General features: G+C 48.6%; 1 protein-coding gene across 4 annotated transcripts; it reads right to left on the bottom strand.

Moving 5' to 3' along the window:
- Positions 1-11,600: 11,600 nt before the first annotated feature.
- Positions 11,601-48,758, bottom strand: RFT1 (RFT1 glycolipid translocator homolog). 4 transcript variants are annotated; one of them, XR_014000425.1, is made up of 14 exons: positions 48,667-48,758; positions 45,031-45,116; positions 42,912-43,028; positions 41,193-41,382; positions 40,298-40,399; positions 37,566-37,703; positions 30,489-30,567; positions 27,059-27,109; positions 26,213-26,343; positions 24,972-25,116; positions 18,552-18,657; positions 14,416-14,665; positions 13,822-14,102; positions 11,601-12,055 (listed from the first exon to the last, which is right to left on the bottom strand). XR_014000425.1 is itself a non-coding variant. In XM_081160309.1 (13 exons), the coding sequence occupies exons 1-13, from the start codon at positions 48,727-48,729 to the stop codon at positions 12,041-12,043; spliced, it is 1,473 nt and encodes a 490-aa protein (XP_081016435.1). In that variant the 5' UTR covers positions 48,730-48,758; the 3' UTR covers positions 11,601-12,040. The 4 variants fall into 4 exon arrangements, 3 of the variants coding, with proteins under 3 accessions (XP_081016435.1, XP_081016433.1, XP_081016434.1); XM_081160309.1 differs by lacking the exon at positions 13,822-14,102; XM_081160307.1 differs by lacking the exon at positions 11,601-12,055 and having other exon boundaries at positions 13,692-14,102.
- Between the last annotated feature and the right edge of the window lie 22,278 nt (positions 48,759-71,036).

Raw genomic sequence — 71,036 nt, 5'->3', positions numbered from 1 at the left:
CAGGCCCAGAGCCTTTCTTCCCTTCATTCCTGGAGTCTGAAACTGTGAAAAGCCATGGCTCTGGGCTTGGCCTAAGGATTCAGTATGAACAAGTGGGTCTGCCTGGCCCTGTGGGGTGGCTGGCACCCAGGGAGGGAGGTGACTGGTGACAGCACGGGAACTTGGTGCACCCGATGCTCGGGAGGAGCCAGTGTCACTCCCGCTCCATGGGGGACCCCGCCACTCCGGGAAAGGGCCTGTCCCAGGAAGCCTCTAGGTTCTGACAAGGACATTAGAGCTCCAGGCCCACCCCCACCACACACACTTCTGCTCCCAATTAGCACTAATTGGACCACTGGGAAAACACACTGTGTAGCAAAAGCAGTGTGGTCTGCAGGGTCCCAGGGAAGCAGCCGCGTCAGGGGCCAGGTGAGCCAGGTGAGCCAGGTGAGCCAGGCTCTGGGGGATGGGCCCTGAGGTCTGCATCTTTCTGAGGGGGGATCAAGTGACAAGGCCACATCTGCCAGGGACCCAAGGGGTCCCTCTGGAAGACGGCAGCTGCCCCAGGCTCAGGGCAGAAGCTGGGGGTGGGGAGCCTGACAAACACCCTCTCTCAGCCTGGTATCTGAGGCCTTCCCATCAGCTCCTCACCCCAACCTGGCCTCTCCCATTTCCTCTGCTCGCAGTCCTCACTCTCCATGTCACTCATTCATTCATTCATTCATTCATTCATTCACTCATTCCTTCATGCATTAGGTATCCTTGGAGCCCCTCCCACGGCCAGGCCCTAGGACCACAGAGATGGACATGCAGCTGTTCAGCAGGACCTTAAAGGCTAAGGAGCCAGGGCCTCATCCTAGGGGCACTAGGTGGTCAAAGACCAGTGACAGGGTGGGTCTTGAGCAGCTCTCTCCTCTCCACCCACCCCCACTCAGGCCTGGGTCCAGGTTGGCATAGATCACGCGGGGCAATCCGTTGGGCTGGCTTCATTTCATTCTAGGTGGGAGGAGAAGGCTAGGCTGGCAACGTGGTGTGCTTGTGAACGGAAGGATCAGCCTGGTGTCCTACCTAGTATAGCTCAGGTTGGTGCTCTCTGGTGGGACCTGGTCTCTTGACCCTCCAGACCGGGCTCAGAAGATGTGCTAGGCTATGCCCACACCCATGAGCAGGCCTGCGGGCACAGAGCTGCCAGGAAGGCCTAGGACTGAGGGACAAGTCCAAGCTGCTCTGGGGAGGCACTGGGCCTGGGGGACAGTGAGAACTGGCCCTCAGCAAGTGGCTGGTTCTGGAACATGCCTGCCTGAGCAGTCTGGGCCCGGGGCCCCCGAGCGAGAGCCCTGAGCAGCCAGCCCACTTTGTACTACACCACAGGGCTCTCGGGCCTTCAGCCCTGGGGTAGGGGTAGGGGTAGGGTGGTGGGAAGAGGCAGGTGTATTCAGCCTGCCCCCCCCCCCCCACGCTCCAGGACATCCCCACAGGGAGAGAAGGCTTGGCTCTGCCTCCCTCCCTTTGCCTCCCGTAGAGACCAGCGGGTCTTGGGTGATCTGGTGTTGCCGTGACAACCACACACTTTCTTCTTCAGGACTTAACAGGTTACATCTGAGCTGCAGACTAAATCCTGGTAGTTGTCTGTTTAGAAAGCATGTGGTGGCTTGGAGAGATCTATGTATCTTCCATTTCCCAGTTGCCTCTGACGCCCACTCCCTGTTCCTTTCTTTCTTTCATTTTTTTTTTTAGAAAAAAAATTTTTTTAAATCCTCACCAGAGGATATGTTTTTATTGATTTTAGAGAGAAAAGAAGGGGGGAGGGGAGAGAGAGAGAGAGAGAGAGAGAGAGGAGAGAAACATTGACTGATTGCCTCCCATACGCACCTTGCAACCTGGGTTTGTGCCCTGACTGGGAATCAACCTTTTGGTGTACTGGGACGTCGCTCCAAACAACTGAGCCACACTGGCCAGGGCCCACTCCTTGTTTCTTGATGGCTGAGGCAGGAGAGATGTGCCCTGCCCCACTCCCTGTGCCCGGGGGTAGTCCTGGCCATGAACAGACCATGGTTTTTGGGGCCCCATACAATGCACAGGCCTCTTTGGTGTGAGGCACAGGGGTTTCCTCAAGACCTCTGGACTCAGGAGGCTCTCTCTGCCCTTTCAGGGGTGTGAGCTGCCCTTAGGGAGTTGCCTGTGTCTGAACAACTGGGTGACCAGGCCTTCAGGAAAGAAAAAGTCATCTCCAATGTAGAGCTCACTGGAAGCGGGGGCAGAGATCAGCCCCTCATATATGAGGGGGACCTGGGGCTCTGGTAAACAGTGGCCCTATCTGAGATGAGGGGGGTGCTGGTGGCCCCAGGAGGCCTGTGTGAGCCTCGAAGTCGGGTGGGGGCTGGTTTAGCATGTTCAGGAGGAGGCAGCCATAGGTGGTGAGAGAAGAGTGTAAACCTGGATGTTAGGAAGACTTGTGGCCCAGCCATTCTCAGATCTGCCCAATACAAGGATGGAAGTGGGCATAGGGGGACTCACCAGGAGGGTCACTCAGGATGGGCAGGGAAACCTGCCTCTGAGCTCAGGGCCGAGGCCTCTGCACCACGAGCAGTCAGCTGCAGGTGTTAAACACACCCCACTCCTGTTTACATGGCTGCTGGGGGCTGGTCCTTGACCACAGCTGCATCTCCTGGGTGAGGCCCTGCATCTCCACCCCGATCTTGCTACCTTTACAACATTGGGAAAACTTCCTGAACCTCTCTGAGCCTCAGTTTTTTTGCTCTGGGAAGGGGAGGGGGGCAGTGGATGGACGGTGACAGTGGAGCATGAGGGTGAGGGGCTCCCGGAGCAATGCCTCCAGGGAGAACACAGAATCCAACGACCGGCTGGGGTTAGTCATGTTGAGAAAGCTTTATGGTGTTTAGTCAGAGTTTTATGATTTCATGGGGAAGAGCATAAAGTACCCCCCCCAAAAAAAAAGGGCAAATAAAAAAATATGAGATAATAGCTTGAAGAGAAACAACAGGTTGCAGCAGAAAGAAAATGGGGTGCTGCTCAGGATAGAACAATGTTTCCATCGTTTTAACCATGTAAACACTGATTCAATTCACCCCAAATCATGACATTGGAAGGCTGGGAAAAGAAGTGCGTGGAGAGGTGGCTATCAGAGCTCACGTTTCCATATTAGGAGGTCAGTACTCTAAAGGGGGGAGTGGGGGTCAAGAAATAGCAATATAAACAAATCACTTAGAAATATGAAGGTACATGGGAGAAGAAAGGGCCACAGTAACTGACAGTCATGGGCCAAGGAGGGGAAGCAGAGCCTGCAGCCTGCGGATTACCAGCCTCGTCGTGTTCTCAGCCTCAAAGCCATGTACGTGTATTATTTTGATCAAAACAAAAATTGAAAATAAAAACAGGTAGTGTTTCGACAGAGAGCAGCTGAGGTTTGAGAGGTGGAGTAAGTTCCAGGGTCTCACCGTCAGGAGATGCCACAGACCATGGGCTCCTCACGTGGGCTGGGTGGCTCACCAAGTACCCATGGAGGCTACAAAAACGGGTCTCAAGCCCAAAAGGCTGCACCCCATTCCTCTGGGCAGGGAAACAAGACCCTTGAGAAACAAGGCCAGCAGCCACTTGCCCACAGAGGTCACATCACCCTGAGCGGGGAGCAGGAGCAGAGGGTGGAGACGTCTGCCTGCTTTGTCCCACTTCCCTTTCTGTTTACTGGTGGCTTTTATCCCTAAATTCCCCATCCAGCTGGGCTGGTTAATCCGCTTCTCCAGAAGTTGGGTTGAGGCATAAATGACCTTATTGACCCTTCTTGTTACAGACACACACTCTAAAGGCTGAGCCTGCTGCACCCGAGGAGGTGGTGGAGCCTGGAGTGTCGGGTCCTTGTTGCTGGCTTGTGCTTCCAGGGACACCAAGGGACACTGCTCCTGTAGGGCCGCAGCAGTGGGAAATGACCAAGTGACCGACTGCCATGATGTCACAGTCAATGCTGACCATTGCTTTGGGGGCTGACATTGTGCAAAGCCCTTTTCAGAGAAGAAGCCCAAGTAAAAGTGGTCCAGCCACCGGCCAGCTGGTCCTGAGTCCTGGACTCCAGGCTGGCCGGCCATTAAGAACAGTGTGACCGGGACAGGCTTCTTTCCATCTTGGGCTCCCTTAGGGGCAAGGTTGGGACTGAGGCAGTGACCTGCTCTGATATAGCGGGTGCGTTCTCAGGGGTCATCCTCAGGGTTCATCTGCAGGCAAAATGCAGAAACTACATAGTGTACAATGTATCAAAAACTAGAGACCGCCTTAAATGGTACAGCGTGCAGTAAAAAAAGAGCACTGTAGAGGGCAGTATAAGCAGGGCATTCTGTGCACCACGTGCAAAGCGAAGAGGCCACGGGCGGGATGTGGAGTTTCAGTGATGTCTGAAACAGGGCACTGGAGTTACAGGGCACTGGCTGTCCCAGGATAACTCATAATTTAAATTTTATAATTTAATATTAAGACATATATAAAATACATATTACTATCAGGAGATAAGATCGTTTGTTAGCAGGAAACATAATACACGGAGATATTTTAGGCTCTGTGATGACTTCTGCTCTGGGCTAGTGCCCCTGACTGAATGCACACGGCCTTGTAGCACACAGGCCCACTGGCTCTCCAACTCTCCAGCCCCACGGAACTGCCACACAGTGACTTGTCCTTGGCCCCCACGATGGCCCCGGGGCAACAGTGGGCAGGAATTAGAACCTTTTGTAGATGAAGAAGAGGTAAAGCTACCACCGGGATCACTTGAAGTGACAAAGGCAGGGCTGGAACTAGAATGTGATTGTCAGGCTCTCCAGCTCTGTCGATTATCTGGATCAACAGCTGGTCGCTGGGCCAAAATGTCATCTCCCAAGCTCTGAAGGCCACCAGAGCCCTGGCAGAGGTGGGGGAGGCCTGGAGCAGCAGGCTGTGGGGAGCAGAAGCAGGTACACCCAGGTCACTGCTCTTTTGGGGAGAAACAAGGGGGAGGCCTTATGGATGGGCCCCTGCCGTTCAAATGTGACCCAGACACCAAATGTCAACAGCCAATGACTTCCCCAAGGATCCACATTGGGCCCAGACATGTCTGGCGTCTCCCTACAGTCTGCGAGTCCTGACTATGGGCAGAGCGCTTTTCCCTTCTTAGCAAAACTCCACCCTGACTACTGCACCCTCCGGGTGCCCTAAGTTCTGACCCTTGTCTTCCTCCGGCTGCTTGAAAGGAGAAAGCCTTGATCTGAACCTGATCCTTCGCCCCAGCCCAGCAAAGAAAAACCAAATGCAGAGTTTGCAGAGGTTAAGTCTGCACAGCTGATGCAGAGACACGGCTGTTTGTTGTTTTGTAGGGTCAGGAGGAAGAACTCAGGTGTCCAGATCCGCGGCCGTAAGTGGGAGTGAGGCTGTGCAGGGCCGGCCTGTGGATGGCGATGGTCATGGCCGTGGCCGCCCACCCACGTGGCAGGACTAGCGCAGGCCTTCCGTTTTCTTCAGACAAAGCTGCATTCTCTTCTATCACCAGGAGCCTTTTTCCTTTCTGCTTTAATCTGAGGCTGCAGAGAAACCTAAACAATCGGCTGAGGCAATTTCTGAAATTGCTGAAAATCACTCAACAAGCTTCCGAGGCGTTCCCTCTCGTTCTGGGGGCTGCTCGGGCTGAGCCTGAAAGAGGGCATTTGCCAGTCACTCCTAGGCCCCCGGGAAGCTGTGGCTGCGCTTCCTCAGGCCTGGCCACCTGGTCCCAAGTTCAGGGGCGTCGGCCGCTCTGCCTCGCTCCCTGGCCACATCCTCAGCCCTCTGAGCTCCTCCAGGCAAACTGGCTGAGGTGCTTTCATTTCCCCCTCACCTCCAAGGAAGGGGCAAGGTTTCTGCAGAAGGAAGAAACCCTCTGTGGACAGGGAAGGTGGGGGAGGGGCAGTGGGGGCGGATTTATGACTCTCCTGGGGCAAACTAGGGGCTGGCACAAGGCCCCCCGCTGGGTGCTTTACCTCCCGGTTTATTCCTTGCCACATCCTATGGGGCACGTGCTCTTATGCCCATTTTTAGATGAGTAAATTGAGTCTCAAAGGAATTAACTACCTTGACAGAGTTCACACGGCCTCCAAGCCCCTCTGGAACCACCGCCACTGCCCAGATGGAGAACAGGGCTGTTGGCAGAAGGGACAGGGGTAGAATGGGGTTAGAGCAGCTGGCGGGGGTCACACACAGACAGCTGAGTGTGACAGGTGAGGTGTGAGAGTTGCAGGCGGACATCAGGTGGTCCTGGGCTCTGGGGAGCACCCTGGGAACCAGCCCAGGCAGGAGGGAAAGGGGCGGGACCTGTGTTTCCAGTGCTACGTGTTCTGGGTTAAGTGCGCGCTGTGGGTGACGGGGCGAAGGGGAGAGTGGTTAATCACAAGTACTGGCCATGGCCTCGCCTCTCTCCTTCGCTAGCTCAGCCATAAGCAGGCCTTTGAGTTGGGTCCGTAGGGGTGAGGGTGGGGAGGGCAGAGCCGGGGCTCGGGGTGGAGGTGGGGTGGAGGGTGTCGGGGGCGGGGGGGGGATGGGGAGCAGAAGGGGACGCAGCAGGGAGGCGGCAAGCAGGATGCTTAGGAAGCTTGCTATGGCTGCATTTTCTGAGGCTTTCAGAGCCAAAGTTGCCTGGCCCACCTCTGCATTCCTTTCATCATCCCTGGACCATGCGAAGTCGGCTAGAGACGGATGTCCTGCCCCTGGTCACAGAGTGTGGAAGTGGCCTGAGGCCCAAAGTCAGCGAGCACCCTCCCACTCCCTGGCGGGGTCGCCTGGGGTCAAGGTCACCAATGACGACAGGAGGACGGTGGACAGTGGCCGTGGAATACAGAGAACCCGTTCTTTGTGACGCAAGGTAATTTTTGGCCAGATTTGTTTCTCCCCGATACTTATTCCTGCTAATGCTAATGACTGTGCCAAACAATTATCCTAAATTCTTTAAGATGGGAGGAAGACTGGAGCAGAGGAGGGCCAGTACAAGAAAACGAGTCCCCGAAGGTCAGGGAGCTTACAAAGTCAAATCCTGTGGATTCCGAACTTTTCTTTATTAACAGAAAGAACCCTTCTTTCAAGCAAACTCTTAAACTGACCCCCAAATTTCAAAACAGATAAAAATGGTGCTGCTTCCGTTGGGGTAGGAGCAGGGTGGCCTTGCCATCCTCTCAGGCTCGCAGTGCGAACGCCGCCACAGGTCAAACCCAGCCTCTTGTTGAATCAGGGAAGAAGGAGCCCGGAGTACAGGGTGGGGGTCAGGGACCAGGCCGGCCCAGCGTGGACTCCTTATGCCACTTTCCTTCTAGCTGGGTGGCCCAGGACAAATCAAGCCATTTCTCTGTGCCTCGGTTTCCTTGCCTGTAACATGTAGACAATAGAGGGGGATGCTGAGAAGATTTAACAACTAACGCGTGCCAAGTGTGTCATTACATAGTACCTGGCACACGCTCAGTGTGCCATGATGGGTAGAGGGAGGGGGACTTGTTCAGGGTCACCCAGAGAGTTAGAGAAGGGCGGCCAGGCTGGGGTATAACCAACGGCAATGTATGCAACACCATGGGCCATTTGGAAAACGAAGCCCTGCTTATGTACCTCAGAAGGCAGGCGGGGACGCGGGTGGGTTTCCCGGTGACGGCGCAGATGGAAGAAACGCCGCAGGCCATACACCTCTGGGGTCCTTCCACAGAGCCTGGCTCTCCGCCCTGTGTTTGCGGGTTTGCTGCGGGGGTGCCGAGAGGAGGGAGGACAAGTCGCCGCTGTGCCTGGGCATCATGCCATCCTACCGCTGGGGAGCCAGAGCTCCACATGATTTCACTCACAGTTACAGAAGAGAAAGTGCAAGTAGCCCCGTCCCTTCCGTTGCCCCCCACGGCCTGACATCTGCACACCTGCAAGAGCATTCTCTTGTCACTGGAGATGCCACTTAGGGATCTCACAAGCCATGTGAGGAAGAAAGGAATCTTCAGCTCCAGTTCAGACCATAAAATGCACTATGCTAATCTGGTTAGTTCATAAAATTGTTGTGTTAGTGCCCTAGGGAGACAAGAGGGGAAGCTATTTTAACAACATTCCCTAGTTGGGTTGGGATTATGTGTGGAGAAAAACGTTCCGTCCTGTCCTTGTGGCCACTCTGTTTTGATTGTCCTGGTCTTTCTGGTTCTCCCTGCAGCCTGACGGGAATGCGCTCCGAGGCTGGAGTTAATCAACCCTGGGGTTTTCAGCACGCACCTACTGAAAGGACTGAGGCGCCATGTCACCCACCGCGCTCTCGGAGTTCTCATGATTCTCCTGGGAACAGTGGTGGACCCTAAAGGGACTTCTGAAGGAGGCCCTCTGGGAACTATGCCATTGGCCCTGGTATCACCCTTCGTGATTTAGCAAAGTGAGTGAGAAGGTGAGCTGGGGACAAAACCAATGCTGCCCACAGTGAACCTGTTTTCATTTCAGGCATCCCCCTTCTCTCCCAAACAACGTGGCTGCGTGGAAGCCACACACTATTAGTTCCACATAACTGAGATCTCCCAGACACGAACCAGAAACATGCTGTTCAATTGTCACCTCCAATGTGACTAATGCAGTCGTGTCCTAATTAGTCTCTATTCACTGACTTTAGGAACATCAGCCCAGCCCTGGTCCAAGACCCCAATATCTGACAGGGTGGTGCAGATGAGATTTAAGGATCGAGATTTGCCAGTGTTTTGGGTCTTTTCCATTGAGCACTGTGAACCCAGGTGGCCTCTGCCAACTGAATGTGTCAGGCCAGGGCAACACTGTCACAGTAGCAGAGGTAGGGAACCTTTTTTCTGCCATTTGGAGATTTATAACATTCTTGGGCCATACAAAATCATCAGCTTAAAAATTAGCCCGCTGTATTTGGTCAGCTATTTAATTAACTCACCCCTAACGTGATGGCTGGAACTGCTTCTCTTTGGTGAGGCCTTGGCAGGGCCGGACCGAATGATTCTGTGGACTGTACACAGGCCGTGGGCCGGACGTTCCCCACCCCTGCAGTACAGTCAAGAGGGTCATAACTTTGGAACACATTTATTGGAGGGAGGGAGGGAGGAGATGGGGCAAATAAATGGTGGTCTAGAAGATTCCTTCACAAGTCAGTGATTATGTCATGGGCCCTCATGTGTCTCATCTAAGGCTGAAGGACCGACCAATCCCGGGTGCACCAAGCACCCTGCCCAGCCCCTGCCCAGCAGGCTTACCTGACCCAAAGGCAGACTGTCCAGTGGTTCACCTATGACCCGTGATCCACAGTTGCTGCCCTATAAAGATGACCAGGATCAATTCCATTTCTCCTTTAGGGGCTTCACATTCAGAACAGAGCTCAAAGCTGAGAGGAGAGACTAGGGCCTGAGGATGAACGGTGGTGGAAGGAATGTCTCATCAGTGGAAAAAGCTGGGCCTCCACCCTGACAGCAGCATCTGGTTCTGGGCACACTTTCTCTCACTGCCCACTAGCCTGCTGTCTGGGCCCCAAGAGAGGTGAGAGTCACCCCTGAAGAAAGCCAGCAAGAGTAGGAAGGTCCAGGAGCTGTCCCAGTGCCCAGGTACCTCGTAGCAAGGCAGCCTCACAGGCCCCGTCCCTTTCCCACACTCCCAGGGCCCTTTGTTCACTTGGCCTCACAGGGGCAGCATCCGGGGCCCTTCATCTCTTCAGGAGCCTACAGAAACGACTGAGATGAAAACAGTATTTACTGGCTCCAAAATATACATGGAGCTTCAAAATCGATGCTTAAATGTCTATAAAACATAGCATCGTGCCAATTAGCTGACCACAGCTCTTGTACCCCTAAATACTGTGTTCAGCGTGCAGCATGGTGCTCTGTGATAGGCTTGACAGGCTTGGGGAGTGGTCTCCACAGTGAGTGTGCAGGAGCTGCAGGGGTGGGGACGGAGCTCCGGGTACACTCACTCTGCTGAGGACCTATTTTATGAAGGGAAAGACCTAACCCTCTCCAGCTCACCTCTAGCACTTTCGATTTAAGCCTCACTGCCCAAGAAGGGGGGAGAAGTTACAGGCACCCAGCAACTTCTGCGAGGATAACTGAGAAGTTTTACAAGACTTCCTTCATTGGGTCCCTAAGGGAGGCTGAACTACATTAGAAGCCCACTTTTCCATTTTTAGTTTGATGTCCCTAGCTGGTGGAAAATGAATGACACTAAATAATGAGACATTATGTTACAGAAATTGGGGTCAGATTGATGATGCAAAACAATGAGTCTTCCTTCCCAAGTTCTTCAAATAAAACATCTTTTCTGCTACCCCTAAAAGATAACTAGCAAATGAAACATTTACAGCATTAAGGACTAATTCTCCCAGATACGGTAAGTAATAGTAAAACAAATCATTTTCCATCTGCATCTGATTGGCTCAGAAGTCTCATTTCCAAATTAAATACCTCAGTCTCAGTTCCTTCCTGGAGACTCGTGGAAGAGTCGGCAAACAGTGATGTTTCAGAGTAGAATTCTTGTTTGGTTGCTCTTTCCAGTTCTCTGTGCTTACTGTCTTCAAGACATTTCTAGGGGACCCCTGACAATTACGCCTCAGCTTATCCTCCTAACAAACTGGGTCCTGTCTGACAGCTCCATGGCCTCCTGGCTTCTGGCTGGCCTTCTAGAACGCTCCCATAGAGCCACTGGGAACCTTGAGCAAGTAGCATCCTGAGCCCGTGGGTCAGCTCCCAAAGATTCTCTAGACCGAGCTCCTGGTGGAGTTCTCCTCACTTGGCCACCAATGCCAATGGCTCACCCCTCTGCCTCTGGCCTGGCCTCCCCTAGGAGCAGGGGTTTGTAGTTATATGAAAGGGTTCCCAGCTTCCTTCCCTTCTCTTGTCCCCATCCAGGCCTGTCCCATTTTCAGTCACGGCTCATCCAAGACTGTGCCAGGGATCACGTTCTCCCTCATTTTCCCCGTGATTGAGTTCTATGCACCCCAGAGGCCACACGGCAGCACTCAGAGCTCCTACCTTCAGGGGCCTGCACAGCCTCTCAGCCGAGTCCCTTCCCCTTCAGGTGCTGGATGCTTTCAGCTCCTGTCTCTCCTCAACATCCAAGCTGCTCAGGAAAGAATCCCTGAGGGGGTTATTTTACATCTCAGTGTGAATGAATCACTGAGTCCTTCTCTGGGGAAATGGAATTTCCAGTCTCCTCTCCAATTATGGAATAATAGCCTTTGATTTCAGTGAAAGGAAATTCAAGCACCAATTAAGAAAGATATAAGGGGGAAGGGGTATCCTGGACTCCCTAAAAATCACACTGCTTCCTTTAAAAACATGACCAAGACAAGGGCCAGGCCAGAGAAGACAGGAGAGAAAAGTGCAATCGACAATGAGAAACATTGCTTGGGGCAGGAAGGGAGGAGCAGTGAATAACTGCCAGGCCTTTCAGGCCCAGACACAGAAGGCTCCATGGCAGAGGCCAGGAAACCCCCCCTTTCAGATGGTATCACCATCCAGTCACAACGTCAATGCAGGGAGAAAGGACCCTGTGAGGTACAGAAATGGTTCACAGACTCAAAGCTACTTGCCTATTTTACTTTTGAAACTTAAGAATTTTTTTTTCCTTTTTAGAAAAAGGAGGGGTATGAAAGAAAAAGCTGAAGATATGAATAATTTATTGATTTTTAAATCAGGGTATTGGCATGCAATTAGCAACATGAATACATGAATAAAGGAAAAAGACAGAAGGCCCTGGCCAGTGTGGCTCAGTTGATTGGGCGTCGTCCCGAGCACTGAAATGGTTTGATTCCCAGTCGGGGCACATGCCCAGGCTGTGGGCTCAATTCTCGGTGGGGGTCGTGCAGGAGGCAGCTGATTAACGTTTTGCTCCCACATCAATGTTTCTCTCTCTCCCTCTCCCTTGCTCTCTCTCTAAAAAAAAATCAACAAAAATATTTTAAAAAGAAAAAAGACAGGAGGAAGGGCCTGAGGCTGGGAAATGGCAGGGAGCGGGACAGACACAGCACCTCTGGAGCCAGGAGTCCCTCCGAGTAAGCTGAAGCAGTGCAGCAGCATCCCCTCCGAGGCCAGTTCTGAAGTCACATGTGTGTGGCCTGAGCAGCACAGAAAAAAATACTGTTACTGTCACCACCAAAGGCTTTTTCATTTCATAAAAGCATGTGCTTTAGAGGCTTGTTTCCATGGAGAGGTAACCTCGCTATATTTTAAGTGGCACTTAAAGACAAAAGTGTGATTCCATCCAAAAATCCTTCTAGGATGAAGGCGGACTGCATGGGGACTAAAGATGAGAGAGCAGCACTCGCTGTCACGCTGGAGGGTGGAGCAGAGACCTCAGTGGTTCTGCCCCTGAAGAGCTGAGAAGTTGGCAGTGCTACTTGGGCAACAGCAGCTCTCTTCCTGGAGCAGAGAAGGGACACTGTGAACATGCACGCAACTTGTCCTGGATTCTAAGACTGATGAGGACAATGGGTGTGCCAACCTCAGCTTGACAAAAAAGCCGATCCCAGAACCCTGCCCCCAGAGGTGCAGATTCCACAAGTGTGGAGTAGGTCCTGGGAACCTTCATTTATATCACAATCCAGGGGATTCTGAGGCAGGTAGTTCAGGGACCACGCGTTGAGCCTGGGGTCAAGTGGGCATGGGGTGGGTGACATGGTCCTAGGGGACAGGGGGGCAGCAGTGGCAGTAGAGTAGGAAATTCTGAAGACTAAAGACCACTCCCACCCATTCAAGAGACCAAAAAGGTACATGGGAGGGGGGGCTGTCTTCTGTGTGTGCCCCTCTCAGGGTGTAAACATAGGCGGGGTGGAGATGTCAGGGCCCAATGATAACTGTTACCATTCAAGGCACAGTTTGTGCATGCAGCTCCAAAGGTCAACCATAGGCAAAGAAATTAGTGTGTTAATGAAAGGAGAAAATGCTTCGCTGCCTATGAACAATGCCCGTGATGTCGCCTGTCGGATATAGGGAGGGTGTAGAGGGTGAGCTTTAGCCTGGACGCCCATTATATCCTGGAGGACCACACCCAAAGGTCTGCCACTCTTGTCCTGGGGCTGGAATTTGGGTGTACTGACCAGTCCTGGAAGTAATGCGTCGGTGGAAGGGCCTGTGGTACTTGCCACATAGAATTTACCCTATTTTATTCTGAAGAAAAGGACATAAATCTACTCCACTTTAGTTGTGACCTGCACAATCTCCACGTGGGAAGTCACAGCAGCTGCAAAGCAACGTGTCCTTCGCGGACAAGATAGCTTACTTTAGATCACAGTTTCTTCCAAAATTCCCTTGCAAGAGGCCAGGCCAGGGGTCTTGACCAGCTTGCACCTACTCCAGGAAGGCATGGGCTGTCCCAGGGACACAGTGGTGAAGATGACATGGGATTCCCCTGGTTAACTTTGGGAAATGTGAGCTGAAAGACTTCATGCTTTCATTTCTTAGATTTCTATTGAGTAACATTTCTCCTTCTCTAAAAACCCAGACCACAGGCCCACGTGGGAAAAGCTACAAATCCAGGGTCACTACTGTTCGGTGCCTAACATCAGCATTCCTTCCTTCTTTTACAGTGTAAATCACACATTCCTGCAAAGGGGAAAATGGCTACGTCTCTCTGCGCCAGATGACTATTAACATCCAAGGTGCAGTCTGTTGGAGCGTGCAGCTCCTCAGGTCAATCACACTCAAAAGGAATTAATACATTAATCAAAAGGAAAAATGCTTCTTAGAACAAAATGGTGATAAAAAATAATTGTATTTATTTTAAAAGAACTTTTGGTCTTTCCTTAAAAATGGAACTCCTTCCTGATAGAGACTTCGAATGGGTAGTAAAAGTCTGGTCCACTGGTTCTCTCCAGTGTCTCACCTGCTCAGGTTGGTCTCAATCCACTGCAGACCCCTCTGCAGGCCTCTTTTGACTAGGAAACGTGTTCTTCCTACAGCTGGTCCAGGTGCACAGGTGCCAGTGAATCCCTAAGGTCACCTAATTTTGTCAGCAAGTCTGGACACACCGAATTGGGTCCTAAGAAAGTGGATCAGCTTGGTCTCTGTGAGGAACGCTGTCCCAAGAGTCGCTCCCAAACAGAAAGCCCCCACGGCAACGTGCCCCAGCCTGGCCAGCCAGCCCTGCTCACAGCAGAGGAAGACCTGTGGGAAGAAACCATCGTCACCGCCCTGGCCCTTCTATCTGTACCTCCTTCCTCTCGGGCAGCCAGGGAAAGCAGAGGTCTACTGTTTCAACTCTGAGTCAGATAAAAGGCGTGACAACTATGTACTGAGGGTCTACTCTGTCCCCACTGGTAACAGCTATCATAAGAGGTTGTCCCGGAGGCTTAGGGGAAGGGATCAGAGGTGGCAAATACTTGCTCAGCTGCTTCAGGCACAGTGAGAAGGGGAAGCCTACAGTGAGAACAGTGGAGAGCTTGCCAATGCTTTGGTGTGAAGCTGCAAGGACTCTTACCTCTGAAACACCAGTAATCCCACCACTGAGGGCAAATGCTCCAAGGAGGACTGGCGACAGCTGCAGGCCAGCCAGGGGCCTATAGGGGCTCTCACGGTAGTAGCGATGGATGAAGCAAAGGCTCTGTGTGATCCGGATGCCCATGTTAAAGCAGTTGGCCAAGATGAAGCCCACACTGCCACACCAACGGGTCAGGAGATAGGACAACACCAGGAACGAAGATGACAGGGCCAACATTGTGAAATTGTACCTGGGGAGAGGGAAATAAGCAAAGCAGGGCAGTGAGCAACTTGTCCTAAGGCAGAACTCCTGCAAAAAACGTAGCCATGAACATAAAGTCACAGAAAGCACCTCTGAGTTCCCAGAATCCAACTGGTTTTCCTAACATTGCATGCTCTATAGATAAGACAGAAATGTGACTGTCCCTGCCCCCCCTTCCCTGAACAGGAGAGTAAGAAAATGAGCAACTCATGCCCTGGCCAGAGTGGCTCCATTGGGTGGGTGTCGTCTTGTGCACTGACAGGTCACAGGTTTAATTCTCAGTCAGGGCACATACCTAGGTTTCGGGTTCAGTCCCCAGTTGGGGCACGTACGGGAGGCAACCAATGGATGTTTCGCTCTCGCATGGATGCTTCTCTCTCCCTCTTCCTCTCTCTCAAATCAATAAGAGCACGTCCTTGGGTTAGGATTAAAAACAAAAAGGAAAATGAGCGACTCAAGAGAGTTACAGTTTTTAAGGATAATAATTGGTTAGTTTAAGTGGCTCTCTGTGATCAAAACACACAAAAAATCCTATTCAACCCAAGTCTTCAATGTGAGGCATGAGACTATGACACGGGTGACAGCTATATACAAGTGCTCCCTCTACGGCGGGCACTGTGGGGGTGCTGCGGGTGACTCTAAGCTCCCTTGCCCCGTGGAGTCAGGTTCATTTACAGACAAGGGAACCAGGCGCACAGCCTGAGTAATCTGCCTAAGGGGTGAGTCAGCACTCCAACCTGACCCCGGGCCTCTAACCTTTAGCACTGCACACACTTCCTCTCAAATGCAGAAGCCCCATAACCTTGGCCAGTGGACAGCACTCAAAGCAACTGGCCAGCCTCCAAAACGAAATGTAAACAGGGAGCGAGGCCTGGCTCGTCTTCAGTGTTCCCGGCTCTTACACATCCCTCTCTCTGCGCATCTCTAGAGCTCTCTGGAGTCTATGACTGGTGGATTGTACTGCTCCTTCTGCTTCTCTGATTTCAAAGCAACATGTCACTGAGTTATCTTCAGTTCTCAGCAAGGGAAACTGAGTCTCAGCAAAGGTAAAAGAGCTGCCATCATTCTCCAAAAGGCTTGTGATACAGCCATGAACAAAATTCTCCAGCATCTGGTTTCCAACCAGTGCACAGCAAGCATTCTAAGTACATAGTTGTTGAGGGAACCAAGCCCCTTAGGTGCCCCCAATCTGTGTCAGCTAAGTTAGGAAACCTCAGAGGCCACCAGCCAGGTTCTGCACGTGAGGCGTGGTAAGAAAGCCACTATGCCACCCGAATACCCAGGTACTGGTCCTCAGCTGACTAAGCTCAAGGTGCTAGGCAGATATGCTTTGTCAGAATGGGTGGTAAGAATATCTCCCGATATACACACTCTCCCTCTCTCTACTGTACTCCAACAGGGGAGGTGTACTTTCATCCAGAAGTCCAGAGGGAATTTGTCTGTTTCCTGGTTGAGAGAGTCTTTGTTGACGAGCAGTGAAAGTACATGAGCCCACACCTTCACAGGGGAAGTTTCTTCACTACTGATCAATGATCAGAATAATGGCCAACTTCATAACAAGCCACTGAGGTGGGACCCATCATAGACCAGTACTCTGAACTCTTTTCCAAAAAGCAGCAGAAATGTGTGATCTGGTCAGGTCTCCCCCCCCAAAAAAAACTATCTCAGAAAGGTCTACTACACCACCAATCCTTAGAGTTTAAGCCATAGGTTCACAAACTTTCAAAGTCATCCTCACCCAATTCCAAGTAAAATGGTCACAATGAATGAACCCAGCCACTAATTAAGGCAGGGATGAATTCGACAGAGTGGCTTCTTTGGTGTGGCCACTTGGGAGGAGCCGATGATGAGGGGGTACACTGTTTTTCATTAGAATAACAGCTGTTGAACTTCTTAGAACTCACAAACTTTTACAGTCTTAAAGGCATAATCCAGGAATAAATGAAAAATTTAAGATGCAATTAAAATACCACTTTTTAAATCAATGCAAAATTAGTAACAATAACTATTCTATAAGGTTTGGTAATATAAACAGTAAGTTATTTATGAATGCTTATTTTTCCATGGCCCTATGACACTGGGCTTAAAATCAGGCTTATCAAAAGATGGATGGTCAAGGATGTTGACTGTAGCAGCAACCATCTATATTTCCTCACGATTTGATTGTAAGGGATATTTTTTAACATTTTAAGCAGGCATAATGCTGATTCTTCCCCTTAACACTAATGCTAAAATTATTTTAACAAAATTCCCTTCAAAGAGATAGATTGCTAGTCCAGAGTACATTCTACTATGCTTCAGAGCCTCTTTCAGTACATTTTAAATTATATTTAAAAAATTATTTCATATTAGAAGCACCCTTCAAATAAAAATATAGCATTTTCAAAACTGAACTTAAATAGACCTTTCCATCCATGAAAAAAAAGGAGGGATGGGTTCAAAGCAGTTTAATAGCTATAAATTTAACTAACTGAAGTAAACACCATGTCTAGACCACTATTTCAAAACTATGTGTTGTGACCTAAAAGAAGGCTGGAAAATCAACTTAATGGGTCATGACATGGCAGTTTAAAAATGAAACAACAGAATTAAAAACTATTGGTGTGTCTTGCACATAACTGGCCTATTACTGCTTCGTGAAAGCAGAAAGTTTCAGTCGTAGCCACCAAATATATATTGGATCACAGTGCTCAGTGTAGTTTTTACTGTGAAAGCTGGTTTGGGTCAGCAGTTCTTTAGGCCCCAGCTATCATCGGAAATCTCCTGGAGCTGTGTAACGGAAGATTCCTTGGCCCAAGCCCCCACCATTCTAGTTCCATCAGTCTGGGAGGGGCTAGAACTTTCTAGGGGAATCTGATAGTCTGGGCTGGGACTGCCACTCTAGACTCAAGTTCTAAACTATGGTGCAGCAAACAAAGTCACCAGGATTCTTTGTGAGGCAGTCCAAATGGGGAGAGAGGCCGCTCTGAATGAGAGGAAGGGTTCCCCAACTCTTCAACTCCTCTTTCCCATCCCACCCCCTAGCACCGGGCCTCTGAGGGCCTTTGACAGCACTCAAGGCAGCAGAACACCCTGAGGAAACCAGGCCTCAGGGGCAAAGGGATAAGGCGGGCCACTCATCCCATTACCTACAGCCACCCCTTCGACTCTCTCTTCTTCCCCGTCACTCTGAGCCCTCTCCTCAACCTCTTCTGGTAGTGACATCTTAAGATACTGCCTTGCTACTTTTGGTATTTGGACACAAGAGATGAATGATCCTGGGTGTGAGGTTCTTAATCCGCAGTTCATTCAGAATCACTGAGGAGCTTTTGAAAACACACATGTATAGTTAGGAGCCTGCTGAGTCTGTAGGTGTGGAAGGAGAGAGCGTGGTGGAAGTAGGTGGACAGGAATCTGCATTTCTAACAAGCCCCATGGGGGATTTTGATTCACAACCAGTGTTAAGAACCACTGCTTGAGGTTCCAGGGCAGAGGTCCTGGCCTGGTGTCAATGGATGGGAAGAAATTGTGGCAAAACATGTATGTGCATTTGAGCCTTTTTCTGAGGAGAAATGTCACAGATCCGAGGTTCTCAGGGGTAGGACTTTGAATCTTGGAGAAGCTCCTTGGTAACCCATGGGAGTACTGGGCAAGGAGGTGGAGGAGTGGAGCTTGTCTTGTGCCCGTCTCTGCAAACCTGGACTAACATAACCCTTCAGGCCCAGGCTTCTTCCTCCACAAATGGTACGTGTGCAGTGGAGAGCCTGGGGGCAGCACTGTGCTGGTGGGGCTGGGTGCTGCCTGTAAATGCATGTCCAGAATGAAAAGAAAGATGGACAAGTGACTTCACTTTGGCTAAAGGCCATGATTAAAGATGTATCTTTAAGGTTACCTACCTGTCGACCTGCTCTTTGCTCATGGCAGCAAATGTGAAGCACTCGGTTATTCCGTTGATGGCAAGCAGGAGGACATAGACACAGTAGGAGCGCAGCAAGACAGGACCTGTAAGGGAACAGCCCACTGAGACGCCACAGCCCAAACGGGAGGCCCACTTCCACCCTTGGTTTGGCTGGTGGTCAGAGAACACCAGAGGGGGGCCACAAGCCCTGCTGGTATCGTCAATGGGCAAATGCACGCTCACGCCTGTGGTCTTAATCATCTGGAAAGACTCCTAGAATTCCATGGCACTGACTAAAATAAACAGCTGAAAACAAAAGGACAAGTATGAATAAATGCACAGATCTCTTGCTTAATAACTAAAAGCTTATCTGGCCAGCAAACAAATCTCTTGCTTTTTAAACCAGCATGAAGAGGCCTGCTAGCTGGAGCACTCAAGGGCACTGGTGTCCCTGCGTGTTACCAGAACCTCAATTGAAAAGGTCCTGAAGAAAAGGCCTTGGGGGGAACAGGAGCAGCAGAAAGCTTCAGGGATGGAACAGCCACAATCTGCAGGGAGAGTCACAGCCCACAGTGTTATTTTTTCTATAACAAAGTAATGCAGCTCTATAGCTAACTAACAATGTGTGAAAGAATCCTCTAACAAAAGATTAGAAGCCTTAAAAATGGGATTGATCCCAGTTTAAGAGGGTCATTATCAAGAGACAGCCAAGCAATTGGTAATAAAATAAACATATAGCCAACCTATGACCCAGGAATAGCACTCCTAAGTATACCTCACACAGAAGTAAAATCACATGTTCACAAAAACACTTGACCATAAATGTCCATAGCAGTTTTACATATAATAGCCCAAACTGGCATCAACAGGAGAAAAAATAAACTGTGAGCCATCCACACAGAGAAATACTCAGCAATCAAAGAGAAAAACTACTGAACCATGTAAAAACATGGATGAATCTCAAAAACTTTATATTGAGGGAAAGAAGGCAAACACAAAAATAAATAAGTAAAAATTAAAAGGAAGCCAAACACAAAAGTGTCCATGTTTTAATATTTCATTTATATGAAATTCTTTCTAAAAGCAATACTAACCTATGGCGACAGAAATGAGAACAGTGGTTACCTTTGAGGTGAAGAGGAAGAGGTAGCTGGAAAGTCCTAAGAGAACTTTCTGGAGTAACAGAAATGTTCTACATATTAATCTGAAAGGTGGTTACACGGGTTTATATTTTGTCAAAATCCATCAAACTGTGGCCAATAAACATATGAAAAAATGCTCGTCACTAATCATCAGGGAAATGCAAATTAAAACCACAATGAGGTATCACCTCACACTCTCACACCTGTCAGAATGGCTGCCATCAATAAATCAACAAACACCAAGTGCTGGTGAGGGTGGGGAGGAAAGGGAACCCTAGCGCACTGTTGGGGGAATGCAGACTGGGGCAGCCACTGTGGAAGACAGTATGGAATTTCCTTAAAAAATTAAAAATAGAACAAACTGTCTTTTGACCCAACGTACCACTTCTGGGTATATATCCTAAGAAACCCAAAATACCAATCAGAAAGAATATATGCACCCCTATGTTCATATCAGCGTTATTTACAATAGCCAAGATCTGGAAACAGCCCAAGTGCCCATCAGCAGGTGAGTGGATAAAAAAGCTGTGGGACATTTACACATGGAATACTACGCAGCTGTAAAAAAAGAAGAATCTCGTACTCTCTGTGACAGAGTAGAGATTATTACTCTAAGTGAAATAAGCCAGTCAGAGAAAGACAAATACCATATGATCTCAGTAATATGTGGAATCTAATGAACAAAATAGAACCAGAGGCATGGATACATGGAACAGACCGACAACCGTCAGAGAGGGCGGGGACTGGCTACAGGAAGGTGAAGGGAGTAGCTAAACAACATACATGCACAGCCCGTGGGCACAGACAATAGTGGGGAGGTCAAGGGAGGGGGAGGAGGCCGGGTGGAGGTGGGCAACGGGGCAGAAATGGAGGACGTCTGCAATGTGTCAACAATAGAAAATTTAAATAAGAAATGTGGAAAAAACCCATCAAACTGTAATTTCAAGAGCACAGAATTTTACTTTATGTAAATTAGACCTCAATAAAGACAAAACTTAACCACTAAAAGGAAAGGGGGAGGGCGGGGAGACTGAAGTTCCAGAGTCTCAATGTGGAATTCATTCACGGTTTACCAAAGCTGCTTGGTATGGAGATCCCTGTGCCATGAGGATCCTAAACGGTTTTCTGGCAGTCAGGAGTTACAAAAGGCATACTAACAGGGCAGCCCTGATGCCCAACAAAAACTACCTGGCACGGCCCTCTCTTGGGTCCACATTTTATCGTGTCACGTGCATTTCACCCCCCAAGCTGCGGCAGAAAGTAGCCTGGCCCCCACGGCAGCTCCGGGACACTCCCGGAGAGGAGGCAGGAACCGGGCCTGCCCTGGGAGGGCTCGAGGCCACGCTCAGTGTGCTTTCAGCTTCTCTCCATTCTCTTCTCTCTGGCAGAGAGAAATGGGGCTCTTCTCACAACACCTACCTCCCGCCTGGTAACTGAAAGCTAATGGCACGTGTGGGTCCGTCTGGAGGTGGATAATGAAATGCTTTGCGTCATGGAGAATACGACCTCTTGTGTGAAACAGTGACTCAAGTAAAAGGGCTTTGAATCAATTTGGGGGAAAGAGGCTGAAACTGGGAAATTCCTGGATCGAACTTTAAACTATGGATTGAATTGAGGAGTGTCATAGGTTGAATTATATTCAGCCCCCCAAACACATTGAAGCCCTAATGCCCCAGTGTCTTAGACTGTGCTATCATTTGGAAATAGGGTCTTAGGGAGATACTCAAGTAAAGATGAGGTCATTGGGGGGCCCCTAATCCGTTAGGACTGGTGTGCTTATAACAAGGGGAAGTTTGGACACAGACAGGGACACTCACAGAGCAAAGTTGATGTGAAGACACACAGAGAAGCTGCAATGTGAAAGGAGTGATGCATCTATAAGTCAAGGAGTGTTGAAAACACTAGAAGCTCGGAGAGGCACAGAAGGACGCCTCCTCTAGCCCTGTACCCGCCAGAGGGCCTGGCCCTGCTGAAACCTTGGCTTTGGGCTTCTGGCCTCCTACACTGTAAGGCAATACACTTCTGTTGTTTCAACCATCCAGTTTGTGGTACATTGTTATTTCAACCTGAGGCAATTAACACAAAGGGACAGAGAAGGAAAAAAACAGAATTTAAAAAGAAAGGGCTCAGGTAAATCAGGACAGAGAAAACTTCCTGTCACTTTTAAGAATAACTTTTACTTGACCATTTAGAAGGAACTGGGGAAAGGGGTATGGAAGTCGTCACACACTTGAAGGAAAAATTAAGGATAACAAGAAAAGTTGAAAGTAATTTTTTCCAGTCCTCTGTGTTTAAAGTCATTTTTAACCTGTTTGCTTTCTACACCAAGAGCTTGTGTTTGTTTAATGGCTGGAACGGGAATCTGGAGATCAAGAAACCAATAAAGACGTATCTCTAAAAAATAATAAATAAATAAATAGAAAGGGTAAGAGCCCTGGCAAGGTGGCTCAGTTGGTTACAGCATCACCCCATACACTAAAAGGTTGTGGGTTTGATTCCTGGTCAGAGCACATACCTAGGTTGCAGGTTCGATCCCCAGTCAGGTGCTTACAAGAGGCAACTGATCAATGTTTCTCTCTCACATCAATGTTTCTCTCCCCCCGCCACCTTCCTCTCTCTCAAATCAATAAAAACATATCCTCGGGTGAGGATTAAAAATAATAAACGAAAGGCAAGAGAGAAGCACCTAAGAGAGAAACGTGAGAAACCTCAGGAAAGTTCAGCAAATGTGTGCTTTTCTTAAGGATGGAAGCACTAGGTATGAGAACGATTTCTGAGAATAGCCTCTAGGGCACTTAGAAATCCCCTAATTATATATAGTGCTGACCCCAAATATTGCAAAGCAAAACCACAGTGCCTCACACGAAAGCCTGTCAATGCAGTGTCCACGTCCCACATCTGGAAATAGAAGCACAGAGGATGGAGGGTCTAAGAGGCCAACTCAGGTCACAGGTACTCACAGGTGAGGACAGAGGTCAATACACAACTGGGGCAACTGAGGACAGCAGCGTTTCATGTCCCACTTTCAAAACTAAGGTGGTTGGCTGGGCCACGGAGAGTTACTGTTCTTTTCTGATTAATTCAGGAAGACTTTCTGGAAAAAGTTGTTTTGCTCATTTAAATGAGCAAAAATGACTGGGGGTGGAGGAGTGGCGGTGCTAATATTTTCTGGCACAGAAAAGGCATTCAGATATGCAACACTGGTCCAAAGAGTCAGCAGCAGGGCTGGGAGATGAGGGGGAGTGGAGAGGAGGGAAGGAAAGCCAGCAGGTACCCTTGGGAGACACAATGACCCTACCAGAAGCCTCAGTGGGCTTTGCAGAGAGCTGAAGCTTGGTCAGAATGAGAGGCAGCTACAATGAGGAGACAATGCTAGAAGACCTTGCTGGGACAGTGATGCTGATACAGCCCTGGGCCAGGCAAGAGATTATGAGGGTCCTAAAGATCCTTGGTGGCACCCAAACCACATGTTTTTATCACAAACTAAGAAACCAGAACATTTTCAAGACTCACTTCTCTAGGAAGATGATACTGAGAGAATATCTTTTTAAGTATAAAGTTCTTAATGACCGACATAAACCATTAGAGACAGAATTTATTACCTTAAAAATCAACTAACACTGACTTTTTCTTTTAATATGTCTTTATTGATTTCAGAGAGAGGAAGGGAAAGGGAGAGAGAGAGAGAAACATCAATGATAAGAGTCATTGATCGGCTGCCTCCTGCATGCCCCTGACTGGGGATTGAGCCCGCAACTCAGGCATGTGCCCTGACCGGGAATCAAACCCCGATCTCCTGGATCACAGGTTGATGCTCAACCGCTGAGCCACGTCAGCCAGGCAACATTTACTCTTTTAATTGATAAATGTATTATCAAAGCTCAAAACTGGCACTAGCATCTCACTTGAGTAAAAGGAATACACAATCACAATCATTTATGTATCTTCTATAACACCAGGTGAACATTATCTTGATGGGACAGCACTCTCCTCGTGGCAATGTCTGGGGATTGCACTACATTAAAGGCTGCTCCTTGGTGATTACCTTTCTACAGGGGCAGGGCTGCTGTGAAATAGCGGAGTCCCAGTCTCTGCACACAGACTTACTAATGGCTTCCTACTGAGGCCTCCCTGCAGCTGCCTGATAGAAATGTACTTCTCACAGCACGAGCCCCAGGGAGCTGTAAACCCTGGCACTGGTTTCACAGTGGGTGTTTCTCCAAGTGTAATGACCTTTGTTCTTTTCCTAATACCAAAAGTCTGGGCTCACTGCAGTAGAGACAAGTATGCCAGTGAACTTATAAAACGGCAATTGACAAAGTCCTTTAAGTTGAGATGGGACAGCAAAAAGAAGTCTTCAGGGTTCTTGTCTAGTGACCTGAGGAATTAAAAGCACTTTTGCTAAACCCAAGATGAAACACTGCAAATGGACAGCCAGCCTGTGGCCCAGAGCATTCTGAAATTGTGACGTCCCCAAGGCTAGCAGGTGCTGTAAGACGCTCAGTGGCCTGGGTACCAGGTGTTTCAGAGTTCGACACAGTCAATACTTTTCTCCTTCAAAAACCTGGTCACTGGATTATATATGCAATTTTATTTGCTGACATCAGTTTTATTCTCTGCAAATGGCTCTGGGTTATCCTTCAAAGACTTTTATGCATCAGGCCGTAAGATTTATGTGGTGTTTACTATCTTCAGATGTGTTCAGTACCAAGTGGAGGCTCATTAGAGCCTACTCTCTGCCTTCCCCCCTCACCCCAGAAGGAGCACAGGAAAGAGCTCAGCAAAACACAGTTTAGACCTAAGAGGAAAGCCAAGGATTCTTTTTTTATTTTTATTTAATCCTTACCTGAGAATATGTTTATTTATTGATTTGGGAGAGAGAGAGAAGCATCGATTGGTTGCCTCTTGTACATGCCCCGAACAGGGACTAAACCTGCAACCTAGACATGTGCTCTGACCAGGAACTGAACTGCCTTTTTGGGGTATGGGACAACACTCCAACTGACTGAGCCACCCAGCCAGAGCAAGCCAAGGATTCTTAACAACTTCTTCAAGTGAGGTTAGGGAACTGATCAACCTGGTGCCAAAGTCGCCAACTGTACCCTGAGCTGGTCCGATCTCATTTGAGGGGAACAGCTCCTTCCACAGCCCCAGCCACGGACAACGCTTCCTACATGACACAGATTTCAACTGTAGGTGCACAAGTTCTTGAATTTCATACAACTCTCCTATTTCTGTTCAGAAATTAGAACAAATCTGGCAACTCTTGTGCATACCTGATCCTGAGCTAAGCATGGTCCCTCCATATATATCCAAAGCCAGCTGAGAGTAGGCAAACCCAAAAACAGTGATGGTCAGGCCGGTCAGCAGGGCCAGCTTGAGCAGGGACTCCAAAACCGCAGCGGCCACAGCGACATCCTCCTGGTGCCGGGGAGAGGGAAGGAAGTTGGATGAATCACGAGCTAAAGAAAAACTTCACCATCTGGCCTTTCCCTTTGCTGTTTAACTGCTCACTCTTTCAACTGGTGAGAGGCATCGCTGCTTTTCTGTGGCCTGAGTTTGTTTCTGTTATTGAGTAAACGAAGGGAAACACTGTGGTCTCCTTCAGGAGCGCAGGGGGTTAGTGTTTCACTAGTGTTTCACTCACTTAGGATAGATTATTTCAAACGTTGCTTAGGGACAGTTCCCCTCTGATACTTATTCTTAAATGGGATACAGCAACTTCTTACATGGCTAGCTAGCTTTGCCAGTGCGCTTCTCCTGACAAACATCTCCAAATCCTAAGGTTCCTGTCAGTGTACTTAGGAAAACATTCCTAAATCAAATGGAGAACCACATTAGCTCACTGTGAGATATTATGCTTAAACTATGCTTTGAAAAATGTCTTCTAAGACACAGAAGAGACCAGCTTAGTGTGCTTTTAATTCTAAAATAAGCCAGACATTTTCAATGGTTTTAGAAAAAGGGATGTTTATACAACTTAATACTCCTAGATTAAAATCTCTTCTGTATTTACCAACCGGAGTATGTAGATTCCCATGGTCAGAATGAGGCTCTGGGCACTTCACAGTCCTTAAGAAGCTTAAACGACTGGTGTGGTGAGAGAAACTGAATGACCGGGTCCTTCCCTCCCCAGGTTCTAGGTCAGCTTTGCCCCAGTCTCTGCATCCCTTGGCTCACCTTTGGGTGTTACACCTAAGACTAGACCAAGGGAGGGGGTGTGGGCTGCACTGGGGACACCCATTGAGAGTTCTGAGAGGGTTGGGTCAAAAATAAGGTCACAAAGAGGAACAAAGGCTGAAAAGGAAGGGCCGGCCAGTGAGAAAGGCAGAAGGCTGTGAAAGAGGAAGTGAGCGCAGGGTCCTGCCACTGTGGATTCAGAGTGTGTAGAAAAATAAAATCTAGAAGAAAGTTTCAGATCAGACAGGAGGGAAACAGACTGCTCCACATTTTTGTCTATTTATCTTGCAATTAGGAAGAGAATTCATTTGAGATGGTGACACAAGAACCAAGATACCTGCTTCTGGAGTGTGGCATCCTTTTCTCTCTCCAGCACCTTGGCAAAGAATACATAAAAACTCTCCTCGATTGGCTGGAAAATTAACCTGGCCACAAGGGAGCCAAGATTATTCACTATATCATACACACCTACAAAACAAAAGGAAGAAACAGCAATCCTAGTGGGTTTCCTCTTTGAATTTTCTCAGCACCATTAACTTTTTTTCTAATTCAATTTTTTAAATGAAACATTTGAGATAACTATAGAGTCACATGTAATTATAAGAAATAAGAGATCCAGGTACTCTTTATCCAGTTTCTCTGAAGAGTAACATCTTGCAAAACTCTACTGCAATGTCACAACTAGGATGCTGACAATGACAATCAAGATACAGGACACTTCCTTCACCAGCACTTTTTTATAAAAGTCACAAGTGTCAGGTTGATTTTTTCTATTTTTATTTCCACTACCCTAAGGTTATATTCAAAAATAAATATGAAAAAAATATTGAGATAGCCACATAAATATGGAGTGAATCTTTGTTATGGTGAGTTTCCTTTTCTCTTCTCTTAGCATCCCCCCACCCCCAATGTGAGCGTCAGAGCTCTGCAGAAAGCAGGGTAAGGAGGGATCTCATCAGAGAACCTGCCACCCAAGCCACAGGGGAAGGGACAGTCAGTACACTGTGTATATTTATAAAGGCCTACAATTTTCAATCTTCAGGATTCATGTTTTTATAACCTTCGCTTTTTATAATCCTTAGGTTCATTTTCATTAAGCATATCAAAATGCAGAGAAAAATATTAGAAAGCATCTACTAACAGTATTCCCCTTTAATTAAAACACTACAGAATTTCACCTTACCCTGATCGCCAAAATTTAACACATTCAAAAATGTCATCACGTATCGCTCCCCTGCAAACGGAAAAGCAAAATAATTAGCATTTCAAATGCACATTGTTTTCCTGTTTCCTTTTCTCTTATCATCTGTCAACTTTTCCCTCTGGCAAGTATTCTCAAAGGAGAAAAATTAGATAATCAATTAAAAAAACATTCCTTGTCCTAATGTTGATTCCAAATAACCTCAAAATAGCAGCAATTTAGAAAGTGCTGGGGGATTTATTGACAGCAAATCTCCAAACCAGTTAGAAACAAAACAAAACAAAATCAATAAAACCAGTCTGGTAAGTTTTTTTTTAAGTATGGGGAGATTACTAAAATTTTAATAATGAAAATAATTGTCCCAAGTTTTAAGGGAAATCAGATAATTTGAGTGTGAATTCTGTAAAATGAAACATCCATGGTTATGTGCACAGACTCATTAAAACTTTCCTCTCTGGGTGAAGAAAACTCCATGGATGCTGGCAAGGCTCTGGAGCCCAAGTTCATGATTCAAATTTAAGTCTAATGCCTTTAAGGTGGAGACACCAGCCCAGAGCCCTACTCCCCCATCCCCAATTTTCATGAATCTTCCTATTATCCATGAATGGAAGGCATTGGCGATTATGGTGATAGAGCACTGGAGAGTGCCCACAGCCCTACAGAGCAAATTCTTACCTCCTAGCAACTTTGTAAAAAAAACAAAACAGAGAGAGACTAGAAGCAGTGATTTCTCTCAAGTTTCTCTGGCCCTTGTCTCCCTACAATCTCAGTCACTGCACCTGCAGCCGGGACCTCCAGGGGTCCTCCCAGGACCAATGGCTGGACTCACTCCCATTGGCATCTGTGCTTCTCCAACCCGTCTTCACCGCTAACAGCTTCTGCAAATCCAGCTTCTTGGTCAACCCCTGCTTTCACACCTTTATTTTATTTTATTTTATTTTTAAAATATATCTTTATTGATTTCAGAGAGAGGAAGGAAGAGGGAGAGAGAGAGATAGAAATATCAATGATGCCAGTCACTGATTGGCTGACTCCTGCACACCCCCTACTGGGGATCAAGCCTGAAACCAGGGCATGTGTCCCGACCAGAAATCGAACCAGGATCTCCTGGATCATAGGTCGATGCTCAACTGCTGAGCCACACCAGCCGGGCCTGCTTTCACACCTTTAAATGGCTCCTTAATATTTGCAAAAAGTCCAGGCTCCTTAATTCTGCATTTGAAGCTTTTTATAAACTAACCCCTCAGCCTTCTTTTTGGCCTCCTTTCACCAACGTTATCCCCACCTCCCACCATCCCATGGTCTTCCTCAGCTATACCCTACCATCTTTTAGCCCCTCCAGCTGTTCTGAGTCAGGCTGGCTCTTGGCATTCTCATCACCTAGAATGGCATTTCTGCAGGGGAGTCGTGTTCTGGCACAGTAGGCCTCTCCTTCCTATACTCTGTAAGCTCCCTGAGGGCAGGAACCATGTCTCAGTCATCTCTGTCCCTGGTTCCCTAGCAGAGCTCCAGGAAATGAGCAGGCACTCCAGAGATGTCTGGCAGATGAGCTCACGTTTCTGAGCACAGTCCTCACAGCTCCGTGTCAGTTAACCACACAAATGTGCATCTCTGATGAGAGAATGAGCTCCTTAAGACCGAGGCTGTTACTCACTCGTGTGTGTGCTCAGCACCTGGCACGCAGTGTTCAGGAAGTGTGGGGGCAGAAGGTAACAGCATAATCATTTTTGCTATTACAATGAATGATTTCATCTATTTTAGAGCTATAGTTTTGAGATAAAAAGAATCTGGGGGTCCTTGTCAAGCTACTTCCTCATTTCACAGCCATGGTGACAGAGGCCCTTATAAGTTCCTTATGGCCCTCTGCCACTCAGGCCAGGGTGGCCCAACCGTGGAGTGAGCAAGCAATTGGTGCCGCTTTCAGGCCTAGCTAGGAGGCTTGAGTGTGCGGCTAACTTACATCTGCTGCTACAAACACATGTCTAGCCATTGCAATACAGACAACCAATTTAGGGACATTGGTTGGTCTGGATCCATTCCTCAGCTCATTTAAATTGCTCTTAAAACTTTGGGAGGGGAAAAAGTGCATATAAACAACCGCTCTTTCCAAAACTTTAACAATAAGGTGAACTATCGCAATATACAATCACATGACACATACATTTCTTTATCAGCAAATACTTGCTGAATACCGACTACGTGCGAGGCCCAGGAGGGTGCTGGGGAGACAAGTGAACAGCACCCTCCCTGCTCTCAAGAAACTTATAGTTAAGGCACCTCCACTCAGCTCTCTGGAAGCCTCTGACCCTTACTTCCCCCAGAAGTCCTGTGAACAATTTCACTTTTATAACGGCAATGTCACAGGCTCAGGCTAGAGACATGCCCTCTCAGAGCTCAGAGAACCCTAGACACCTCCTGGCCCTACCCCTTACTCATTAGATGGGACAAGTGAGGCTTACGGGGAGTTACTTCCATTTGGAAGTATAATTAGTAAAAAATAAAGATGGGGGGGCAGGAAATAATAAGATAATAATAATGATGGTTGTAGAGTGCTAGAATTATTGGAAACTTTTTATTTTCCCAAATTTTTGTAACGGAGTTATATTATTTTTAGAATTAAAAGATAATTTTTGAAAAGGCTTAAAAATATGTTCAGTAATAGATATACAGGTGTATAGACATATGACACTTATATACAGAGAGAAACTACTACTTTCAGCAGCTTACAGCTGCCTCAAATCTCATTCTTTGAACTAAAGCTGGGTATAAATAAACCAAGGCGCATAAACAGAACTAGATGTGCTTTTAGCTCCTTGGTGGCCCTCTGCATCGAGAGCTCTGTCACTCTTACACTGGAAAGTCTTAGAAAGTTGGAAGGCTGACCAAACTGTTGTACAGGTGAATCTTATTGTTTAAAAAAATAAAATGATGAAAACCTGGTTCTTTAAAAAGTTCAAACAAAAGAAGAAAGTGTATGAAAAGCTAGAATGGAATAGACACTACAGATAGTTTTCTCTACTTTCCAATTTTTCTATAATTGATACAATACTTTTATAATAATTTACTTAAATGATATAACAGGGGGTTTTGGAGTAGGACTTGGATTAAAGTTAAGCTGTTTCTCATGACTTTAAAACCCTGATGAAGTTACAAAACCTCACTGACCCTCAGTTTCTTCATCCATAATAAATAGAGACAACTCAAGTAAGGTATCAAACTAAATAAATGCTAGTTTCCCTCTCCTCACATAAAAAGCCTCCTCCCACCCCTCCATCCCTACCCCCTGTTTCTGAGGTTCCTCTGCCCAGGGGCTGCAGACACCAATGGTCTGGGTCCAAGGGACCAGGAGCTCTGTGGAATTCCCTTGCTTATACTATGGTTTCCCAACTGCTCAGGGTGACCTTTTACTTACCTTCTGTCAAAATCTGTTTCAAGAAAGACTGTTTGAAAAAACTCCAAGTCAATTTAGCCTCTTTCCAATTTACAAAAGCCTAAAAGAGAAAATAAACAAAAAATCCCAGGCATTGCAAGTCTAAGAATACAATAATGCTACATGAGAGGCAAACCTGTTTTGGTCCCTAAATCCCAACTTGGATAGTCCCCACTGCTTTTTCATTTAATGCTAAGCACACAGGGTCATTCAACAAATACTGGCAAAGAATTTACATTCCTAAACACAAAGACAAGATCTCTAAGTAGAACAGTGTCCCCCCTCAATAAGGGGCCTGACCAGATTCATTCACTGAGATCCCTGATTAATTGTGCTGTCCCCTTGCTGCTACCCAGGCGGTAAGCTGACCACATCTCACAATATAGCTCACAGTCAGTTCTTTCCTTAAAAAATGTCTAGCCCAGCCAGTGTGACTCAGTGGTTGAGCGTTGACCTATGAACCAGGAGGTCACTGTTCTATTCCCAGTAGGGAGCATGCAGGAGGCAGCCAATCAATAACTCTCTCATCATTGATGTTTCTATCTCTCTCTCCCTCTCTCTTCCTCTCTCTGAAATAAATTAAAAAAACAAAACAAGACACATATATATATATATTTTTATATATATATATAAAATGTCTGAAGCATGCCAAGCTGCAGAACAAATTCTGCTCCATATACTCCACATCTTAATGCTGTATTTAGCCATCCAGGATCCCTTTACATAAAGTATATGAGCTTTGCTTTTATATTTCAAAAAAAAGTCAGACTTCTCATGTCAGTTAAATCACTCAGAATTGGTATGACAGAGGAAAGGAGAAAACAAAAATGAAACTTCTGACAGGGCTCTTCCAAAACTCCCAGGGGTCCTTAGGAAGGGCAGAGGTCAACTTGTAAAAGACAGGCAGCCTCAAAGCCAGAGAGCTGACCACAAAGAGAAGGATTGGGCAGTAGCTGGGTGTGACTTCTCTTTTTCTACTTCCCCTAGTTCCCTCTGAGGTCCCCTACTCTATCATGAAGGCATTCTGGATCTCAAAATGTTCAGTTTAGGTGTTAGGTTCTTAATCTCAGGGACCTGCATTTTGAAAAGCTTGTGTTAATTCAAAGGGATGACTTTTGAAAAATGGGATTTTAGGGGGTTCTTTGTGAGGAAAGGGATGAATCACAAAGGCCAAGCCCACTCCACCTCTCCAAAAAGTCAGCTTTAGCTATAGAAGTTAACCCAAGGGCAAACTTGGAATCAGTCCCGGTCACATGGGCCCCTCCTCTTGGCCCAAAGCCCATTTGTATAGAGCAGGGGTGGGGAATGTCCAGCCCGCGGGCCATATATGGCTTGAAAAATCATTTGGTCAGGCCCTGCCAAGGCAACTGCAGGTGGGAGTTGAAATTCAATAAATCCAGGAGCGTTTTTCATAGCTAATTTTTAAGTTGATAATTTTGTATGGCCTGCACATGATGTTATACCCAAATGGCCCTTGGCAGAAAGAACGTTCTCTACCCCTAGCATAGAGCAATACTGTCTAGTAGAAATATAATGCAGGCCACATACATAATTTAAAATTTTCTAGCAGCCATAGTGAACAGTAAAAAGAAACAGGTTAAATTTATATGTAATAAATTAGTTTTAATATATTTAACCCAAAATATTATCATTTCAACATGTAAAAAAATATTAGAGGCATATCACATTATTTTTTATACGAAGTCTTTGAAATCCAGTGTGTATTTTGCTCTTACAGCTCCTCGCAATCCAAATGCTCCATAGTCACATGTGGCTGGTGGCTACCATTTAAAATAGGGCAAGTATGGAGTACCCCTTGAAACAATTTCCAGTCGTCCTCAAATCTCCTTACCCCTTGGTCTCAGAGCCTTTCTTCCAGACACTGAAAAGGCAGGCCTGAATCCTCCCAAACTATACTTCTTTCAGGGTATCACTGGACCTGGAGCAGATGCCAGAGGTTGCTCTAGTTTGGGAGTAAATCTTCCCCAGTGAGAAGGAAACTGGGTCTCTCCTTTCCCCAGGACAAAGAGCACCAGACTACCTACCACCACCAGGGGGCACTGTGGACCACATCATGTTTAGGGTGCTGATCCTGCCCATATCCTGGAGCCATGGGCACAGCACCCTCTCTCTTACATTCCCCACAGCCATGTGATCCTCTGTGGGGTTCTGCACAGCACTACCTGTGCTCTTTAAAGGAAACATACAGTTACAGCTAGCCCCGGAGGCTCTTCTGAAGCCCATCTGCTGGTAGGTTGGGAATGGGTTTGGGAAGATGATTGAGCTCTTTAAAAAAAATGCTCTTTTTATTATTTTTACTTTTTAAATGTTTTTACTGACTTTTAGAGGGAGAGGACTGGAGAGGGATAGAGAGAAACATCAATGAGAGAGAAACATCATTGACTGGCTGCCTCTTGCACGCCCCCTTCTGGGGATCGAGCCAGCAACTGGGGCCTGTGGCCTGACCAGGAATTGAACCATGATCTCTTGGTTCCTGGGTTGACACTCAACCACTGAGCCACACCAGCTGGGCTAAAAAATGTTCTTTAGAAGAATGAAATCATAACAGTGTCCCTGACATGAGACATCATACTTGAGCATTCCTTTCTCCTAATGCCTTCATTTTAAATAAACCCATGCCTTGGCTGGGTTGCTCAGTTGGTTGGAGGGTCGTCCTATACACCAGAAAGGTTGTGGGTTCAATCCTCAGTCGGGGCACATGCAAGAGGCAACTGATCGATGTTTCTCTCACATCGATGTCTCTCTCTCTCTCTCCTCCTTCCTCTCTTTCTAAAAAAAAATCAATGAAAATGTGTCCTTGGGTGAGAATTTAAAAAATAAAAATAAAAAATAAATGGACCCAGTGTTTGGAAGGAATGCCACATGGCTTGCTATGTCCAAAATGCTCATTAAGGACAAAGAGGCAGGAAGTCTTATCAGAGATTAGGTTTCTCCTCAGGGGCATTTGCTAAGTGGTAGAAAAGTGCATTCTTTGGGCTTTTACCATTCTGTTCAGAATGGATTTGTCACATGGGACGGTCAAAAAGAGGCCTATTTCACAAGGGCTGGGTTGGTACTGCTGAGCTGGTCTACAGGCTGTGAATTTCTCTGGAATCCCCTGCCCAACAAGCCATTCCACTGCCTTGTTGCACTGATGGAGATACTGAAGCAAGGATGACAAAGGTGATGAGCAGTTACTCCAGGGAAGGTCTGGCACCAGAACTCTGGGGCTCACTGTGCTTTAATCTGAGTCACTTATCCATTTCCCAAACTCTTTTGGCTCAGCATGGTCCAACCAGCCATATCCTTACCTCACTGAGTCGCCAAGGAGCCTGTGGCCACTGTCCTGCCCAATGTCCTCCATTGTCTCCAAACCCCGCACAACACTCCCTCCTCTCCCTCTTGCTCCAGGGCTATGGACTCTGCCCTGGCTCTGTCCATGCTCCCATTTCCACCCTCCCACTGTTCTCATTACGTCTCACCTGTACGACTGCCGACTGCCCCCACCTCCTTGTGAGCTTTTTCACTTCCAACCTTTTCTCCAGCCCATCTTTTTCATGGTGGGGTTTGGGCTTTGAAGTCACACTCAGAGACTGGGGCACAAACTGCAGCTCCCAATTTATTAGTGCAAAGGCAATGGGCAAGATACTTAACTTTGCTAAACCTCACTTTTCTCATCTGCAAAATGAGATAAGAAGTCCTACCTGTTGGAGCAGACTGAATAAGAGAAAACGAGATACTCAATAAACCTGTGACAGAGGGTAAGCTCCTCAACACAGGCAATTAATCCTGAAACTGTTCAAAACCTCTCATTAGGCTCCACGGCATGGAGGCCACCACTACCTGGTCCTAGCCCAGCAGGCCATAACCTCCTTCCACCTTTTGCTTCCTCTCCCACCCCAACTGTTCAGCCGACCTAAGTACCCCAGTTAATCCCAATTCTAACACAGTGATGGGCATATAATAGGCCCTGAGCAAATGTTCTTCCTTCCAGAAGCCACAAATGCTCATTTCCACCACACTACACACATTCACCTCTGCCAACCCATGTATCAAGGCCCAGCTCAAAAGCAGCTTCCTCCATGAAGGCTTCCTTGATGCTCCCAGATGGAATTCATCAGTTCTTTCTGTGATTCTATTTTGTTAACACCAGATGAACACATACACACATATACACACACTGTCTTGCAGTGTAGTTAGCTGAGTACACATCTTAACTCCCCACCACAATGCAAGTTCTGAAGGCAGGAACCCCATTCAGGGCACCTGGTACAGTGCTTAACCCAGAATACTGCTTCATACATGCTTGCTGTGTTAAATTCCTCAGCTTTACGTAAATATTAGCAGATCCCTCACATTAAATCACTCAGAAGTGTCGAGAATATAAAGGGCAGTCATTATTTGAGGATCATTAATTTAAAGATTAAATAATTACCTTTAAAGAAGATGGAATTCTATAAGAATAGGAAAGAAATCTCCCATCTTGGTCAAATTGAGTTTGCCCAGTTTTGTATGAGGGAGCCCCAGGTGTAGAAAGCTGCTCCAGAGAATTGTTAGGCATAATGCCAGTGGTAAAATTATCCACCGAATTCAAAACTCATCTCATTTCTTTTCTTGAATAATAAATTGTTCTACCTGGATCTTCACAATCTTTAAGAAGATAAAAAACTACTTGAAGTAATAAGCCAATTTCTTTTATAAGACCACACAGCACAGAGGTTAACACACAGACTAAGGTTAGTCCACAGAGAGAAGTTAGAAGTGAGTTGACAAACGTCAGAGAGGAGTCCAAAACCAGCTGTGTGATTTTGGGTTAATCACCTAACTCCTCTGAACCTGTTTTCTCATCTGTAAAATGGAAACAATAGAATTTATCTCATAGGCTACTATGAGGATTAAAGACAAAAGTCCACGTAAGTGCTTAGCCCAGTGCCAAGCACAGGGTAGTCATGCAATCAATGGCCATTGTTATATATTTGGCTCCCTGCCAAAGTTCAAATACTTTCACAAAGCTCTTTAAGTCTTCAGAGGGGCCTCACAGTTCATGCAGACCAACAATCTCACCTTAAACATCAGGACCCTGAAGTCTAAAGAGAGTCCTGCAGGCTTCACCTCTGCACATACTGCCTTCCAAATGCACAGGAAGCCTCTGAGGCCCAGCAATCACTTCCTACATGTCTATATCCCAGCCAGCAGCCCGCATGGGGCTGTGCTCTGTTTGTCAGCAGGAACAAAGCCACGGTGTACGACAGGTACACACGACCTCATGGACTAGGCTTCTGTCCTGACAGTATGAGCACGGCTACTTTCAGGACCAACTGCCAGATTACGCCACTGAACTCTCACACCAATGCCACTGTGTTTGCCTTGCTAGGATGTTTCAGTGGAGGTATTTCTGCTCTCAGAGAAGCAGTGTGATGGTGGTGATGGTATCAGCTGTCACTATGGACACCCAGCTGAGCCAGGCCACAGTGTTAAGCACCTTACATGTTCCATCTCATCTGGCTCTCACAACCACGTTAGCAGAAAGGAACTCTTTATTATGCCCATTTGACAGTTAAGGAAATGAAGCTCGGAGTTCTGAGCCCATCACAGGGTTAAATACACACTCGACAGACTCCCTTCATTACCCTCTCCCTCCTTGCCTGTATTAATGGTCCAAATGCTCCTTTCCAAAATACTGCTGGGGCGCAGGGGCTGGCCCAGTGAATAAAGCTGGCCAGGCCTGGTACCAGTGGGCCCTGGGGAGCCTCAGGGGAGGGCACTTTCCTGCATGCTCAGTCCCACTGTGGCAGCTGGCAGAAGCTCCAGGCAAGAGGAGCGATCTCGAGTCCTAAGCCTCTGAGCCTGCAGATGAGAAACGATGGTATCCCAAAATTATCACGTTCACTGAGGTTAAAGGTCAAATCTAGTATATTAGAATGGAGAACCCTTATCTAACAAATCAGAACATATCTGGCTTTGTTACATAAATCTGGTTTTTCTTGAAAAGTTGTACAGCAAGATTCCTTAAGTTCTGAGACTTAAAGTCCCAAATATTTTACTACTTTTTCAAGGAGTCACAAAAGAGGAATATGGAGAAGTGCAGTCAAAGCCTTACCTCAACTAAGCACCCCACATCCAGCCAGCAAACAGGTAGGGGAAGGGGGAAATGGGATAGCCTGGAATGGAGCAGTGCACAAAGCAACCACACAGAGGCGATGCGGTATGATATCACCTGCGCAACTCCAGGCCACACACAGCAGCGCTGACCTCATGGAGTCAGAAATAAAGGTCAGAGGGATTGAGAGTTAAAGAGTTGAGTAGAAAAAGATGATGCCTCGCTCCCACACATTAGCATCAAGAATCCTCAGAGGACTACATGGGAAAGTGGATCACCTGAGAGATAGGCCTGACACTAGATGAGGGAACTATGCAGGGTCATCCCTGTTTTGTCAGTGCTCTGGAATGTCTGTGCCAGAGGTGAATCCTGGGAAAAAACAAGAGACAGCAGAACAGAGCGGAACACAGTGGTTACTGTGCTCTGCTGGGATTCAAGCTACTCCAGGCTCCCGTCCTCACTGAGACCCTCATCTTGAGCAGGTATTTAGTCACTGAGCTTCAGTTCCTCAACCGTAAAATATAAATAATCGTGGCAGCCTCACAGAGTTGTTATAAATAAGGGCATGTAGAGTACTCTGCACAGGGCCTAGCACATTGGTTCTCAACGGGGGCAATTTTGTCCCCCAGGGGACATTTGGCAGTGTCTGGGGACAGTGTGTTTGTTATAGCTGGGGGGTGGTAGCTACTGGCATCTAGTGGGTAAAAACTGAGAAAGCTGCTCAACATCCCACAATGCACAGGACAGTACCTGCAACAAAGAATTATCTAGCCCAAAATGTGAATAGTGCCAAGATTTAGAAACCCTGGCTGAGCACATAGCAAGCACTCAATAAATATGAACTATTAAATTATGTTTACTATTCTAATAATAATAACCAATCAAGTTGCAGGGTCTTTTCCTCAAGGATAACCAGCATCTATGACTGAAATGATAAAAGACAAAAATACATTACTTACTCTACTTCTCAGAATTTTGGGTAGCAGATCTGTCATTCTGGAGACAGGAAAAGTTTGTTGTTTGGTTGATTCTGAGAAACCCAGTAACTTTTTGAAATAAATAACATAGCAGAGCACCAGAATTGCAGTATAGAAAAGCTGGAAAAAAAAAAGAAAATAATGTGTTTAAATCACACCATTTTAATATAGGCATAATTAAGATATGCCTATTAATTTGACCTCAAAGGCCAATCAAAAAATAGAATGGTTTTAATTAACTGCACCTTTTCTTAAGCAACACATCACCCTCTGGTCTATTTACTGGGACCCAGCTCCGCTGCAGTATCTCTGGGAAAAGTGTTGCAAGTACTTCACCTGACTGGGAGAAGAGAAGTTCTGGGCAAGTGGACACAATTTCCAGACAGATATCCACTACAGCCAACTGCCATACCAATGTCAGATACATTCTCAAAGGATTTGCATTTGGCCAAAAAAAAAGGCTCTCCCGCCTTGACAGCACACTGTGAAGGTCCATGCGTCCTAGCTGAGCACGTCCAGGGACCTGCCATCATCTAGCACTGGGGATTCTCCATAAACTGTGGAAACCTGTGACATTATGATTACAAGGTGGGACTAAACTGCTGGCTCTCTCCTCTCTGTCCAGCGCCTGGGCAGGGCAAGAGCTACTACAGGATGGAGAGGGAAAGGTGAAATGATAAGAAAGCCCACACTCCCAGCACCCATCCGGGACAAAGGATGTCTCTTGGCTAGGAGCAGCAGCCTGGGGTTTTATTTGCAGGTTGGGGAAGAGTATTCGAAGAGCCCCGTTTTGCAAGTTCCCTTCTACCCTCTTTCCCTCTGAAAACACTAGTGCACACTAGCTCAAGAAGGAATGGGACCTCCAGGCCCCCCTTTCAATCTAGAAACACCTGTAGGGAAGGCACAGAGCAAAGAGTCTCAGTTTAGAAGCTTTAGGCTCCTCTGCTATCCACGCCTGTCCCATCCATGCCTGAGAACAGAGCCCACCACCATCTTTTTTTTCTTTCCAGTTTTATTGAGAAATAATTGACTTGCATCACTGTATAAGTTTAAGTCTTACAGCATGATGGTTTGACTGACATACACATATGGTGACATTATTACTACAATAGCTTCAGCCAGCATCCACCTTTTCATATAGACACAATAGAAAAGAGAAAAAGGGAAAAAAATTCTCCTTGTGATGAGAGCTCACAGGATATACCACCTTAACAACTTTCCTATATATTACAGAGCAGTGTTAGCTACAGTCATCATGTTGCACATCACACGCCTAGTTCCTGTTTATCTCGTACCTGGGACCACCTTCCCCCAGACCCCCACCCTTCTTCTTTCATGCCACAAATGCTTTAAGACACAGCAGCACTGCTGTGAGCCAGACCACCTGCTGCCAACACCCTGTGATAAGACCCTTTAGCAGCTCCCTTCCCCACCTCTCATCTTCCCACTGAACGGAGCCTGGGGAAACAGTGGCAACCCACGGGTAGTGTTCATGCAGCATATCCTAACTCCATGATCCCTCCCCTTTACTCCTACTGAGGAAAATCCACGTAACGTAACACTGACTGTTTTAACCATTTAAAACTCAGTGGCTTTTAGTACACTTACAGTGTTGCACAGCTACCACTGAGATCTAATTCCAGAACATTTCCATCACTCCAAAAGGAAATTCTGTACCCATCAAGCAGTCACTCTCCATCTCCCCCATCCCCTGGCGACCACTCATCTGCTTTCTGTCTCTCTGGACTCTTCTATTCTGGGTATTATACATTAATGGAATCATACAATAGGTGGCCTTTTGTGTCCAGCTTCTTTGACTTTGTATAACGTTTTCAAGGTTCATTGTGTTGTAGCATGTATCAGTATTTCATTTTTATGGCTGAATAATATTATATTGTATGGACACACCACATGTTGCTCATCCATTCATCAGTTGGGCATTTTGGGTGCTTCCACCTTTCAGCTTTGGGAATAGTGTTGCTATGAACATCCATGTACAAGCTGCTTGTACACCTGTTGCTAATTCTTTTGGGTATATACCTAGGAGTGAAACTGCTGGGTCACTTAGCAGTTCTACATTTAACTCTTTGAGGACCTGCCAATCTGCTTTACAGAGCAGCTGCACCATTTTAGTTTACCACCAGCAACTTATGAGGGTTCCAATTTCTTCACATGCTCACTAACACTTGCTATTTTCTGTATCTTTTATATAACAGCCATCCTAATGGGTGTAAAGTGGTATCTCATTGCCTAATGACTAATGATGTTGAGCATCTTCTCAGGAGCTTATTGGCCATTTGTCTGTCTTCTTTGGTGAAATGTCTAGTCAAGTACTTTACCCACTTTGTCTTTTTGTTGTTGACCTGTAAGAATTCTTTATATATTCCAGAGTAACTATTATTTGATGCTGTGGGGGGAGGGGTTATCTGAGGAGGAACCTGGAGGCCAATTGGACAAAGGGAATTGGCTGTGGCTTGCCTGGTGATATGAGGAGCTGTTGGCTTTTAGATTTATAACACCTAAATTGACAGAAAATGTGTCATGGCGTGAAAAACAGGGCAGCCAGAGGAGCAGCAGTGTCAAGAGCATCTAGAGCTTCTAGCCTTCCTTACATGCAGAGATACTTCAAATGCAAGCCATGTAGTAACAGGAACAAGAAGAAAAAAACAGGTGGGAAAAATAGATTATGCAAAAGTTAAAAACCATAACTGTACCTGGGCCAAAGAGAAAATGTACAGTCCCCAGTGAGGCAGCCACAGCACGAGAAGAGCTGTCAACACACTCTTGAGGATTACCGACAAGCTCTCAGCAATCACCTGCAAACGAGTGGCAAAGAGTGCACTTTACAAACATAATTAAAAACTACTTTAAAAGATGCACAGAAGCCTGGCCAGGTGGGGCTCAGCAGTTGAGCATAGACTAGGATCCAAGAGTTCGCGGTTCGATTGCCCGTTAGGGCACATGCCCGAGTTGCGGGCTCAATTTCCAGTAGGGGGCATGCAGGAGGCAGCTGATCAATGACTCTCATCATTGATGTTTCTCTCTCTCTCCTTTTCCCTTCCTCTCTCTGAAATCAATAAAGATATACTTAAAAAGAAGTGACAAACAGGAAATCTGGGCTTGTGGCTGCCTGGCAATGGGGATGGGGCATGTGGCTGGACATAGTTTCGGTAATGTTCTACTGTGTTGAGTGGTAGGTTCAGAGGTCTCCAGTATCTTATCCTGCTTTAAGATTTACATGAATGTTATATACATTCCTTTGTATTTAGCAAGTTATATATTTTTAAAGATAAAGAGAAAAGTTATTAGTATATAAAAATATAATCAATAGAAAAATCTGAAAAACCTTTACAGTCCTCTTAAATTCTTATCTTAACTAATAACCTCCCTATTAGCAAACCTGTTTTTTCATTAATAGTATAGCAGAGGAAAACTTTAGTCCAGCCCATCTGCCAATTTTCAAGTGAATAAACTAAATTGATCATGTTACCTTTCTCCATATATCTTTTTAGATGCAAGTCTGAAAAACATCATTTTCTCCCATTTTAAAAAAAAACACTCTTTCCCCTATTCTTTGCATTTCCCATTAACAGTAGAAGGCATACTGACCTTGAGCTTGACAAACATATGTGCTTGTGCCAAGACCCAGAAGGGTTCTCCCAGAAGCTCCACCACAGCTGAGAGACCAAACACTACCACTCCAGTTCCATAGTGGGGGATGACATTAGGATTAGGCACTTCAAGCAACCGTAGCCAGACCCAGCCCAGGAACAAAGACCAAAACACACCCAGAGGGACCCTAAAAATGGGGGGAAATATTTTTTAATATATTAAGTATAAAAATAAAGTATATATTAAAATAGTCACACTGAACAGAAAAGAAATATAGTTATAAGCATAAAAACAGCTAATTCTTATTCGGGCACTTACTACGTGCCAGGTACTATGCTTCCCCCCTTAATCTCACTGACACCTCATAATGATCCTATCATTATCTCCATTTAAATGAGGAGGAAACTAAGGCAGACAGGCACTAGGTAATTTGGCCAAGGTCATGAATAGCTAGCTAGTAAAGGGCAGAAAAGCAGGCCCAATTCTGATCTGTCTAATGCCAATTTCCAGTAGGGGGCATGCAGGAGGCAGCTGATCAATGACTCTCATCATTGATGTTTCTCTCTCTCTCTCTCTCCTTTTCCCTTCCTCTCTCTGAAATCAATAAAGATATACTTAAAAAGAAGTGACAAACAGGAAATCTGGGCTTGTGGCTGCCTGGCAATGGGGATGGGGCATGTGGCTGGACACCCCTATCCACTGTGTTACACTGACTCAAAAAACAAAATTTCCCACCCAGCCAGCGTGGCTAAGTGGTTGAGTGTCAACCCATGAAGCAGGAGATCATGGTTTGATTCCTGGTCAGGGCACATGCCTAGGTTGCAGGATCAAGCCCTAGTAGGGATCATGCATGAGGCAGCTGTTCAATGGTTCTCCCATCATTAATGTTTCTATGTCTCTCTCCCTCTCCCTTCCTCTCTCTGAAATCAATAAAAACATTTAGAAAAAAAAGCAAAATTCCCCAAAAGTGTGTGCCTGCTGTTTCTACTTAGAATGACTAAAAGACAGTATACAGCTGGTACTTACACCCTAATGACCAATAGTCCAGTGCATAGTATTCCTTCCCATGTGTAGCCTAGAGCACTTACATATGACTGGGTAGTTTACAGTCATTCCTCTAATAAAATGAAAACTTAGCAGCCTTGATGACAGTCATTTCCATGAGGCAATAGGAGTTATGCAAGGGCAGAATTGGGAAACAACTTCAACCACCAATCCTCCCTGCAGGGATTTAACTGCAGAAAAGCTATTACAATTTTTAGCTGATGTACTTGGTCTTCAATAATATTCTAAAAGGCCCAGAACTGAAATCAACATAACAAAATTGAAGAAAGATACAATGAAACTCCTAAAAGGCTTTCAAAAAATACTAAGACTAAGTGGTTGTTAAATGCTCAGAAAATACCACAGGGGGGAAAAGATTAGGAATAAAAAAGATGACACAGGCCGAGGGGGCCCAGATTGGGGATCAGGAACAGCAGAAACAACTTCCAAAAAGGGTAGAACTAGGGCTAGTAACCTAGCCCAGAAGCCCCCACCTGGAGCCTCCTCCTGGCTCCTGGCTACCCAGAGAGAAAAGAGCAGATGCCAAGTCCCCAGAAACCCACTGCAAAACCAAAGCTGGAGATAGTTCAGCTTTAGGCAACTGTTGCTGTTTAACTTGTGATATTTGTTACACTTGTCTTTGAAACTGTCTCCTGACAAAGCACAACTCACGTTAGCCACAGGAGGTTGATGGTCTGGCTCCAGTCTCGCTGGGTGCTCCCACTCAGACATGCCCTACGGAAGGCCTCTCTGGCCAGGAAGATGGTGGTCGAGTAAAGCAGTGTTAGCCTGTAAAGGGAAAGTAGAAATCAATGTCTCTAGCCCTGGCCAGTGTTGCTCAGCGATTAGAGCATGAGCTCATGCACCAAAGGGTTTTGGGTTCAATTTCTGGTCAAGGGCACATACTTGGGTTGCAGGGGAGGCAACCAATCGATGTGTCTCTCTCACATTGATGTGTTTTTTTCCCCTTTCTCTCTCTGTCCCCCCTCTTCCCTTCTCTCTAAAAATAAATGGAAAAAATATCCTCAGGTGATTCACAAAAATAATAATATTACCCAGTCATATGTAAGTGCTCTAGGCTACACATGGGAAGGAATACTATGCACTGGACTATTGGTCATTAGGGTGTAAGTACCAGCTGTAAAATTTCTGAGATTTTACAAGCAACAGGAAGAAAAAGTCTTGGTTATAAATCACTGGTGGTGATGTGGAAGACGGTTTCTTACAGGAACCCTCACTAGTCTAATCTACTCAAACAAAGTCAGGAACCAAATGAGGGACAACTGAGCGCGTGCCTATAGTTCTACCTGGGAAGAAACTGCCACCGTGGCCCCCGAAGCCTTCAGGCTGTGGCTGTAGGCAGAGGTGTGGCTCTGACCATAAGGAAAAGGACCGGGTAGGACCCTACACAAGAGGACCCCATGGTCACTGAGGCTGGAGGCCCAACAGCCCTTGTGAGAGAAGCTGAGGCTCTACTGAGCGGAGGCTCCCGCCAAAAGAATCTCAGGACAGCAAAGAGGCTGGCAGCCATTACAGAGTCTGCTGTGGCCCAGGACAGCAAGGCTTGCCTATGTACCTCCGAAGCTGACAGCACCGAGGTAGACCCTCCGCACCTTAGGGAGGAGTAGCTGGGTTTCCCTTCCCCAGCAGGCCGCAGCCCAGGGAAAGCCAGAGTGGGGATGGCCCTGGGCTAAGGTTTCTGAGGCTGTCCAAACTTGCTACCCAGTGCTCCTGTCCAACACTGTGACTGAGGAGACAGCTATACGTTAAGCAGGGCCAGGCCAGACGAGTGCTATCAAGGCAGAGACCATCCACTCTGGAGGAGACCGGATGGGGAGAGGCCCAAACTGCTTTAAAGTCTGAGCACCTAAGAGGATTTGGTCTTTTCCTTCCTGCCTTTAAAACAGTATTTCTCAAAGAATGGTCTCTACTTCAAAATCACCTGGGAAGCCTGTCAAAATGCAGATTCCTGGGCCCATCCTCAGCCCTTCATAGTGCAAAGCTCCCCAGATGATTCCTTTGCCCATCAACATTTAAGAACCTTCACCAAGCCCCGAGAACAGAGCCAAGAGCACGTGTTTGGTAGGTATTAGATGTGAAATACTGTCTGGAACATATTGTCTTGTTTATCAGGACCTGAAGACACACCTGAGAAGCTGAGCTATTCTGCACACTCACATCACTTCATACACTTCAGTGTCATTTGTGAATACAGCACATGTGTGGGTGTCCTTGAACAGGAAGCAGAAGAAACAGAGTCTAAATGACAAAGCAAGTCAGCTAAGAGCCTCCAAGGAACTAATGGCAAGGACTCAAGCTCTTACCCCAGCTACCATTTTCCATTATACAATTCAGTGAAAGAAAAAAAAATTCACCAAGGAAAGGAAGGTGGCTGTTCTAGCCCTACAATTACAAAGCATGTCCTCATGAGCTGCAGAATTCCTGCTTCCTTTGCTGTCAGCAGGACAAGAACATAGAATTACACCTGAGACTGGGTTTGCCATGAATTACTCCCACTCCTCTCCTGGGTTCTGAGAGCAGGCAAACAGGAAAAAGCTGGCTGGGAAATGTGCATTTGGAGGCTGCTAATGGAAAACACTCCATGGGTCCATTAAGAGCAACATCCCCCACTCATTACCCCACCAGCATGCTCCTCCTCAGCCCACAGCTAAAACATTGTGACTCCAGTAGATGTCCATGCCTCTAAAATCCGAGGGTGACACACAGGCACAGAGGAAAACCTGACTAGGGATGTGAGTTGTGGACAGTGCCGGGGCACATCCCTTCTTACCTTACATTCACTATGCCAACGATTTCCTTGGACAGGAAGCGAAGGATAAATGCATTCAAGACAAAGGTGATCAATCGAAACAACACCTACAGAAAAAGAAGGAAAATACATCAGAATAAATTAAGTTGGGCCTGGCCGGGTGTGGCTCAGCGGCTGAGCATCGACCTAGGATCCAGGCGATCAGGGTTCAATTCCCAGTCAGGGCACATGCCCGGGTTGCGGGCTCAATCAATGACTCTCTCTCATCATTGATGTTTCTATCTCTCTCTCTTCCTCTCTTTTCCTCTCTCTGAAATCAATAAAGATATATTTAAAAATAAATAAATAAATAAATTAAGTTGGGAGTGTTTAATTTGCTGAAATGAAAACAATGTGGCTGCTCTTCCTACTGTAATGACACATAGTAGCCTTGCCATGGAGACCCTTTCTAAAGCAATCTGTCTGCATTTCTTCCAAAAATGTCACTCCTTGGGGTCTCTCACCATGCCTGGGCAGTGGTCAAAGAACCCATAAGTAAACCCTAATTTACTGATGAGAAGACAGAGACCCGACAGACTCAGGGAATTTCTTTGGGTTCAAAGTCAGGCACTCCAGGAGGCAGAAAGAAAATCTGTTAGTGCTTCACATTGCCCCTCCTTCTGGCCTGTTTAGAAATAGCACCCACTGCCCGGCCAGTGTTGCTCAGCGGTTGAACATCTACCTATGATCCAGATCACAGTTCGATTCCTGGTCAGGGCGCATACCCTGGTTGTGGGCTCCGTCCCCAGAGAGGGGTGTGCAGGAGGCGGCCAATCAATGACTCTCTCTCATCATTGATGTTTCTATCTCTCCCTCTCCCTTCCTCTCTCTGGAATCAATAAAAATATATTTAAAAAAGAAAGGAAGGAAGAAAGAGCACCCACTTTGCAAGTGGGAGCATGCAGGGTGTAGCAGATTCACTGGTAATCATGGGGTCTAATTTCTCTTTCTTCTCTGTCTACAGAGATTCCGATGACATGTAATCTCTTTGAAATTCAGTTTTCAATTAGAAAACAGAAAAGGCTGAATTTATTTACTATTTGCCACCTTCCAGAGAGGAGTTAAAATACCTTTTAAATGACAACTGCAATAAGATAATGTAAAATGGGGGGTGGGTGACAGAGTCCAGCTACTGCCATTTGAAAGGAATATATCCTGAGACTTTCAAACCTGTCAACTCAAGAAAACCACCTTAGCAGTGAATTCTTCCCATGAGACAGAGAACAGGTTGCAATTAAATGAGGTTACTAAATGGGGATACTGGCTGGATGCAAGCCTCCCCCACTAAGTGACTCTCCCTATGTGGCCCAGCTGCACCACAGGTGGAACTCAAGTGCACTTGGGAGCTAAAGACAAATCACTTCCCTGTCAAACATGCTCAGTTACCTACGAACAGCTGCAATATTAATCAAAGTATGCCATGAACCACCAGTGTCTGAAAATCTCCAGGGAAAGGTAAAACCAAAAAGTGAGAAGTTTCACAGAGCAGCAAGGTCTCGAAGGCGAAGATATCACAATCTTAACATTTATGGAGAGAAATGGGGCCTTTTGTAAGCCTGGGGATAGCTCTGTAGCTCTCCTTAGAAACATACAGGTATATACAAGGGTGGGCAAAAGTAGGCTTACAGTTGTGAGTATGCAAAAGTTTATTCTTGTATTGTTATTTATTGATTATTGTATTATCTGTATCACAACTATAAACCTATTTTTGCCCATCCCTGTATGTACATACATACCAAATTCTGTCCTCAGTTTTAAAGGTTTGAAGCCAATTCATTGAGCTGTTAATGGAAAAAAGCATTCAGCTGAAAATCTCAAGTCACCATTTAACTGTTAGCCCTGTTGTCCTCGAATGTTTATTTATATGCCTTGGTTTGCTCCTTTGTCAGATGAGGCTGCCTATCTTATAGGATTGATAACAAGGACAAACAAGGTTGTGTAGGTAAAAGCATTTTTGAAAAATGCAAACAAATGAAAGGTATTAATACTTCCACTGTGGTCAGCTCAGAGTTAAGACAGATTACAAAGGAATCTCAAATTCTTGCAGATTACAAAGTAATTGCAAAGCTACCCCAAGTGTCTGCACTGTAAGCTGAGAAAGCATACGAGATTGAATTAAAACACTCAAGAAATCTAAAGATTATGGCTATTTTTTAAAAACCACATACAGGTTTATGTTAACTTCAAAGTCAAAGTTATTCTTGTCTAAGAAATCTAATGTCGAAGGCCTTTCCTTATCTCTTAATTGGTTTGAATAAAAGCTTGAGCCAATGAAGCTCTGAGGTTGCTCATGCTACTCAGTATTTGCTCCACATAGTGGCGCTTATTAGTAACAGTCTCCACTTCACTTTGTAAAGGAATTTAGTTTAAAAAAAAGCTCTTTCACATATGTTAGTTTTTGACCCTTAAAAGCAACCAGGTAAATGCACATGAAGCAAGTAAGACTCAGAGCAAAGTGAGTTGCCCCAATGTCATTGCATCCCTACTATGACCATTTAAAAAATTCTAATGACCGTCATAAAAATAGCTACCATTTATTAATTACTTATAAGGTGCCAGGCACATAACAGGCATCTCATCTAATCTCCCTAATGGCCTAACGAGGTTGCAATATTGTTCTCATTTAAGATGAGGAAACTGATGCTCGGAGAAGTCCGGGGATCTTCCCAAGGACGGGCGTCTAGCCAGTGCCAAGGCCCAAACTTGAGCCCAAGGCTGCCTGGTGCCTTCTCCTAACCTCCAAGTGAAATGCTCATTCTCTAAAATAAGGGCAAGGTGGATTCAGGACTTTTGTGAGGAAGGGTTGAGTGGGTCAAGAGCAAGACACAGAGAAATTGAGCTGCTTGACTTAGAATGACCGGCTCCTAGGGTTAAAAGGATCTTTAGATACCATTTGGGCCAAGTGGCATGTACGTCATCTGACATGATGAAAATTAGGGCCAAGAAGAGGCAGTGAAGTGACTGGTCCAAGGTCACGGAGCCAGAAGGAAGACACAGCCAACATTTACTAAGTGCATTCTAAGAGTGCTGTGCTAAGTGCAATGATCTGAACAACTTCAATCTAGCCTAGCAGCAACTATCACTATTATTACTACTACTACTATTATGACCCCCATTTTCCAATGAGGAGCTGAGGCTTAGCAGGTGAAGTCCAGGTTCATTCAGCAAGAACTTGGCAGAACGAAGATACCAATTCAGGCGTGCCTGAGCCCAGGTCCCTGTTCCTAGCTATGCCGTATGGTCTCTCTGGAAGTGGGAGCCAGGGAATGTGAGGAGCGTGTTTGAGGGTAAGGGGTGGGGCATGGAGAAAATGAAACCCTTGCCTTAAAAAATACCAGATTCTACAGCACCGCAAACACCCGTGCCACCTGATCTCTCTCCTACTGCCATATGGGAACGACAATTCTCAAAACGAACGTGGCTTGTTTGCCATCTCCGAGCCAGGACTCTGAGCGCAGGCTGCCGGCTCCGGGCCCAGGAGCCCCATCGCCGCCGCCGCCTCCTCCTCCCGTGGAGCCCCTCGGCAGCGGGATTCACACCGGGACTGAGCCTGCCGGCAGGCGGGCTCCCCGCAAACCCCGGCTGCGGGACGGCTTGGGGCGGCGGGGCAGAGAGTACCTGCAGGAGGAGACCGGAGGAGGCCAAGCGGGCCGCCTGGCCCAGCACCTCCTGGCTTCCCATGGCCTCGGCGCCCGGCTCCGTCACCAGGAAACGCCGCCGCCAGCCGGCTTCGTCGCGAGAAGATAGCGTCACGGAGCACCTCGCTCGCTGATTGGTGATTTTGAGGCGGAAGGCGGGGCATGAGAAGTACGGCCCTTAAGGGGGCCGGGTTGGGCCACGCCAGTGCGCCTGCGCCGCGTCTCCTCTCCCTTCTGCAGCAGGTTCTGCGCTTTCTGTGCCTGTCTCAGGTTAAATAGCGACCGGTGCGAAGAAACGCTGTAAAGTAGCCAAAGTCCCTTCCCCGAGGCTCTCAGCTTAGTATCCCCAAAACACTAACTTCCCTGACCGCATTAAGAAGCTTCTTGCCTTAGGCAAAGGTCACAGCCCCAGCCCCCTGAATTAGGCTGGACAGGAAGTGACCCAACTTCACAGAAAAAAAAAAAACTGAGGCCAGAAGCTAAATACAGCATTTTCACATGTGGTTTTGTGGAATCCTTTCTAAAGTGCTGAGAACTGAGCCTCGCTGTCAGATGAGGAAGGTGAGAGTCAGAGAGGCGGAGTGATTTGCTCCCGTCTGCACCTCGGCCGGCGGGGCCTCGGGCGCCTGAGCCTCAGCTTGCCTCCCGCCTGCGGCTGCCGCTGTGCGGACGCGGCGGAAGGATGGACGGGAAGTGCTTTCTAAAGCGTAAAGCACCCAACATGCACAGTCAGCGGTTCTGTTGGTGTTCTTACTATCTCCTGTGCAGACTTCCCCAATCGCTTTTAGGCCTTCTGTGATTTGACCCCAACCTACCTTCTCCACCACCTTACATATATAATCACTGCCCTTTCCCAGCACATTCTAGGCTCTACTGTTCCTCAGACAGGCCCTGTCTCATTGGTCCTTGCTCCTGCTGCCCTCTCTGCCCAAAGTGTCTTCCTTGATGACGACCCCCCCCCCCAACCTCAGGCGCCACTGTCCTGACTTGTCTTTTTTTTTTTTTTTTTTTTTTTAATCCTCACCTGAGGATATTTTTTCCATTGCTTTGCAGAGAGAGTGGAGGGGGGAGAGAAACACTGATGTGAGAGAGACACATGGATGGATTGCCTCCCGCTCACACGCCCACGGGGGCAGGGATTGAGCCTGCAACCAAGGTACATGCCCTTGGCTGGAATGGAACCGGGGACCCTGAAGTCTGTGGGCCGATGCTCTAACCACTGAGCCAAACCAGCTAGGGCTGTCCTGACTTTTCTGAGTACCACCATCAACTCCTGCTGTGGACTGAATGTGTGTCCTCCCCAGATTCATACGTTGAAGCCTTAATCATCAGTGTGATGGTTTTTAGAGGTGGGGTCTTTGGGAGGCAATTGTGTCATGAGGGTAGAGCCCTTCTTATATAAGAAGAGACAAAAGAGAAGTGAACTCTCTCTCCACCATGTGAGGTTGGCAGCAAGAAGGCAGCTGACTTCCAAACAGGAAGAGGGCTCTCACCAGAAACTGAATTAGCCAGTACTTTATCTTGAACTTCCCAGCCTCTAGAACTGCAAGAAATAAATTCCTGTTGCTTAAGCCACTCAGTCCATGGTATTCTGTTGCAGGTGCCTGAGCAGACTAAGGCAGCACCTATAAAGCACTTTGCAATCCTTTAAAGCTCTTAGTACAATCTGCTTTGCAATGAAGAGACTAGAATGTTTCTCTGCCTAAACAGCCTATGAGCTCCAAGAAGGCAAGAGGGAAGCCAACCTGGCTTTTCTTCCTGCAAGATAGCAGAGAAAGTTCCTAGGATTCCCATAAATACTTCCTGACTCTACTGCTGCTGGAAACAGATGATAGGTCTCAAGACCTATGTACCCCCCTATCCCCATCTTGCAGATTAATCAAGCTCTATCTCATTGTGGAGGCACAGAATGTGAGCTTTTGACTGTCAGAGAGACCCGGCCCCGAATGTGCATTCTGCTACTCACTAACTGAGTGACATCAGTATGCTTAACTATTAAATAGGGGATATTATCTGTCCTGTGAGGGTAATGATAAGAATCAAAGTAGATGAAAGTCTGGCCCGTAAGGAGCTTAAATTCTAGTGAAAGGGAGACTGGAGGAAAAAAAATACCACAACCCTAACAACAAACAATAAAATTTCACAGTGATAAGGACTATGAAAGAATAAAACCAGCCTAGCCTGTGTGGTTCAGTTGTTGAGCATCAACCCATGAACCTGGAGGTCACAGTTTGATTCCAGGTAAGGGCACATGGCCAGGTTGCAGGCTCAATCCCCAGTAGGGGAGGTACAGGAGGCAGCCGATCAATGATCAGCTCTCATTATTGATGTTTTTTATCTCTCTCTTCCTCTCCCTTCCTCTCTCTGAAATCAATAAAAACATTTTTTTTAAAAAGAAGAAGAAGAAAACCAGAGAAGGTAATAGAGGCTCTTAGAGGGGTAAGAAGGGGTGATGTTCTGGAAGGCAGAACAAACCGGGTACCCACCTGGGAGAGGAGTGTACCTAGAGAGGAGAGCAAAGTGCTGGAGCGTCGGGGTATTCAGCCTAAGGGCTGAGGTGCCCAAGGCCTTGGCCTGGCAGCCTGCCTACCCCATGGACCTTGGACTGGCAGGGGAGGTAAGCTCTTGCTCCTTTATCCCCAGCCAAGCAGCTGCTTCCTTCACAGGTCATCCCTGGAGCCAAGAGCTCTTCATGTCCACAAGCTCCTAACCCTGGGCATCCAAGTGGGCTGGCCTGGGAGGGACAAGGGGATCATTTCGCTGGGGGCAAAGAAGCCAAAGGGAAATGCTCCAAGCTAAGTCTGAAGGGCAAAGTCTCCCAGGAGTCCAGGGTACAGACCCGGAGGGGCTCCTGGCAAGGAGTCATGGATCTTTTTCTCTTATTCTGAAAGTTATGACTTAGCAAGGAGAGACTGAGCAGGAACTTTGTGCCCAGAGCCATGCTGGGAGCTGGAGTGGGTGGGGGAGAAGGAATCCTGATGAGAGTCAATGGGCCCTGACCACTGATCCCCACCTCAGGCACCTGTCTGAACGTGCTACTCCTTCATTCTCGCAACAATCCACAAGGCAGGTATTACAGATAAGACGTTATATTGCTCTGGGTGGGCTGCTGTGGCTCAGCCGCACTGAGCCTCTCTGGCGGCCTCACCTCTGTTAACAGTATTGTCACCAACAGAGCATGGCACAGGCCGTGGTCTTTGTGTGGAGAGCTAAGCTCAGGGTGGTGAGCTGTGGCCCACTGGCTGTGGCCTGCTTTGTATGACCTGTGAGCTAAGAATAGTTTTTACATTTTTAAATGCTGGGAGGGAAAAATCAAAAGAAGAATATTTCATGACACATGAAAATCATATGAAATTTAAACTTCGGTGTCCACAAATAAAGTTTTATTTGAACACAGACACATCCATTCATTTGTTTACACACAGCTACTGTCTTGCTACACAAGTGGAGTAGTTTGGCCCAAAACACTGAAAATATTTACTGTTTGATCATTTACAGAAATCTTTGCCAATGTTGCTGAGCCCCAGTGCCTGACACACAGTGGACATGTCAATACTGAGTGACTGAGTGTGTGGGTAAGTGAATAAGGAAGGACTAGGAGAGGAAGAAAGACAAATCAGAAGGTTCTTTGCCCAGGGGTCACCTGGCTTGGGGAGCAAGTGATCCTTGGAGAATACCAGACCATAATTGGTGGTCACTTAAGGAGCTGTTTCCCCAGGCTTCCCCCCTCCCTCCTGCCCTCTGTGCCAGGTGGCCTCCTTGCCAAGGAAAGCTGACCCGAGCTGGCTATTTTATTACTAAGCTGGAGAGACCTCCAGGGCTGGCGCCAAGGAGTTAGGCTCCCAGGGCAGCGGGGCAGGGAGGGAGGCTGCCAGCAAGTGAGGAGGCAGGGTGAAAGCTAGGGCAGGCGAGGCCTTGGACCTCAGCTGGGTGGAGGCAGGAGAGCCGGGCACTGTCCCATACACCAGCACTGGGTGGGGGGCATCTTGAGTGAGGGTCCTGCCCTGCCAAGGCTTTCTGTTGCCCACCCAGTGGAAGACCTCCACCAGGGTCCATCCCTTCAAGAGAACCCCAAGGCTCTGTCTTCCACTCAGAAGTCCCTGAGCATGAGAACAGGGCTGTGCTACTCATGGTCCACATTTGTTGTGTCCATAGATACTGTGCTGGGCACTTTACTTTCATGATTTCATTTTACTCCAAGAGCAGGCCCATGAGCCCTGGCCAGGTGGCTCAGTTGGTTGGAGCGTATCCCATACACCAGAAGGCTATAGGTTCGATTCCCAGTCAGGGTACCTACCTAGATTTCAGGTTCAATCCTGGTCGGAGTGCGTACGCGAGACAACTGATCATTGTTTCTCTCTCATATCACTGTTTCTCTCTCTCGCCCTCTCTTTCCCTCCCTCTCTCTCTCAAATCAATAAACAGATCCTCAGGCGAGGACTGGAAGAAAAAGAAAAAAGAGCAGGCCCATGAGGCAGGCACCATGATTATCTCCAGGAAACTGAGGCTCAGCAAGGTTAAAGGACATGCCTAAGGGCTTATAAATGGCGGCTCCAGAATTTGCACCGGGCAGCGTGGCTCTCAGACCCTTAACCAGGAATGAACCAGAGTGTTTATTAGTAATCTGATTCCTTGGCTACCTCAGCAACTCTGATTCAGGAGGGCTGGGTGGGCCTAGGAATCTGCATTAACCCACAGCCTGGGTGGTTCTGATACAGTGGACCAGACTGTGAGAAGCACTGCCTACGGGCAGATCTTCAGGCACCTTGGAAAATCTGCCTCCTTCTCTGGGCTGGAAGAGTCTGTCTGCTTCAAGCAGGCAAAGCAAGTCCTGAGATCTGCCCCCAGGCTTGTTCGGCTGCCAGGGGTCTTGTTTTTAGGATTGGGCTGTGGGTCAGCGCCCAGGGCAGCAGGGGCTGGAGGCTGTGCCTGTGTGAGGGCCTTGGGGAAATTCTGTGCATGGAAGGGTGTACAGTGCGGCCCCTAGGTCTCAGTGTCTGCCCGTGGGTTGGGGGCGAGCAGTCACAGAGCCCTGGCTTTGCTGGCTCCTCTGGGCATTGATTTGTGCAGAGACAAGAGAGTATCCTGCGGTGCCCACACATCAGCCTGGCTTGTTTCACTGCAGCCTCTATTCCTGAACCACCACCCCGTGCTGGGCTTCGGGAGGGGGCATAAGAGTGAATGAGCCACTGTCGCTGCCCCTTCAGAGCTGAGGGTCCCTCTCAGAGAAAACATGAGAGTGATACTAAGTAGGCTGAGGTGGAAAAAATGGGCAAGGGGAATTCAGGGGTCGGGGTCAGATCTTTCTGGCTGGGGTATTAGGGGAGTTTCCCTGCAGGGGCTGTTTTTGAAGGGCAGAGGGCTTCGTCAAACAAGAAGCAAAGGAGGGAACTTGCTTTCACCCGCTGATCTATGGCCAGTGCCAGGCTGATGGCCCTGAAAAGAACAGCAAGTTCACGGATATGAACATGCATGTGTGAATGAATACAAGCTCAGAAACATGTTCACAGGCATGTGGGAAGTGAGGGTGCATTTGCATGTGTGTGCAGGCCTATTTGCCAGGGCCTGCCTTCAGATAAAGTCTGCGTGTGGGTGAATGGATACATGCTTGTGAGTTTACATGTGAGTATGGAAGGGAAAGTGTGAATGTCAGACCCCATGCAGTGCGTGCAACTTGTGACTGTTATGGGGGTAGGAAGGTGTGCGTGCATGCAATGTACAGATATGTGCACTGCTTCAGGGGTCAGCCTTCATGCTTTCTGATCCTGGGTCCATGGTTTCCATAAGTGTAATAATGACTTGTATTTTATCAGACCCCCACTTTCCACGTATCACCTCAATTAATCCTCTCATCAATCTTATGAGGTGGGCTTATGATAGTGATATAATAATCTTAGGCGTTCTTATCCCCATTTTACAGATAAAGAAACTGAGTCTCAGAAAAATAAAGTGACTAGCTCAAAGTTACCCAGCCAGTAAGTAGCAGAGCTGGGATTGAGGCCAGGCTGTCAAACCTCAGAGGCTCCCCTTTACCATTTCCTACAAGCTGATTCAAACAGCTCCTGGTGAGGAAATGGCCCTGGCATGCTCATGGCTGGCCAGGGCCTGGCACAGACACCCAGGGCTTCTCACATGCTAGGGAGTAAGGAACTGTCATCCCTGGGGCCTGGCTTTCAGGACCCAGGGCTACACATGGAGAAAGGTCACACAGAGGTAAAATGGAGCAGCTCTCCTCATTTATCCAAAATCCCAAAGAATTTGGGCCAGAGCCAGCAGAGGCCTCTAGCCTGAACACATGTGGTGCTTCCAGCCCTTTGAAACAGCAGTCCTGCGTGGAGAGTTGTCCAAGACTCTCCCTGGGCCAGTTTCTCAAAGGCTGCTCACCAGGACCTGCCCTTGAAGGACCCCATCCTAGGGACCAGACTGGAGCCAGGAACAGGGCAGGTCCCCCTGGGCCCTGGCAGTCTGTTAGCTGCTGCAGCACCACCAACTTGCATTCCTGTCTTTCTTCTTGCATTGAGGGCCCAAGTGCCATGTAAAAAATCAAAACAAACAGCAATAACAACAGCAAGAAACAAAACCAAAACAAACAAAAAAGCCCGGGTCACATAGAATCATTTCCCCCACCATTTGGAAAAGAACTGATCTGAGTTCAAATGCCTTTTGGGCTAGACATTTTGTTTCTCTGAGCCTCTGTTTCCACATCTGCAAAATGGGGATGATGATAATAGCTGCCACATGGGCTATGGTGCGAATTAATGAGATCATGCACTCAGAGGCTTGCACACTGCCAGGTACGCAGGAGTGTGCGCAACAAACGGGAGCTATTGGCATCATTTTCATCAACAGGACTGATAACATTCCCCGACCTTGGAAAAGCATACAATATTTCTGGACCTCCATTCTTCCCACCCCATGGAGAGATTCTTTTGATGTTTTTTGTTAGGCTTGTTTAAATATTTTAAAATATTTATTTTTTAAATTCAGGACCATAAAATTCACCTGTTTTATTTATTATTATTATTAATTTTTTTAATCCTTACCTGAGGATATTTTTTCCATTGATTATCAGAGAGAGTGGAAGGGAGAGGGGGAAATATCCATGTGAGAGAGACACATTGATTGGATGCTTCCCACACACACTGGGAATCCAGCCCACAACCGTGGCGCATGCCCTTGGCTGGGATCGAACCTGGGACCCTTCAGTCGCCGAGCCGACACTCTAACCACTGAGCCCAACCGGCTAGGGTGAAATTCACCTGTTTGAAAGTGTACAATTTAGTGGCTGTTAGTGTATTCACAGAGTTGTACAACCATCACAACTAATTCCAGAGCATTTTCATCAAAAGAAACCCTGTATTGATTAATAGGCTCTTCCCTTTCTCCTATCTCCTCAGCTCCTGACAACCACTTATCTACATTGTGTCTCTTTGGATTTGCCTGTTTTGGACGTTTTATGTAAATGGAATCAGACAGAATGAGGTCTTTTGCATCTGGATTCTTTCACTTAGCATAATGTCTTTTGTGAGTCTTCCATGTTGTGGCATGTATCATGTATTCTTTCTTACGGGTGAATAATGTTCCATTTTGTGGATATAGCACATTTTTCACCACTGATGGACATTTGGGTTGCTCCCACTTTTTGGTTATCATGAGCAATGCTGCCATGAACCTTTGTGTACAGGTTTTTGTGTGGACGTGTTTTCAATTCTCCTGGGTGGTAATTCTATGTTAAACCGTTTGAGGAATTACCATGTTTTCACAGTGGCTGTACCATTTTGTATTCCCACCAGCAGGGTACAAGGTTCCAATTTCTCCAAATCTTCACCAGGACTTCCCTTCGTCCATGTTTTTTATCACAGCCATCCTAGGGGCTTCCAAGTGCTATCTCATTGTGGTTTTGCTCTGCATTTCCTTAATGACTAATGATGCTAAGCACCTTTCATGTGCTTATTGGCCACTTGTATATATTTTTTGTAGACATGTCTATTCGAATCCTTTGCCCATTTAAAAATGATTTTTATTTTAGCCAACACTTACTGAGCACCAACTGTGTGCTGACATAGTGGGGATTGGGAAGGGACACACAGTCAGGGACTCGGCTTGAGGCATGAGGCTTCCCTTGCTGTTCATCCCAGGGCTGTCATGCTGGAGCATGTGTGTGAAGGAAGAGACACTGCTCCAAAAAAGGAGGAGGCACAGACTGGACAAGGGCCTCAGGTTTCAGAGACTCTGTCTGTACAAGGCACCCCCTTGGGGGCCTGCCACACATGACACCAGCGTGATCAATACCTGGCAGCCACCCAGGTCACCAACAGAGCAGGTAAGCACCCTCAGGGAGTCCCAATTTAAATCCCCTACCCCCCAGCCAGGGCCAGCTACACATTCCCCGGTCATCTCCAGGCAGATCTGCAGGGTGAGTGCTAGAGGCAGTGAGGCTGCTCTATCCCAACTGCTGTGTGTCTTATGCATGTCCCCCGACCTCTCTGGACCTCAGTTCTCTTACCTGTGAAATGGGAGAATAATAGTGCAGTCTCTTAAGCTGAAATGGAATGATGCATGCAGAGGGCTTTACAAAGGTTGGGGGCAGAAGAAATGTTCACTAAATATAACTCTTAGTACTTTTTATTTTTGTCATCTGAAAACTGAGAGGGACAAGATGACGTATAAAGGCCTGGCTCCCTTATAGAAAAGAGAGGTTATAGAAGCCAAGGGCACCCCTGAGTCAGATGAAAGGAGCAAAGAGAGGTGCCAGACTCTTTTGGCCACAGCTACCTTTATGGGGATGGCTACCCTGAGTTCAGGGTTACCCAAAAAGGATTTCAGAGGCAGCTGCCCTCATTCGGGCAACCAGACCACTCCAGGAAGCCCTCTGGCCTCTATGGCTCTCTGGTCTCCCTCCTGACTTTGTCTCGGCCCTCCCAGCCAGTGCCACGGTGGCCAGGAGCCTTCTCACTGATCTGCCGAGCTCATGGCTGAGGGGAAATGTGTTTCCAGATAGGGTGAAAATAGATCCTTCTCCAAATATGCTCATCGTGGCTAAGAAAAATAAATATAACCAAGAGGGAAAAGAGAGCAGGGAACAGCCATCGGATGAGGCCAGGCCTGGGTGGTTTTGGAGGGACAAGCTGCCAGATGGGTGGGGGTTGGGCTTGTGCAACAGAAGGGTGTATGTGAATGTGTGCGTGTGAGTATGTGCATATGTGTGTGACTGGATGAGTTTGTGCATGACCGCATGAGAGAGCATGTGTGACAGTAAGTGTATGTGTGTGAGTGTGCAGGTGGAAGCAGGAGTGGGTATGTGTGAACGTAGTTTGAGTATGTGAGCATGTGTGTGAGAGCTGTGTAGTGCATTTGTGTACAGGTGAAAGTATGTGAACATGTGCGAGCATGACTGTGAGCATGTAGGCATTGTGTGAGTCCATGTGTGACTTGAATGGTGCAAATGAGTCCATTATGACAGTGTGCAAATGAATGTGTAAGCATGTATGAGTGCAAATATGTGTGACTTGTTCATTCAAGTGTAGATGTGTGAATGTGTGTGTGAGAGTGTATGTGAGTGTGAGTGTGTCTGAGTGAGAAGGTATATGTGTGCAAGTGTTCACCTATGTTGTGTGGTGTATGCATGTGAGCAAGTGTACGTGAGGGTGTACATGAGGGTGTAATAGTGTGCGCATACAGATTGAGTGTGTGAGTGCACGTATGAGTGCATGTGAGCTTGTGTGTGTGTGTGTGCAGGGGCTCCAGGAGTGCGGTTGCATTTAACCTGTTTGACATGCCTTAGGAAATGGGTATTGATGTCACCCACAGTTTATAGGTGAGGAAAGGGAGGCCTTGTTGAAGTAACTTGCACAAGGTCACACCACCAGGAAGGGGCAGAGCTGCCATTTACACCCAGGTCTTTGTGACTCCAAAGGCCACAGCCCCTGAGCCCACACCCCAACCCTCCTGCCTGCCTGACCTTCACATCTCACTGATGTGGGTCCTAGCTGCCCTGGTCCCCTGGGATCACCCTGCCTGCCCTTGGAGCTCCTTGGTCTCAGGCCTCGTGACCTGCAACGCAGCCCTGAATTATGCCATTTGCAAGGCCACGATCAGCATCATTGTCCTAAGTCCCTACTGTGTGCCAGGAACATTGGGACCTTTACATGCATGATTGCGTCTTCACAAGAACCCTTCAAGGTCAGGATTATGCATCTCATCTTACAGCTGAGGAGATAAGAAGACTGGCTCAAGGTCAGGCCGCTGCAGGAGGGGTGCGGGTAACCTGAGCCCAGAGCCTGGTAGCCCCCATGCCTTCCCACAGGGTGCTGGTGAGGAGCTCAGCCTGCTTCACTTCATCTAAGCCTCAAGGTCAGTGACGCCCTCCCACCACCAGCCTTGACCTATGAAGGGGTCAAATTCATGCTTCAGCAATGCTGCAAATGACAGAAAATCCCCAATCTTTGTGGTCACTCTCAATCACTTGAAACTCCTGATGTTGAAATGGTGAATGTCAAGGATTCTCCACGTCTATACCTCAGAGCTGAGGGGAATAAATGTAAAATAACATAGCCTCATCTTAGTGTAGGGACCCTGGGCAAGTGACTTAACCCTTCAGAGCCTCAATTTCCCCATCTGTAAAATGGGAGTTTTTAATAATACTCACCTCACAGGTTTGGAGTCAGGTAAAACCAAGGTGACTTAACGGTGCCTTAGTAAAGATTTGTAGGTCCATTGGTTGGTTGAATGTTGGCCTCTGACTCTGACAGGCTGGTACTATTTGGAGCCTAGATGGTAGGGTGGAAATTTCAACTTCCCAGGTTTCCGAGGACTTGCTCAGAGGGTCTCAGACCTTAGCTCTCTTCCCAAGTCCCTGGTGTTTGGGCCCAGCAGGCCTGGCTCTCCCTCTGGGCACTCTAGGGGTGACGTGCAGGCCTCAGCCTCTCCAGTCCATAAACAAGCCCAGCAGAGTAAACAGTAGGTTTTCCAGACAGCTGTGTGCCCCAGAGCTGCAGCCAGGGAGGGAAGTGTGTGCTCAATGGGGAAGTTGCTGCCACAAATACCCGATTGAGAAACATGGTGGGGAAAATCCACCAGGCTGCTGGGCTCTGGAGAGGGGGATCTCCAGGGCTGGCACACATACACCAGTCCCTCCTCCTTTGTTCCTTTTGCTCAGAAGGGTGGAGTGGCTTCCTGCTGGTGTTACTCTGTAGGCTGCTTTCCCTTTCCCAGTATAGCTTCTCTACGTTTTTTTATCTATCTGTGTAATGGATTCCCTAGATTCAATTCCCTTTGTTCAGAATACCTTGAGTGGCTTTTCTTTTCCTGTTGAACTCTGAAGTCCAGAGAGGTGAGGCCACTTGTACAGGATCAAAGGGCTTGCCTGCGACATCCATCCTTTGCTCCTTCAGCCCCCTTTCTCTTTGGAGATCTGCCTTCCCTCACCCTAGCTCTGTGTCAATTTCTCTCTGCTTTGTGGAAATACAGTACTTAAGGAAACTTATCAGTTGATTCTCACTAAAGTATTACTGATTGATACTTGGGCCATCCAGAAGCTAGAACCTCATTGGGCTTGTCTAGGGGGATCTGAGGCCACAGAAGAGGTGCAACCATAGCTGGAAACTTCACCTAGAAGGTGTCTCTTCTTTTCTCCCTCCACCTTTCCCCCAGTGCTCCCCAATCTGATCTTACATGGCTTTCTGATCCCTCCTTTCTCTGGCTTTAGTGTGGCCATCTGCTCAATGAAGAGGTTGGTCAGGCTGGTCCAGGAGGCCTTAGAAGAAACCCTCAAGTGTGTGAGCTGATTTTTCATCCACATAAGCCACAATTCTCCATCAACTCTTCTCAGGAATCTGCTGACCTCACCATTCCTGCCCAACAGATGTCTTTCCATCCTGCTGTCCCAGGCTGAAGGGACCCAGTCTTGTGTCCAGTTTTCCATGTAGCCTAATCTTCATGAGCCTGAGAGTCCAATAGCTGTGGGCCCAAACTTCTCGCTCCCTGGGGCCAAGAGTGATTCCAGCTGTCAAGGGCTCCACCTTCTGTCTGCCTGAGGGCTGTTCCTCCTTAGAGGAGTAGGGGGCACCACCTGGCCTGGTGAGAGGTCTACTTAGACACCCCACTCTACCTCTCTCCCTTTGTTCTAGGCTATTCCTTTTTTTCCTTTCCAGAAACAAATAGTAAACTGGGGCAGTTTCTGGAAAGATTATAAGAAAGATTTCTAGAAAAACTCCAAGAGAGGTGTTGAGCGGAGGAGAGGACTGGTCTTCCTCCCATAGAGGCTGAGATTTCAGACCATACTAAGGTTTCTGCAGGCTCTTGGCTCTCAACCCGAGAAGGTTAAAATCACCCACTTCCCACCTGGAACACTTTTAAATCACTTTATAAGAGTTGAGGTGTGCTACAGTTGACAGGCTGTCCTAATATTACACTTTGCAGACTCTTAATGAAACATGTAGGAATTTCAAGCTGTCACTGAGCTCATCTCAATCTACTCCTCAAAACACTGTACTACTGTCAATCCCATTTTCCAGGGGAGAAAACGGGATGAGAGGGGTTCAGCACTTTGTCTGAGACTGCACAGCCAGTGAGCAATGGGCCACTGCCTGGGTCTGCCTCTCCCCACAGCTGGGACTTCTGTCACTCTGGATTCCTGGCTCTGTCCAAGGGACTCTGGGGTGGGGCCTTTAAGCCATGGAGCTCATGCCTCATTAGAAGATCTCAGAGCTGCCAAAGGGCCTGGCCTGCTGGACCAGAGCCCTCCTCCTGGCTCAGTTAGGTGCTTGACGCCAGTGCCCTGGGACTCCTCCCAGGGGTGAGCTGCAAGGCACAGGGTTTACCTGCCAGGAGCCCCAAGGTAGGAAAGCAAACACCATAAATCATCAGGAAGCCCGTGTAAATATTTTATAGCTGGGTCAGTAAATAATGCAGCTCCCTGGACAGACCCAACCCAGTTCATCTGTCCCACATCCAGCACCTGGGCCAATCTGTCTGGGCCCCTCTCCTGCCTTGTACTTTTTAAACAAATGCTGAGGCCCAGTGCTGGGCATTTTCATACGCACCATCTTCACTGCCTAGCCTTTGCTCAGGCTGCTTCCTCTGCCCGAAACACCTTTCCCCACTGTCTGGATCTGCCTCTTTTTCCTAAGCCTGGCTCATTCATCCTCCTTTTTTAGGAGCCACTTCCTCCAAGACTTCTTTGATTTCCTGGATGAGGTCAGAGTCTTCTGGCTCTCACGGCAACTGGGCTTCCCCCATCTGGGCTCTGTGCACTCTGTGTGGCTGTTTCCTGGTGGCCTGTCTGCTCTCCCTCTGACTGTCAGCCCCTAGAGAACAATCATATCCCTGGAGTTGAGTGCAGAGCTTAGCATATAGTATGTGCTCAACAAATAATGTTGAAGGATGGGATAAATTAACTTGTTTAATCCTGAAATAAGTCTGTGAGGCAGGTGTTCTTGTGTTATTACTATTATCCTTATTATACAGACAAGAAAACTGAGGCCCAGCGGCAGCGCTGGGATTCACCTTCTGCCTGTCTGACCCTGAGTCTAACACTTTCTCAGTAACCCATCTTGAACATGCCTCTTTCCACTGCTCAAGCTCCTTGAATCAGGGACCCTCTGTTTCTGCTCACGGAGGCCTTTGACACCCCCCCCAAGCTCTAGCACCCAGTGAGTGGCTAATCTGTCTGTTTGAATGACAGCAAAAGCAAGACTGGTCAGGGCTTTGTCCTTGACCTAGGAAGGTATGCACAGTGAGCACCTGTGATCTCCAGGCCCCACAGTAGCTTTGACAAGACATGCGTCTCGGGAGGGTCTCAGGTCCCAGATGTAGGCAGCTGTGGAAGGTGCTCGAATGCAGCAGCCCAGGTGCCTTCCATCCAAAGGTACTATGCCACTTTGGGGCCAAGTCTCTAACCAGGCCATCACAGCCTCACAGGAATCTGAGACACAAAGACAGATGATCCTGTCTGCCTTCTCCCCATCCTGTGTCAGGCGCTGAGAACAAGGAAAAGAAATCAGGGCACAGGCAGTGTGAGGTGAGACAGGACCAGGACAGCTTTGCGCAAGAAGCCCTGGCTGAACCCTGGCCTCGATTCCTGCAGATGGGCTGCAGGAGGGGCGTTAAAGCGGTCTCGATTGATGTGTCCATTCCAGCTGGTTGCCAAGGCTCCTGGAGTTGTGTTGAGGATTCTGAGCTGTATCCCTCCAGGCTCAGTAGGAACAGCTGTGATCAGTTAGCAACATCTGCCTCAAGCACAGAGGTGGGCACAGTAACCAAACTCCAAATTTGCCACCCTCTCACCTCTCCTCAGCTCTCAGCACAGGGTGAGATTAAATAAAGGTTTGTGGGTTCTTTGTTGATTACTAACAAGGTCAGTACAGAAGTCATTTGGAGCTTCCACTTGGAGATGAGAAATATGAACACTGACCTCTTTGCTATGGTAATCTGCAAAAGCCAGAGGAGAATGGGGACAAGAGAATGGGAGAGGACAGGCAGCCAGTGAGCAGTGAGATGCCCATAGGAACCTCCTGTTAGCGTGGACTGCGACCCTGAGCCCAGGGACAAGGGCAACCACCGCTCTGCCCTCACCAGTCAGTAGGAACCAGGAGTTTTCCAAGGCAAATGCCACAGATAAATTTTGGCAAGGGCCTAGGCAGTGGCACCTTGTGCTGCATACAGGAGGCTGGGCCCAAACCTTCTATGCCCAGCAGGCTCAGACATTCCCAGTGGGCCTGGGGCGATCCTGGGTGGAGCTCCTGCACGAGCCCCTGCCCTCACCCAGCTTCTGTGGGGGGAGAACCTTGTGGGGACCAGAGCAGGCAGGGACAGGCAGGATGCTCCCTCTGGGCTGAGGAAATCTGGGCCAGGGGGGAGGTGGCAGGGCTATGAGGGCTGTGAGGCAGTCAGACATCATGTCTCTCCCCAGCTTCTCACTGCCCCTTGGACGATCATGTAGGCAGGGTCTGCACAAGCTTTCATAGATGGGGAATGAGCCTCCGGAAGGGGAGCTCTGTCCTTCCCCTGCCAGTTGCCCATGCCTCATACCCATTACTTGTCTGACTCCACCCAGGCCAGTTACCAACTATCCCACCCTTGCTCCTGTGGCTTTAGGAGCAGCCTGACCTAGTGACAGTGAACTCTGGCCTGGACTTCATAGCTGTCTGAGGTGTGAGGCTCAGTTTGGCCACTGCTCAGCCATGTGACAATGGGTGTGTCACTTAGTCTCCCTAAGCTCAGTTTCCCATGGAGCTCATGATGGTACCCACATTATAAGGGCTTTGTGGGAAGCTTGAGAGTTAATGAACGCCAAGTGTTAGCTCGGCCTGCTGGCAGTGAGTGCTTGATATGTGCGGGCTGGGGTTATAGTCCTTATTATGATTCTGGAACCAAGTTCATGCACTCAACGTCTGCTGTAGAGTCCAGATTTCACCCAGATTCTCAGGGGATGCCTTCCAAGATTCGTAGGCATGTAGGCTGTGGAGTGCCCTGGAGCTGGAGATGAGATGCTCTGAACCTGGGGCAGAACAAGATGGGGAGGGCAGGGGCTCCCTGTAGCCCTGCGGATCCTGGGCCTGCCGAGCTCTGGGCTGTGGGCAGAGTTGCCATCCCAGGCCACCTATAATTACCTTCCGGCAGAGCTCTGTGGCACTGGGTGGAGGCAGCAATTGTCAGGTTTTATTTTGATACCCAGACAGTGCCCTTGGGCAGCCCCACACCGGCTGACCGCTACCAGACATGGATGAAGGTCGAGTTCTTTGGGTAGGAGGCCAGGATGTTGACCTCTGAGTACAAGGTCCAAGGGTTCAGGATCCCACGGTCTCTACGGACCCACCTCTGCCAGGCGCTGGGGGCAGAGGCTGCTCTCGGGAGCTTGGGGAAGCTGGGAAAGCTGATGGGAAGTGCTCCAGAGGCTCTTGGACACAGCGTGGAGGCAGAATGTGAGGCAGGCAGGAGGACCCAGGAGACCCAGAGTGGGCTCTCTGTCCTTACTTCTTCCCCTCTGGCCGCTTCCCTTTTCCCCCTCAGCCACCCAGGCCTGGGGCTTACATGAGAAGAAACTGGCATGACTTCCATTGGGGTGGCTTGGAGCAAGGGTGCCTCAAGGGCAGACCCTGAGCCTGAGCCATCTCCGGAGGCCACATACCCTTGCTTGCTGGAACCTGGCCCTCCCCTTGCCCTCCCAGTGACCTTGAACACTCATCCTCTCCCCTGTGCTGCCCCCACTCCAGGCTCCTCACACAAAAGAATGCATGTGCATACACATACTTGTACACTCATTCATGTTGGAGACTACCGGGGTGATGACGAAGGAAGTGATGACTTTCCACCCCAAGATCCCCCATCCTGAAGCAGGGAGAAGGCAGGATTTGGGGAGTCAGCCTCCAGGTAGGGAGAGAATCCTGTATGCATCTGTGTGCTCAGGGACATTCTTGGGCATTAGCACAGATGGGTCTGCCCCCAAGCTGCTTAATCATGTGCTGCTGCTCCTGATTTGGGGGGCACATCCCCACCTACTGCATCTGACTCCTCAGGGTTTCTGCATCCCCAGAGGGGCTTGCAGAGCAGGGCCTGCCAGGTCCATGGTGCAATGCAGCGCAGGGAGCCCAGAGTCTCAGGCCAACCCCAGCCAGCTTGATCTCCATGGAGCTGGTGCTCCCAGCCTTTGCCACATGAAGGCCCAGGGTGCTGGGGAAGCCGATGCACATGCAATTGACAAATGCCATTGAGCATCATCTCTGGGCACAGGGGTGCCACCATGGGAAAGCCAGTCTTTACTAAGTGCCTACAGTGTACCATCACAGGGTGGGGGCCATGAGTGTGGTGGCACAGGAGTGATCAGGAGAGGACATGGCCCTTAGGGGGTGACCCTGCAGCTAGGGAAGGGACAAAGACATATAGCGTCCAAGGCTCAACTCGATAGGCCCCAAGAAGGGCACATGCCAGAACAATGGCACCAGGGAGCCCAAAGACCTATAGGTAAAAGTTCCAGAATCTACAGTGAAGGAAAAGAAAGGTCTCAGAGGTGGTCCAGGAGCTCCCTACATACACTCACACTCTCACCCATGAGTCTGCTGGTCAGAGTCCCTGAAGCCCATCATTAAGGGCTGAACTGCCAAGCTCACAGAGGGCAGACTGGTGAAGTTGCCCTAGACTCACATCCATGTGTACCCTCCCATGTGTAACCTGTTGCTCATGGAGCAGGCTGTGATCAGCCCCAGGCACTGCCTTGGGGGAGTAAGCTGTGTATGTGGGCAGGTAGAGGTCTCTGGTTCTGTATCTCCACACTTGCATTGCCTGCCCTATGGGGCCCAGGAAACCCAGGCAGCATTAACATGAATAATTAAGGTCATGCCTTCATTTATCCATTCATTTAAAGCTTGCAATTATTCCTGCCTCCAGGACTTTGCTCTTGCTGTTTCCTCTGCCTAGAACGCCTGTTCTGATCTTTCCCTCTCCGGTTTCTGCCTGGAAAACAGATAAGAGACAACAGTGGCCCAGACCAGGGTGGTGGCAGTGGGGACAAATGAACGAAGAAGTCGGAATGGGGGGGGACTGAGGCACTGAGGAGACAAAGACCTGTACAAACTTCCACAATGACCTGGGGCCTGGCTGGGGTGTGGGAAATTAAACATGGGGATGGGGCAGAAGGCTGTCCAGTGCAGGTCTGCTTGGACCAGCCCAAGAGCTGGGAATTTTCCCCTGACCCTTGGAGCAAAGCTTCTGCTCGAGGGAAGAAAAGTTCCTTTTTCTTCCTTTATACCATAACTGTGCCCCCACAACACCCCCCACCTGCCTTCTTGAAAGCCTGGGGGTTGTGGAGGCTTCCTTGGGGCCTTCTCCTCTAGATTCCAGTGGCTTCATGTGGGTGGTGTGTAAGGAGGGGTCTTGAGGAACAGTAGGGAAGACTGAACATTTCTGCAGCCCCTTCCCTTCTGCCCTCCCCACATGCATATATACACCAACTGGCACTTAGGTGCACACGAGAATCCAAAGTCAGATTCCACAGAAAGCTCCCACTGCAGCCCCTACGGCCCAGTGCTCAAACCCACTCACACTTCCCCCAAGTTCCCTCTTCAACATTCCAGCTTTCCCTCCAGAGAGATGCCCCCAAGGCTAGGAGTGGCCCCCACACAAGGAGCTACCCTCCTCCCCAGAGGACTGACAAGCATGGTTGCGCTGCAACATGATGGAATGAGAGCAGACGTCCCATGAATATCTCAGGCTTCCAGATTGTGAAACCCAAGGCCCAGTTGAAAGTCTAGTTTATCTTCTTTGCAAGGCCCCCAAGCAGAGTCCTATATCTTACCCACACCTGGCAGCTCCTGTGATCCTGGGCACAGTACCTAAAGCTGAGGCCTCAGTTTCGGTGTCCACACTAGCAAAGCCTGTTCAGCTGGATTCAGCTGGCCTGTCCTCACTCCACTGGCCTAGAGTAGGGATGTAAAGGGTCCCACATGGGGCCCCTGGAGGGCTTAGATTGTGCACCCCAGTCCTTGACCCAAATGCTACACCCTATTCAGAACTTCTAGCCTTCTTCCACCCCTCCCTCCACTGCCTTGGGATGACTGCCCCATGCCCAAAGGCCCTGAGGGGTTGGCCTGGGAACTGGCTGTGTTTCTGGCCCCAAGGGCTCATCATTCCTGCTCCCCAGACCTGCCCAGCAGTCTGGCTGCCTGCCTAGCTGCTGTGGCCATCTTGGCCACAGACTCAGGCCAGAGAGGCCTGTGGGCAGGGACAGGGCCCCGGCGTGTGAAGGTGGTGGAGTGGGCAGTAGCCTGAGGGTGAGACTCAGCTCCCTGGGGAGGCTCCTCCCCTGCCAACCTCTGCCTCTGCTCACCACAGGCTGCTGAGCACGGGGGAGGAGACATGTCTCTGCCAAGGGCGCTCACAGCCCTGGGGGAGATGGACATGAACTGCCCAGCTGCCTGTTTCTAGTGCTGAATATAGGGCTGGGCCGGTTGAACCCAACATTTCAATTCATCCTCAGAGAAGCCCCAAGGGGTGGGGATTTTACAGATGAGGAAACAGGCTCAGAGAGGGCTGGCACTTGCTCAGGGCCATAGAGCCAATTATTGTGGACGTTCTTCCATGCTGGAGCCTCTATACTATGTGGTCGGTTCCTCAGGAGAGGTGGGGGTGGAGTTAAATTGAGGAGAGGGCTCATAGGGAGCAAAGGACCCCCTTGGTTAGGGGCAGGCATCTGGAAGGCTACCTGGAGGAGGGGCCTTGTTAGATGGCTAAGAGCTTGATGGAAAGGCATTCCAGGAGCAAAGCTCAGCCTGAGCAGAAGCAGGGACCTTGAGGAGCAGTGTGGGAGGATGGGCGGTGGGTTGGCAGGGGTGTTCTGGTGCTCCAGGGCCTCTCATACCCCTGGAGGACCTGGGAAGGAGGGTGCTGGCTATGTGGGCACCTTGCTCAGGCTCTGCTGGTCCAACTGGCCCAACCACTTCTCTCCAGGCACTGCCCACAGCACCTGCTCAAAACCCTGCCAAGGGCTTTTGACAAACCCTGGGTTAAGTCTTGGTGAGGAGCTTACAATCCCCCCATTCTAGTCCCGGGGCAAAATGATTAAGGGGTCCTGAGCCCCAGACTACTCCGCCACCTCCTTCAGAAAGCCTGCCCTGATTGTGCCTTCCAACAGAACAATTTCTAAGATACACTGACAGTGTGGAGGGTAGGCCTGCCTGGGGAGATCTGTGCAATTATGGGAGATTTTGACTTTCCTCTTTAACTTGTCTTTGTTTCCCTTCTTTGCTCTGTTCTTCCTGAGAACAGCCAACGGGCGTCATGACTGTTGGTTTCTGTAACTCTCCCTCCCCATCCCCATCCCCATCCCGATCCCGCCCCTGTCCTCAGGGTTCCCAGCTAGGGGACAGGCTGCGGTGCCTTAGACGACACTCACACCCAGGACCTCGGCTGCGCCATGTATGAAATGGGCGTGTGCAAGTTTCCCGGACTTTCCTGGACGGAGCCCGTCGCTGGGAAGCGCGAGAGGAGCGCGGCGCCCGGCGCCCGGGCACAGGTGACCGCGCCGGTCGGGCCTCCAGGTGGCGGCCCGAACCGGGAATAGAGCCGCGTCCTTTATAGCGGGGCCTGCGTCACGTGGCTGGGCGGGGCCTCCGCCCCCGGCTGAGGCGGGCGGGGCGGGGCTGAGCGCCCGCTGGCACCCGGGATCCGGGTCCCGGCGGGGGAGGGGGGAGGGGAGAGGGGGAGGGGGGAGGGGAGAGGGGGAGGGGGAGGGGGAGGGGAGAGGGGGGAGGGGGAGGGGAGCGGGAAGGGGGCTGCCGCACCGTGGCCGCTGGCGTGCCTGCGGTTCTTCCCCGCCCCCCTCGCTTTAGGGCCACCCTCTAGCACAGCCCCACCCCTGCCCTCTGTTTCCCACGGGCCAGCCTGGGCTCGGCGAGCTGCCCTATCCGAGGAAGACTGAGGCCCGCGGCCCTCCCAGCCCTGTGGGTGACTGAGCCCCTCGGCTCTCAGATGTCAGACCTGGTGTGTGACGTGGTAGATCAGAACGGAAGGCAGGGGAGTAGGGGAGCCCGCAGAGGGGCTCACACGTGCAGGGGCTGTGCGGTGGTCACTGCAGGCCTGGGGCAGTCCAGGGGCTGCGTACCCCTGTGAGAGCCCCGGGAAAACCCTGTGCCCGGCACTCCCAGAAAGCACCTTCCCCTTGGGTACCCCCAGTGTTTCTCAAGTTCCACCCAAACACGGCGGTACTGAGGACAGAACTTGGGGACTGTTATAAACCAGACCTCACCAACTCCTTGTTTGATAGTTAACACCAACACAGACGGAGCCTTGCACCTGTGCTTCTGAGCCCATCCTCTCAATAACCCACCAGGCCAATATTACCATTATCACCTCCATCCCACAGATAAGGAGGCTGAGGTTGTCACAGAGCCAGGATGTGACCTGGGCCCTGCAGCCCCCTAGCCTGACACTTCCCTACCAGGTGGCACTGCCCCCAAGGCTACTGCCCTCACTTGCTCCCTACCCAGTGTCTGAGGCTGAAATCTCTGCTCATGACCATCTTGGTGGCCTGAGGCATTGACCACAGGTTGGACCATGTCCCAAGTGCCCTTCTTTACCTGCTCTATCCCCAGTGGGACCCTCCAAGGCTCTGCCATTCCTATCAGTTGCTCAGGAACTATCCCTGCTAGCCTGGCCCTCTCACTCTAGAAACATGAGCCCATTGTCCCTTGGCCAGGCAAGTCCTCGGGTGTGAGGCGAATGGTGCTGGCAGCCAGTTTCAGGGACAGGGATGGTGATACGAAGAAGAAGAAACAGAAAGGGAGTGAGAGGGGAAAGGCCAGGACAAAGACCAACTCTTCACAGGCATCAATGGGGGACCTCATCCTGCCCGTAGCTGGGTGGGTTCCAGGGACAGAAGGAGGTCTAGGCCTTTTCTAGTTTGCTTGGCTGAGTCTTGGACTTCTTATGGAGGGGTCTGGGGGTGCCAAGTTCATGGCCCTTGGGTGGGGTAGTGGTTGCAGGGGTCAGGTTGGCCCTTCTCTGAACAAACCCTCAGGGAGCCCACATAGGAACAGCCCTGGTTGAATGCTAGGGGTAGGAGTCTGGACACTGCCCAGTGCTACCTCTGATTGGCCCACTTCCTTGGCTGCAAACCTGGGGGAGAAAAGGGAAAGTACCACTTCTGGGTGACTGCTATGAGCCCTGCCCTGCTTGGAGACTTATGCCCCATGTCACAAGAGGCTATCAAGGGTTCTTCTAAGGCTGACAGCCTGTGACTCAGCAAAGTGACCATACCTGTTGTATCCCTGACCAATGTGAGCTGAGTCCTCACCAGGTGTCCATGCTGGCTGAGGCTCCACACACATCATCTCACCTAATCCTTACTCAGTCTGTGGCATGGGTCTGTTATCAGTCCCTTTCACAGGTGAGGAGTCAGGATCAGAGAGATATGGTTGCCTGCTCAGGGTCATGTAATTAGCATGTGACACAGTATGGCTTGCTCCCAGGCCTTAACAGACCCTTCTAAGGTTGGGTCCAGGCAGGTTATGGGGAAACAGAGGCAAGTTTATGTGGATCCTGCACTGATCCACCCAATGTGGTACACAAGAGCAGTTCCAGCCTGCAGACTGGCTCTAGCTGAGCTTGGCCTGGACTCCCTGGACCTCACAAAAGCCTGTGCTCCCTGGGGCCCCTAGTCCCAGAATCTGTCTCTGGAGGAAAGCCCACCTGCATCCCTCCTCTGCTGTGGCCACTGTGTGGCCTGCATAATCCTAGGGCCAAGAAAGTGCTTTCTGGTGTCTAACCTAACTTAATCTTGCTCTTGCAATACCAGCCTCACTCTAAAGCAGTGGTTCTCAATAAGGGGTGAATTTTGGCCCCCAGGGGACATTTGGC

The sequence above is a fragment of the Miniopterus schreibersii genome (assembly GCF_964146895.1).
Source record: "Miniopterus schreibersii genome assembly, chromosome: 15".
NCBI lineage: Eukaryota > Metazoa > Chordata > Mammalia > Chiroptera > Miniopteridae > Miniopterus > Miniopterus schreibersii.
Note: the sequence above shows the minus strand (reverse complement) of the source record. Positions and strands in the feature narration are given on the sequence as shown.

Bases quoted from the DNA above. Each gene is read 5' to 3' on its own strand.
- RFT1 (XM_081160307.1), bottom strand. From the start codon at position 48,729: ATGGGAAGCCAGGAGGTGCTGGGCCAGGCGGCCCGCTTGGCCTCCTCC. The intron at 27,110-30,488 runs GTAAGTAAAAGG...TTCCGTTTGCAG, and splicing joins GAAACAGATTTTGACAGAAG to GGGAGCGATACGTGATGACA. The intron at 14,103-14,415 runs GTAAGAGTCCTT...TTCTTCCCACAG, and splicing joins GGATTACTGGTGTTTCAGAG to GTCTTCCTCTGCTGTGAGCA.